This window comes from Tamandua tetradactyla, chromosome 16 (assembly GCF_023851605.1).
Source record: "Tamandua tetradactyla isolate mTamTet1 chromosome 16, mTamTet1.pri, whole genome shotgun sequence".
NCBI lineage: Eukaryota > Metazoa > Chordata > Mammalia > Pilosa > Myrmecophagidae > Tamandua > Tamandua tetradactyla.
In genome coordinates this window covers 46,610,310-46,682,398 of record NC_135342.1, presented here as the reverse complement: position 1 = coordinate 46,682,398, position 72,089 = coordinate 46,610,310, and positions in this window count along the sequence as shown.

Here is a 72,089-nt window from a genome sequence, read left to right as displayed (position 1 = left end):
TGTATCCCAATATCCGATTAGCTAGCTATGTGGATTTAGGCAAGCCATCTAATTTCTTGGAGCTTCATTTTCTTTTATTTGCAAAGTGGGAATAATAATCATCATACCCACCTTGATTATTTTTGTATAAGGTTAACATGTGTTAGCATCTGGAGCATAAGAAGTAGTGAATAGTTGGTAGCTTTTATTATTTTGATTCTTAACCAGGAAGGTGATGAGCACAACTGCTACGTTCCTGATTTGGAGTCTAGCTCTGCTCTTTACTAGTTATATGACCTCAGTCGAATTACTTGCAATCTCTGTTCTTCAGTGACTGTCCTAGTTTGCTAGCTGCCAGAATGCAATATACTAGACACAGGGCAGATTTTAAAAAGAGGAATTTAATAAATTGCAAGTTTACAGTTCTAAGGCTGAGAAAATGTCCCAATTAAAGCAAGTCTATGGAAATGTCCAATCTAAGGCATCCAGGGAAAGATACCTTGGTTCAAGAAGGCCGATGAAGTTCAGGGTTTCTCTCTCAAGTGAGAAGGCACATGGTGAACATGGCCAGGGTTTCTTTCTCAGCTGGAAGCGCACATGGCAAGCACAGTGCCATATACTAACTTTCTCTCTTGGTTTCCTGTTTCCTGAAGTTCCCCAGGAGGCATTTTCCTTCTTCATCTCCAAAGATCTCTTCTTCTCGCGTTTAAGTCATTCTGCAGCATTCTGTCATCCTTCTCTGCTCTCTCCAAATCTCTCTCATTCTCCAAAATGTTTCCTCTTTTGTAAGATTCCAGTAAACTAATCAAGTCCCACCCAAATGCATGGAGACACATCTTCACCTAATCCATTTTAGCAACCACTCATGATTGAGTCATATCTCCAGGGAGATGATCTAATTACAGTTTCAAATCTACAGTACTAAATAGAGATTAGAAGAAACAACTGCCTTTACAAAATGGGATTAGGACTAAACATGGCTTTTCTAAGGTACATATATCCTTTCAAACCGGCACAGTGACCATCTCTGTAAAACGGGAATGACAACGATGCCGACTTCATGTAGGATTAATGAGTTGACCCATGTTAAGTTATTAGACTGTGTCTGCCACATCATTAATCCCTGATAAATGTTTGCTGCTATTATATCAAGTTTATTATTATTTTTACTAGTTTATTTTATAATTGGTGGCAGAGGTTATCAAAATGTCCCAGAAATGACTGGGGATTGGGATGTCTTAGGGAGCCTCTTTGATGTAACAGATGGAGGAAATGACTCTGAGAGTGAGCACAAACAAAAAAGAAGGTAAAAGTGATGCCATTGATAATTTTAAGCAAGAAATGAGATTTTGGAAATTGCCATTTGAGATCTTAATATCGGAAAAATATTGGTGGAATTTGATGCCATTTCTTATGGCTAAAATCCATGCCAAATGATTTATATTTGGGTTTTAATGAAATGCTTTATCTTTTTATCAAGGTAAATATTGTATTTAAATGATTTGAGTATAAACACATGCATTTTTTTACACTTTTAAAAAAATGTTTAAAATTGTATAATGTAACATATATACACAGCAAAGAAAGAAAAAAGCAATAGTTTTCAAAACACTCGTTAACAAGTAGTTATAAGACAGATTCCAGAGTTTGTTATGGGCTACCATACCATCTTCTCCAATTTTTCCTTCTGTCTGCTCCAGAACATAGGAGGTTAGAAGGAATAAATATTTGTTTTTATCATCACAACTGATTTTTTTTCTTTTTTGATGAGCACATGTATTTTATTATTTAATATTAATTTGTATATAATTTATTTTAAATGTCCTTTTGTTTATACACTTAAAAATTTTATTTATTTCTTTATACTTATGTACAGATCTTAATATGCAATTTGCTGCTTTGATAAATACATGCACTTGTGTAACCACTACCCCAAATAAGAAAGAGAACACTTCCATTCCCTCCTAAGTTTCCTTCATACTTGTTTTCAGTCTAAACTCATCCTCTCTAAACAAATGCTGTTATGATTAGTTGTACTTGTTTATAACTGTGTCAAAACCTCTCCAGGGTAAACATTTTGGGGTGGTGTTCAATGACCGTGCCTGCTTCAGACTCACCTGTGGGACATAAAAGAAAAGCTTTTTATTGTGAGAAAATTGTAGATTTACATGTACTCATAAGAAATAATACAGAGATCCTGTGTGCCCTGAACCCAGTTCCTCCCAGTGGTGACATCTCCTATAACTAGGGAACACCACAACGATGACACTGATGGATACAGCTCACCAACCACATTCAGATTTCATGGCCTTACATGCAGTCACTTCTGAAGATGTGTATTTAGTTGTAGGCAATTTTATCACAGGTATAGATTAATTTGACTACCACCATAGTCAAGACACAGAACAATTCATCACAAGGGGTCTTCCTGCTACCTTTTTATAGACACGGTCATCTTTCTCCTGACTCCCTTCCCTGAATTCCAGCAATCAATAATTTGTTCTCCATTTCTGTAATTTTGTCATTTCAAACTTTTATAGAAATGAAATCACATGGTACCTTTTGAGATGGACTTCTTTCACTCAGCATAATTCCTTTGAAAGTCAATCAAGTTCTGGCATTTATCAATAAGGCATTCCTTTTTATTGTAATAACTTCTTAAATTATTATAGAAATTGTAGGTTTACAGAAAAATTATACATAAAATACATGTTCCCAATTACCACCGTTTGCACCCCTTGCATTGGTGGGATCATTTTTTACAATTGATGAAAGTACAATTGTATAATTGTACTTTTAACTATAGTCCATGGTTTAACATAGGGTTTGTTGTTTGTATAGTATAGGATTTGAAAAAATGTATTCTGTTACATATATACAACCTAACATTTTCCCTTTTAATTGCATACTTCGGTGCTGTTGATTGTGTTCACAAAGTTGTGCCACCATCAACACCTGTTTCTTTTTATTAATGAGTAGGAATCCATGGCATGGATCTACAATAGTTTGTTTGACCATTCATTTGTTGAAGGACATTTGAGTTGTTTCCAAGTTGGTGCTCTTATGAAAAAGCTGCTAGAAACATTTGTGTACAGATTTTCATTTATGCAAATTTCTCAGTGATAGATGGGTTATATGGTAGTTGTAGTTCTACTTTTTAAGGAAACTGCCAAATTGTTTTCCAGAGTGGCTATAACCATTTTATATTCCCACAGCAAAGTGTTAGTGCGTCCTCCCCAGCATGTGGTGCTGCCACTATTTTTTATTTTAGTCTTTCTGATATGTGTGTGTTAATATATCGTGGTTTTATGAGATAACCACGAGAAATGAAGTTCAACCTTTTCATATGCTTGTTTTCAATCTGTATATCTTCATCAATGAAATGTTTATTCATATCTTTTGTCCATTTCTGATTGAAATTTTTTATTGTTGAATTTCAAAAGTTCTTTGTATATTTTATTCAAGTACTTTGTTGGTTACATGGTTTGCAATTTTTTTCTCCCAGACCATGGATTGTCTTTTCACCCTTTTGCAGGGTCTGTTGCAGAGCAAAAGTTTTACATTTTGATAAGGTTCAATGTGTCCATTTTTCTTTTTATGGGTCATGTCTTTAGTGCCAAGCCTGAGAACTGTTGCTTGGCCCTAGCTTTCCTTTATGCCTTTTCCTAAAAGTTCTATGAATTTCATTTAAGTCTGTGATAATACACTTTGAATTAATTTTTGTATAAGGTGTGAGGTTTAGTCCAAGGTTCATTTTCTGTCCATGAATGTCCAAGTCCTCCAGCATCATTTGTTGGAAAGGCTACCTTTCCTCCACTGAATTGCTTTTACACCTCTGCCAAAATCAGTTAGACATATTGTGGGTCTGTTTCTGTTCCACTGATCTAAGTGAAGCTTTTTATTTTTACTTTTCATTTTTGGGGTGCATGGTCAAGGAATTGAACCCAGGGCTCTCGCATGAAAGGTGGACATTCTAACCACTAAACTCCCTGTGTACCCCCAATGGAGCTTTTTTATTTAACATTTTTTTATTGTGAAATATAACATATATACAAAAAAAGCAATAAATTTCACAGTAATTTTAGCAAGTAGTTATAGAACAGATTTCAAAATCTGGTATGGGTTACAGTTCCACAATTTCAGTTTTTTCCTTCCAGCTGTTCCAAGACACTAAAGAGAAATATCAATATAATGATTCAATAGTCAGGTTCATTTGCTAAATCCTAAATTCTCTGCTATAACTCCTCCTTCTCCTATAATCCTTCTCGCAATCTTAGGGATATTTGGGCTGTGGCCATTCTAACTTTTTTCATGTCAAAAAAGGGTGCTGACAATATGGGATTGGGGGGTGGTACTGGTTGATGTTCTTGGAGATACTGGCACCTCTGGATTTCAGGGCTTATCTGGCCTAGGAACCATCTGAAGGTTTCAGGTTTCTGAAAAGTAGACAGTGTGGGCAACTTTTTTAGGATCTCAGATAAAGCCCTGGGTGCTCTTTTTGGTTAACAGGAATGATCTTGGTTGGGGTTTGTCAAACTGTGGCAATTAGCAATATCTAGCTGAAGCTTTCATAAGTATAACCGTCAGAATAGCCTCTTGTCTCTGTTTGAACTGTCTTAGGCACTGATACGCTATTTTGTTACATTTCTTTTCCTTCATTTGGTCAGGAAGGCATTACCAATCCCATGCTGTCAGGGCCAGGCTCATTCCTGGGAGTCATGTTCCACACTGCCAGGGAAACTTATACCCCTGGATATCATGTCCCATGTTGGAGAGACAGTAATGATTTTACTTGCTGAGTTGGGCTTAGAGGGAGAGAGCCCACGTCTGAGCAACAAAAGAGGTTTTCTGGAAGTAACTGTTAGGCATAATTATAGGTAGGCTTAGCTACTCTGCTACAGAAACCAGTTTCGTAAAAACAAGCCTCAGGATCAGGGCTTGGCATACTAACTTGGGAGTTCTTAGTGTTTGAGAGAGTATCAGGGGTTTCCCAAGTGGGAAATTTTCATATCTCCATATTTTTCTCCCATTCTCAAGGGACTTTGCCAATACGTTTTAATTATCTGCCTAACTTCTAAGTGGAACTTTAAAAAAACATACATGTGCCTGATCCCACCCTAGACTTTCCAGGTGAATCACAGGTGATTCTGTTGCTCACTCCAACTTAAGAGTTAGTGTTCTTTACACTTTTATGATCTCTTTAGATCTTTACACTTTTATGAGTCAAATCCTGACATATCTGTGGTGTATCCATAGTGGATACAACCTTATGACCCCCAATGAGTCATACCCTTGTATAAGCCCCTCCTCTTCAGCATGGGTAGCTTTGCCCTGGGACTTGCTCCTAACCAGTAGAATATGGCAAAGGTGATGGGATGTTATTCCTATGATTATGTTACATCATGTGAAACTCCATCTTAGACTGGAGAGAGGGATTATTAACCTTAAAGAAGCAAGCAGCCATGTTTCCAACTGTCTATGGAGAGGACTATGTGGTAAGGAACTGTAGGCAACCTGTAAATGCTGAGAATGTCCTCCAGCCAATAGCTGGTAAGAAGTGGGGAATCTCAGTCCTAAAACTGCAAGAAAATGAATCCTACCAACAACTCAAATGATCCTAGAAGCGAGTCTTCTCTAGTAGAGGCTTCAGATCAGAACACACTATGGCCAACACCTTGATTATAGGCTGGTGAGATCTGATGTAGAGGACCCAATTAAATTGTGTCCAGACTCCTGACCCACAGAAACTGTGAGATATTAAACATGTGATGTTTTAAATTACTAAGTTTATGGTGACTTTCTACATAGCAATAGATAACTAATACCAATACCCAACAATTTCTGCCTGCTTTTGGGTACTCTTTACTGCCTTAAAAAATTTACTTCGTATTTTGTTAAAAGTTTATTTGCTATATATTCTGGTGTGTTACTCTACTCAACCATTACTGGACCTGGAAAGACAATTAATTGTGATCTTGATTTGAGGTTCATACTTCAAAAATTACTTTGTTACAAGTCAGATACTCAGCATATAATCAATGTACATTAAGCCCTTTTGATTCTATTTCCTAAATAAATCTTATGTTTGCCTACTTCTTTATATTATTGCTGCTATAACCCTCATCCAAGGTAGCTCAGTTTTCTTCAGTGGTCTCCTAAATGGTTGGTCTGTATCCATGTTTGAGGTGGAAATTCATTCTCACTTTCCAGGTTGCAGTACCATGACTTTTTTGTGGGAAACCATTCCAGTTTTATAAATACAGTCTTAGTGGGAGTATCAAACTAGCTACTCCACACCTCCTCCAACCTCACAATCTCATTTGGATACTCTTTCTCAAGAATTTTAATTTTAAACTTAATGTAATAAGGACTGAAAATGACTGGAGTATTCATTCCATTGTCAGTGCCAGAAGAGACAATCAATTACTTCTTGCTTTTAAACTAGGTTCTTTAGATTTTCTTTTGATTCTGGGCCCTAGCCCATAGCCTCCTAATATGTTCCTTTTTAAATGCTTAACCCAAGTCAGTTTCTGTTGCTTAAAACCACAGAATTTTTCCTAAAATTTACAAGGTTAATGTTTTAGTTTGTTAAGCTGCCAGAGTGCAATATATCAGAAACAGAACAGCTTTCTTTTCTTTTTTTTTTTTTTTAACATGGGCAGGCACTGGGAATCGAACCCGGGTCCTCTGGCATGGCAGGCGAGCATTCTTACCTGCTGAGCCACCGTGGCCCGCCCCAGAACAGCTTTTAAAAGGGGATTTTTAAATTAAAAATCCTGCTGTTTATTTATTTTTTAAACTTTTTTATTAATTAAAAAAATTAACAAACAAAACATTTAAATATCATTCCATTCTACATATACAATCAGTAATTCTTAATATCATCACATAGTTGCATATTCATAATTTCTTAGTACATTTGCATAGATTTAGAAAAAGAAATAAAAAGACAACAGAAAAAGAAATAAAATGATAATAGAGAAAAAAAACTATACGTACCATACCCCTTACCCCTTGCTTTCATTTACCACTATTTCAAACTGAATTTATTTTAACATTTGTTCCCCCTATTATTTATTTTTATTCCATATGTTCTACCCTTCTGTTGATATAGTAGCTAAAAGGAGCATCAGACATAAGGTTTTCACATTCACAGAGTCTCATTGTGAAAGCTATATCATTGTTCAATCATCATCAAGAAACATGGCTACTGGAACACAGCACTACATTTTTAGGCAATTCCCTCCAGCCTCCCCACTACATCTTGAACAACAAGGTGATATCTACTTAATGTGTAAGAATAACCTCCAGGATAACCTCTTGACTCTGTTTGGAATCTCTCAGCCATTGACACTTTGTCTCATTTTACTCTTCCCCATTTTGGTTGAGAAGGTTCTCTCAATCCCTTGATGTTAATTCTCAGCTCATTCTAGGGTTTTTCTCAGTCCTTTGATGCTGAGTCTCAGCTCATTCCAGGATCTTTGTCCCACATTGCCAGGAAGGTCCACACCCCTGGGAGTCATGTCCCATGCAGAGAGGGGGAGGGTGGTGAGACTGCTCATCATATTGGCTGGAGAGAGAGGCCACATCTGAGCAACAAAAGAGGCTCTCTTGGGGGTGACCCTTAGGCCTAAATTTTAAGTAGACTTGACCTATCCTAAAAGGGGATTTTTTTTAAGTTGCAAGTTTACAGTTCTAAGGTCATGAAAATGTCCAAATTAAAGCACCAACAAAAGGTTACGTTCACTCAAGAAAGGCTGATGCCATATGGAATACGTTTGTCAGCTAGGAAGAGGTGGCTGGCATCTGCTGGAGTCTTTGGCTTCCAGACAGCTCTCTCAGCCAGGAAGGCAAATTGTGATGTCTGTTAGCCTTCTCTCCTCGTTTCAAAAGGCTTCTCCAGGGATGTCATCCTTTTGAATCACCAAAGGTCTCTTGCTGTGTGGGCTCTGTCAGCACTGAAGCTTTGTCCAAGATGGTTCCCTCTTAAGGGGATCCAGTAAGCAACCCCACCTCGAATGGGTGGAGACACATCTCCATGGAGACCACCTAATCAAAAGGTACCTACCACCCACAATTGGGTGGGCCTCATCTCTATGGAAACAATGAAAAGGATCCTACCCAACTATATTGAAGGATTAGAGAACATGGCTTTTCTGGGGTTCCCAACAGTTTCAAACCAGCACAGTAAGTTAGAATAAAGACTAAGCTGCTGTATAAACATAGACTCCCAAATACAGCGACTTAAACAAGATTTAAGTTTATTTCTCTCTCATGTCACAGTCCAGAGTGGGTGAGTGGGTCAGTCCCATGAGGTCACTCTGAGACTCCAATCGCTTCCACCTTGTTGTTCTGCCAGTTCCTAGGATACTGTCCTCAATCCCTGGTTGGTTGGTTCTCGCCCAACCAAAGGCAGAAAAGCACTAAGCACATGCTTTTGCAGGGGTACATAACTCAGTCTGCTGCAGTGGCTAAGGTGTTTGTCTAGGTTAACAAGGGTAAAGATAGTTCTTTACACTTGTCTGGGCTTTACTGTTCACGAAGCACTTCACAGTCATTTCAATTTCTTCTGACTACAGCCCTTTCAGGTAGGCAAGACAGTAATCTTCATTCAAAAATGACTTTTACTGTTTTTATTTCTTGTTACAAAAGCAATACATATTTCACATAGGAATGTTACCAAACATAGATTAAAAAAAGAGAAAAACAATCTTACCACGCAGAGATAGAAACCGTTAATACCTTGATATATATTCTTCTAGACATCCCCCCATGTGTCATTAGTATTCTCATTTTACAGATGAAGACAATGACATTAGGGGATGGGTGCTTGTGTGTCTATTTCTTTCCTTATTCACGCAATTACTTCTTTCTAATCAACCTCTGTGCAAAAAGGATTGGCGGTATTAGGATGACACTGCCAGTGAGTGTTCTCTGACACATACTTTGAATTTGTGTGACTGTTTCCACTTCTCCAGCTAATGAAACCTCATGAATAAGAATTTGTCTACCGCTCTCGGAGAGGCCCGGCTTAAGATCTAAGACACTCGGGGCTGGCTGACTGGTGAGACTGGCGAGGAGGGGGAAGGCTGGGAACAGACAGGTTGTTGATGGGAAGCATAAGGAAGTCTGACAGAGCCCAGGACAGATGGACAGACATTCTGATACCACATTCTGTTGCCCAACCTAACAGATGACAATTAGCAACCATCAGCTGTAAAGCGACTGTAAAATGTTGCTTTGAATAAAATGTATCTTTTTTTGATACATTTAGCAAAACATTTAAAAATCCAACAATGAGTGTTTGTTGGCAGCCCAGAGACTCCTAGGCACCCGGGGAAGGGCTGATTATTTGTCACGGAAGAGGACGTCTGTTGGTACTCTCTCTCTAACTAGGGCTAGAAGAAGCCCTCTTCTGAGAGAAGGGAAATGGGCCCATTTCTAGGCCCAGTTCTGCCACTTTCTTTCTCCCTGACCTTAAACAAGTTCTCTTCATCTCCTTGGCCTTCAGTTTTCCCACCTGCAATTAGTCCCCTTGCTTCCCTTCTCATGCCTCTCCAACACCCACCCCTTGTCCATTCTCTACAATCTCTTGGAATGATCTTTTACAAATGTAAGTTAGTTTGTATCAATTCTCTTTTTAAAAAATCCTCCTATGTTTGCCCATAACAATTTAAAATCCTGACTCATGCTGTGGGGGTCTACATGCTTGGACACCAGCCACGGCTTGTACCATGCTCCTGCTCGATGGCTTGGGTGCAGCCACACCTCCAAGGAGCCCAGCTTCTTTCCTGACTCAGGGGCTTTGCAATTACTCTCCCCTCTGCTGGGAATGCCCTTTCTCCAGAGGATATGGCAGGCTCTTCATCGTCTGGATCACAGCTCAGATGTTACTTGTTTTCCCAACCACCCCATCTGAAAGGGCCACCCCATTCTCTAATTCTCTTTCGCCAACATAATTTTAAAAATTGTAGTAAAAGTATATATAGAAAACTTTGCCAATTTAATAATTTTTAAGTATACAATCCAGTGGCATTAATTACATTCACAATGTTGTGCTGCCATCACCACTATTTCAAAAATTCATCATCCTAAACAGAATCTTTATACATATTAAGCAATGATTCCCCATCCCTCTCCCCACCTCCCAGCCCCCGCTAATATCTAATCCTCTTTCTCTCTTATTCTGTATATTTCATATACATGGAATCATATAGCATTTGTCCTTATGTGCCTTGCAAATTTCACTTAGCACAATGTCTTTAAAGTTTCTTCCATTGTGCAGCAGGTGTCAGAACTTCATTTCTTTTCACAGTTGAGTAAAATTCCATTATATGGATATACCCCATTTTGTTTCTCCATTCATCTGCTGACGGGCTTGCTTCCCCTTTTTGGTTATTATGAATAATGCTGCTATGAACATTGGTGTACACGTGTCTGTTTTCAGTTCTTTTGGATATTTACTCAGGAGTGGAATTGCAAGGTCATAAAGCAATTCCATGTTTAACTTTTTGAGGAATTGCCAACCTATTTTTCAAGTAGATGCACCATTTTACATTTCTACCAATTTTACATTTTTATCCAACACACAGGGTTTACAACTTCTTTGCATCCTTTTCCATACTTGTTATTTTCTGTTTTCCTTTTTTTTTTTTTTTAATAATAGCCATCTAGTGGTTGTAAGTGCTGTCTCATTGTGGTTTTGCTTTGCTTTTCACTAACGGCTAAGGATGTTGGGCATCTCATATTTTCTTTGGAAAAATGTTCAAGTCCTTTGCCCGTTTTTTAATTGGGTTGTTTGTCTTTTTGTTGTTGAGTTATGGGATTTCTTTATATATCATGGCTATTAAGCCTTTATCAGAATATAATTTGCAACCATTTGAGGATCAGCTTTTCCATTTCTATCAGCCCTGTTTTGCTTGAAGTTTGATATGGGGTCAGGTGTTGTTGCAGCTCATGCGTGCTATCAGCTATCTGCTGACTCACACAGTTGGTGTGGACCAGTGTGGACCGCAGCTCTTCCTGCTCCTGACAGCTCCTCCTTCAGCTTCTCTGAACCGTGGACCAAGTTCCTTGGTGGCTCCATGCTGAAAAGATCAGTTCCCCTGAAGGTCACCTGCATCAACAGGGTTGGAATCTTGGAGAGGCTAAGAGACCAACATGGTTCCAACTGAGAGATAAGCCTGGGTTTTGGTTTATCCTCATGGTTCCAGAATGTTCTCCTGGTTCTAGTTTGGCCTTATTCTCCCTGACCTCATACTTATCTTTCTTTCTTGACGACAGGCCCTTCTGACTTCAGGACCAGCCTCAGACACAGACTTTCACACGTTGCTTAATCATTTTCCCCAATCATGTAAGACCTAAAACTTATAACAAAACTGTTCCATCACTCACAGGAGTTCTGCTTCTCTGATGAAAGCCCTGGTAGCTACACTCACTTTCATCCTGACTGAAAAGTCACACATTTGAAGATTGCTCGAAGACCTCCAATGAAACCATTTTAATGCACCTTTTGGTGTTTTGCTATTTATTGTTCCTTGGGATCATCAGAGGAAGGAAAACAGTTTTGTTTTTTTTTTTGTTTTTTTTTTTGTCTCTCTCTTTTTAAAATCTCCTGCAGCTATTTCCCTGGACATCAAAAGCCCTTAATATTGACTCAAGAGAATTTCATGGTGGGTGGGAGAGTCTTGAGAGGATTCATCAGCTGGCAGGATTTGTCTATGCAAATGCAGGCAAAGCATCTAAAAACTCAACACTATAAACTGTTCATCTCATTTGAGAGTGTGCCTCCTGCTCTCTTCCCCTCCCCCAAATCTCGTTGGTGCTATAGCCTCCTTCTTAGGCAGGTGACCTGTCATCTGATACACAAGGAGTTAATTTACCCAACTGTCTGCTGACTCTATAGGTTATTCCATATTTATTTCAATTATATAAGTATACTGGGCCAGTGTATTTATCTTAAATCACATTATCTACAGCTTCCCAAGTATGTGTCAACAAAAAGTACGGTTTCAATTTAGTAGACTTTGAAATGGCAGGCAGTTTATCCTCACTTCAATTATACCCTCTATAGTAAGTCATGGACAGCTTCAGGATTATTCAGGGCAAGGTAATGCTATCTGAAAGCATTGATTTTTCCCTCTTCTTCGAGAACAGTTCACTGAAGGATGCACTAGTACCTCTTTTAAGGAAACACAAAAATACATTTCTCAGGTGCATCTCCTGCAAAATCTCAATCTTAAGGGCTCTGGAGGAGGCTGCAGGAGCTCCCTCTAACCTTTAAAGAAAGTCGTGGGAAAGCCAGTTGCAGAGGAGTCACCAGAGCAGGGGTCACATTTCTTGGCTTGAAGCAAAGGGACATGGATGGAGAAAAGGAGGTATGGAATGTCAGAGAATCCCTACAATCTATTCCTTTTGTTGTCTATCATTAAGTTATTAGCAAACATTTCTTTGTGCAAGGGCTGGAGCTACAGTGGTAGGGCAATAAAGACCAGAGTTGGCTCTGTGGGCATGTGATAATCTGTGCAGTCACACAGGACCCCACCCTTAGAAGGGCCCCATTCCTGGTTTAATGCTTTGTTGTCGCCATTTTGAAATTCTCATAACTTTTTGAACAAAAGGCCCCAAATTTTCTTTTTGTCTGGGACCCTGCAAAAATACATAGCTGGTCCTGATAAATGCACAGTCATTTCTACTTTCATGATGCTTACGATTCAGTGGGTAAGACAGACATGAACTCATGACATAAACTGCCAATTCCAATCAAGATGGGGGTAACTAAGGGAGAGGTAGAGGTTTCTTAGAGGATATGTAACACGGGGAACCAGCGTAGTCTACAGTCATTAAGGATATCCACGAGAAGAGCTATTTAAGCAGACACCTGAAAGATATAATTATGCAAGCATGCAGAGTTTTCTGGGGAGAGGAATTCAGGATGGAATAGCATGTGCAAAGATCCTGAGGCAGCAGGAATGCAACCTGTTAGAATCATACAGAAGGCCAGTGTGGCTAGAATACAGAAAGAAAAGGAGTACAACAAGATTCTCTCTTTGGCAAGAGCACGAAGGTCTGGATGTACTGTGGTCAGATACCCAACATAAGCATTTGATTCAGTGCTGTCTAAACTAATCAATACCTAGGTCATGTCTATCTGTCCTTTCAAATCTTTGTTCTGTTGTCCCTTTGCTGCCACCTGACAGAACATACCCATCCTTTTCCTCCCTTCCTGGTCAGTCCCTCAAATCCTACCTGGATTTCCTTTCCTCCATTCCTTTGGAATTAAGTCCAAACTCCTTAATGTGGCACTCAAGATCTTTTAAGATCTGACCTCTGATTTTGGTTCCTCTGTGCTTTCAGTGGTGCTTTAAGCTCCAGTCATTCATTCCAAGGTATAGACAATTTCTCTCTTTTCTGCTTCCATCTCTTTGTACGTGCCAATTCTTTCCCCTAGAATGACCTTCTCTCTCATTTTCATCTGACTCATCCTTCAAGATTCTGCGACAGAATCAACACATTGCCACCTCCAAAATTTCCCTGACCCAATGTCCCGAGGTTGGGTGACATTTCTCTCCCCATGCCCCCAGCCCATTGAACTTGTACCCCACTGCCACTGCTTTTCTGACTCATGTCTTCCCTGTAGACAAGCACACTGTATAGGCCATATTAGATGTGTATTGACTGCATGTACACATGAATGAGGATTCCTCCTCTATTCAAAGTCCTTGAATAACTTCCGCTTTCATTCTCCTTCAGTCTAACCTGTATTTGCCTTTCAAGGGCCTAGAGAGCTTGTACATGGGCAACGTGATTTCCCACCAAGACCCATTCATGCTTAGATGGCCTTGATGGAAGACAGACCTGGCTCCACAATCTCTGATCTGCTGGGTTCTCAAGATATCTGAGTGTCAGTTTTCTCAGCAGTTAAATGGGGATAATAATAGCAGCTTATCAGGTTATTGTGAGGGTTAAATTAAAATTGCACAAGGAGATATCGGAATCCTAAAACATTGCTGGTGAGAATGTAAAATGGTGCAGTCACTGTGGAAAATAGTTTGCTAGATCCCCAAAAAGTTAAACATTGAATTTCTATATGACCTAGCAATTTCACTCCTGGGTATACACCCCAGAAACTAAAAAGAGATACTTAAATACTGGTCTAACAATGTCCGTAGCAGCATTATTCACCATAGCCAAAAGTGGAAGCAACCCGAATGCCCTTCAACAGATGAACGGAGGAATAAAATATGGAATATCCATAAAATGTAATATTATTCAGTTGTTAAATGGAATAAAGTTCTGATATGTGTCACAACATGATAAACCTCAAAAGCATGATGTTAAGTGAAAGACGCCAGACACAAAAGGCCACATATTGTATGATTCCATTTATATAGAATATCTAGAATAGGTAAGTCCATATGAGACAGAAAGTAGATTTGTGGTTGCCAGGGGCTGGGGGGAAGGGGAAATGGGAATGACTGCTTAATGGGTGAAGGGTCTCTGTTTGGGGTGATGAAAAGTGTTTTGGAACTAGGTGGAGGTAATGGTCGGACAACATTGTGAATGTACTAAGTGCTCCTTAAGTATATATTTGAAATGTTTTATTTTATGGTATGTGGCTTTCACCTCAATTTAAAAAATGCAATAAGCAATGCATAAGCATATTGCCTGCCACATAGAAAGTTTTCGACACACATTAGCCAATGCTGTCATAATAATGACAGCCTCTCTTAAGAATCCTGAATGAAGGTGGTAGCCATGAACTTAAACAAAGCCATGGCAGTATTCACATACAGAGTTTGAACAATGTCTGTAAATTCAATATAACAGTGCTTGTTGAGTAAGACATCTTATTCTTGTTTGTTTCTTTACCAGCCTCTTTGACACTTAAAAACAGCCTTTCCTTGGACCTTGGTCTTGCAGAAGTCGGTGAGTCTCCCTCTGCAGACTCAAACAGGTGGTGGTTTTATAGTTTGTTACTTTCTCAGCTCTCCTCTTTCAAAGCTGTCAAGAACTACCCTATGAAAATCTTTTTAAAGGTGAGCAGGGAACTCTACAGTGTTTGCACTGGGAAAAAAGAGGAAATCCATTGTACATTAGAAAGTTCACTTGGCTGAAAATTTGTAATTTGAAGTCTTGGGGAATAGTGAAACTGGAAGTATTGGGGGGAAAGTAAGAACTTCCAGAGATGAGTACTGAAATAGCCCCATAAATCACATTTTAAAAGACTTGATTTCCCTGGACAAATGGAAGAAAAGTATAAAATAAAAGAATACAAAACTCTAAAATGTCCCTCTTTGGGTATTGCTTGACAGTGGTATCCTGTTGACACCTCACTGTATGGCTTGGTTAAAAATTTTAAGCAGGGCGTCTTGGGAATGATTAGGATAGGAAATAACTTTGGGCAGTAAGATTTTTTTTTTTACCTGCGAGTGAAAGGGGCATGCTTGCCCTCCTCTATGTGTGTGTCCTTGCTTACTTTCTTATTTGTTGGGAGGAGTGGTTGAGATTTGGATCTCGTCTCTATCCCCAGTGCCCCTTTCTGAATGGGAATCCCATGCCCTTTGTCATAGAGATGGGCTAATACAGTGGTTAAAACTATGGTTCTGGAATCAGACAATTTGGAGTTTGAATCCTGCTTCCACCACTCACAAGGTTGTGGACTTTGGACAAGCTTTGCTACCTCCCTAAACCTCACTGCCTCATTTGTGGGAGGCAGGAGCTTAGATCTACTTTGGAGAGTTACTAGGAGAATTAAGTAAGGTAGTGATAGAGCTCAGTGGGGCATATGCTGAGAGCTTGCCTGAAGGAAGAAAGCACTTAGTGAGCTGTGGCTATAGCTATTCATAGTGAGAACTACTATGCAGAGCATTGTAGGGGGAGAAACCCTTGTGCTTTCCCATCCCCTTACAACGTAGGAATGTGGGGATAAGTGCTCCTTACTTATGAAAAGACTGAGACACTTATAATGTCAAAGTTGGAAGAGGGCTTAGTGAGAGCCCAAATGTTGACCACTGGCATCACCTGGGGAATTTTAGGATTCAGATTCATGGGTTCCACCTCAGGCCTATGGAATCAGAATCTCTAAGAGAGACTTGGAAATAGGCAATAAAAAAAATCAGACATGCTGCAACAGGGATGAGCTTGAAAACATTATGCTGAGTGAAATAAACAAAGCACATAAGGCCAAATACTGTATGGTTTCATTGATATGAAATATTGAGAAATATTTCACATAATATTCTGAAAAAGCAAATCTGTAGAGACAGAAAGTAGATTAGAGGTTAACGGGATGGGAAGCAGGGGGAAGGGGGAAGGTTGTTTTTTGGTGGGTATAGAGTGCTTGTAAACATTGAGAAGTTTTAAATGAAATTCATTTAAAACTCAGAAGGTTGTGAGGATGTGTCATGCTTGGGAACCATTTCTTTGAATTTCTTTCCTTTTTAAATTTTTTTGATGGTTTGTAAACACCTCAGTTCCCATTCATCGAAGACTTCTGTATAAATGGCCCTTTGCTTTATGTTAGTTTAAGAACTGTAGTGCTGGTGAAGGAAAAATTGACGTTTCACAAACCCACAGTTTTTTAGAAACGAGGACTTTGTGCTTGAAAAGTAATTATGGAAATTTCATAGAAAGGTGAAAGATTTTTGAGGTGTGTCAAACATAAAAATTACATCTTGCAAATTGTGCTTGGAAAGAATTATATTAATTGAAGCAGCTATTCCCAAGCCTAAATCCTATAGGCTCATAGAACCTCAGAATGTTCATTTCATCCTTGTCAACCACATTCTGCTCTGATATGGCCTAAATATGCCACCCAAGTAGGAGCTTTCACTTAACAGGTGCTCCCTGGGGACTGAGTATGTGAACCCTGAGAGATGAGCCTACTGCAGGGACTTTGAGAAACATGCAGAGCACAGGAAATTCATTTGCGGGGCCATAAAACCTTCAACACTTCCTTCTTTGTGTGAAAGCCTATCTTTCCAAAGAGGAAGATGTCTCTCCAGCGTGCTTGAAGGCAGTGCTGTAAGGTGGTCTAGTTCTTTCATTTATTCCACAAATATTTATGAAGTGTCTGCGAAGTGCCAAGCATGGCAGAACTAGGGACATATTGGTGAATCAGACTGACGTGATTCTTACAGTTTTAGAGCTTAGCATTGTAAGGAAAGACAGACTTTGCATGGGTAATTATAAGTGTGAATCATCATATCACCAAAAGAAGCAGGGGGTGCTATGGAAATATCACCCAGCATCGTGAGTAAGACATGAGGGAGGGAATGGACTTCTACCTGGGTCTTGGGGAAGGATGAGTTGCAGGCATTTGTCTCCTGATGGGATCACATTGGCGAATATGAAGAATGAGCATGGGCTATGCCTGTGATGCTCACACCACCAGGAGAAGAGTCTCACTTGTACGACAAAATCAACTATTTGTCTATTTTGACATTCATTAAATATAAACATTGTTGCTTGTTGTGTAATGACAAGTTCAGCAAACTTGCTGAATGAATTTGTTGTGACTTTTTCTACACCTAAAAAATAAATTTTAACCTGAGGAGGCTGTGATGAGAAGCTCAGTTAGGAGGCCATTGTAATAGGCAATCAGGTTATTTGAAACTAGAAAAGTAACAGTGACCATGGTAAGAACATGTGATGGCATAACACTTTGGAAATAGTAACTACTATTTTTAAAAAAAAATGCATTGCTTTTTAAAACATTTTTAAATGCATTTTTAAAAAATGCAGTTTTATTGAGATATATTCACATACCATATAAATCATATGAAATATACAATCACTGGCTCACAGTGTCATCACATGGTTGTACATACAACCCTTTGATCAATTTTGAACATTTTCATTGCTCCAGAAAAGAAATAAAAAGAGAAAAGGAAACCCAAATCCCCCCATAGTCCTTATCTCTGCAGCCATTATTGACCTACAATGTTGGTGTGCTACATTTGTTGCTGTTGATGAAAGAGTATTAAAATGTTACTGTTAACTATAGTTCATAGTTTGCAATAGGTACATTTTCCCCCCATATACCTCTCTATTATTAGCTCCTTATAATAGTGTCATACATTTGCTCTATTTCGTAAAAATTTTTTTAAATATTTATACAGTTAATCATGCATATTGTCCACCACAAGATTCACTGTGTTATACATTCCCATATTTTAACCTCCAGCTTTATCACTGGTGACATGCCTGACTCTAAACTTCCCCTTTCCACCCCATCACCATTCATTGTTAATTATTCTCACAATAACCTGCTACCATCACTTCTGTCCACTTCCAAATGTTTAAGTTCACCCTAGTTAAACATTCTGCACATATTAAGCAACCACTCTCCATTGTTTAGCTTCATTCCATATCCTGGCAACCTATATTCTATAGTTTATGTCAATGAGCTTACATATAATTAGTTCATATCAGTGAAATCATACCATATTTGTCCTTTTGTGTCTGACTTATTTCACTTAACATACTGTCCTCAAGGTTCATCCATGTTGTCACATGCTTCAAGATTTCCTTCTTACTGCTGAATAATATTCCATCATATGTATATACTACATTTTGTTCATCCATTCATCTGTTGATGGACACTTGGGTTGTTTCCATCATTTGGAAATTGAACCATGTGTTTTTAACTTCTCGTATTTCTTCCCAGCCCTTAGTACTTCCCCATTCAGTCAGACACTCCATCTTCACCCAGCAGAAATTCAGAGAACACAGCCTCTTCTTGGCTTTGGAGTTTCAAAAGTCTGGGCCTCAGAAGATGGGAAGGCTTTGGGTTGTGCAAATAGGAAAACTTCTGGCTCCTCATGCTAGAAAAGATTTCCCAGATGAGTCCGTTGTTGCCTGCTGGCTTTGAGACCCATTTTTCACCCTCTCAGGGTCTGCTTTGCATTTAGGGGTGATCCCTACAGAATTCAACCCCTAGGCTCTCACCCATCTGCCTTGTGGGTGGGCTTGCCGATGAGAGGTGCAGAGGATGTGATGAGGGTGAGAGGAGGGAGCGGAGCGCTCATGGTGCTTCCCCCTTTATCCTCTATGCGACTGGTGGCCTCTCTGACAACAGGTGCTTTGCCTCCATGGTTCCAGCTCCCAGCAGGCAGTTTCTACCTCTCTGCTCCCAGTTTCTGACTGAAGGTCTGTCCCATCCAGACTTGGGCCAGGAGAACTCCATCTCCTCCCTTTGTCTTTATTGCTCCACCATATGAGTTGCATTCTGCAGCTCTACATTGCCTCATTGCCCCTGTTGGCTCTTTCAGCTTTTCTACCTCCTTTCAGGTTCTCCATATTAAACACCTTCAATTTGGCCTAAGTTCTGTTTTCCTGACTGGATGCTGACACCCTGGGGTGGGTCTGCTCCCAGGGAAGAGAGAGATGGGCTCTGGGCTGAAAGAAGCTGACCTTGTGGTCCATGCAGACTCACAGGGGTTCCTCTAAAACATAGCCTAGCCTGCATTAGAGCACCTATTCAAATGAGCAGTCAAAGGTATGGGAATCAGCATCCTCAGACCATTAGCTGTCCCTACCTCTGGCAACTGGTGGAGGCTCCTCTTTGCCAGCAGCCTCAGGAACCTTGTCTGTGCCCCCCAAACTTTGTTCCATGTCGACAAGCCCCATGCAAGACTCCAGGACACTTCTAAGCCCTCAAGATCGAGAATGGGGTCCTAGCCTCCTAATCAGTGGTTAGGGAAGAACAATTGCATCTCATTTTTCTTTCTGTTCTTGAGCATTAAAGACGGAAATGGCTTTAAAGATCATCTATAGTCCAAATTCTTCGTTTTATAAACAAACATTGAGGATAGGGAAGGGATTTTGGCTGACCAGGAACTCCTAACTCATCTTGTTTCTACTGCTTTTTGATGAATTTTAGCATCTTTTATGGAGAGCCTCCACTCCTACCTTTCGTATTCTACATAATCCCATTATTCTAAATCCTAGATTATTTTATGGTGTTTGGGAGTAGCTTTCATTGACTGAACAGAAGTTTGCATAGGCCTGTGTCTTTAACTATTCATGCATATTTGGTGGTATAAAAATGTAAAAAATCTATTTTTGGTTTCTGTAATAGAGAACTCTTTCCGGAATGACACTTGAACTGTTAAATATCATCTCAAGTCTCATTTTGGGGTTATAACCTCCTAAGAGCCTGGCATACAACTAAAGTAGATTAAGGCTGAAATTTTCCAGAGGCTTTGTCTCAGATCAGTGAAGTACTTCTAATCACTTTCTATCATCATCACAACCAGAACGGCTTCTAAATCTCATGGTTCACTATCATTCTTTAGAAGAATTGTGTGCCATGGTTGAGAGGATAATTGCTGAACAGAATTCTTGTTATCAAAACAAATTTAGAAGGGAAAAAAGTCTGTATCCTTGACTTCAGAGTTCTGGGTTGTGTTTTTAAGAAGGATATCGATTCTTAATTATTTTACTGTTTCTCCTTCTAGTTTTCTAAAAGAAAGAATAAATTCCAAGGACTTAGAGTTGAAGGTTTCGACTATTTTGTGTTTAGGATCCTAAACAATATGTCTAAATATTGGAAAACATACACAGTTTGCAACACACTTCCATCCCCAAGAATTAATTCTTTACTTCAATAAGGAGACCTGTCCAGGACCAGGGAGATTATCTGTGAGATTATTTGGCAGGTAAACCCAAAGCCCAGATCATCTCTATTCCACTCCTTGTAAAATTCCAAGAGTCCTTAGTAATCTAAGGACTCAGGCATAAAAGTTTAGAATCTGTGTCTTTGCATGAATTTAATCATCTCCATCAGAATCCTTAAGGAATTACAATAACAGTGATTCATTCATAATTCACAATTTCCATTATCTTCTTTCTACATCTAGTGTGGGGGGTAAAATTTATGGCTTCATTTACATTGTGTTCTATGAATAATAGAAGAAATACAGTAAAGACCCATGGAAATGTTCTTGCTGCAGATGCACTTTGGAGCCCATCTGCATCACAATAGCCTCTTTCGCCTTTCGTACAGTGCAGGATCTGCCGAGCTTGCAGCTGCGGAGGGAGCATTTCAAAGGGGCCATTCTCATTATACAGAGTCCTCTCTTTCTTTGAACTTCAAAGCAGAATGAGGAGTCCTTAAATGATATGGGGTAGGTGAGTGATGAAATTGTAACTTCAGGTCTAAAATATCCTCAATTATGTGTATGGGGGAAACACAGCCATTCAGTGAAGCAAATATGTTTGCTCAGAATGCTATCTGGCTGGCAGGCAGGAACAAAATTAATCTTGAGATTTCTTTGAGCTGTTGGGGTCTTAAAGATAATCTAGCTAAAGTCCTCCTTTTGCAAATGGAGAAACCGAGGCATAGAGAAATAAAATGACTTAGTCAAGGTCACATGGTAACAGGAGCCCCAGGAGCACAATCAGACTCTTTGCTGCCATCAGGTCCAAGGCATCTTGCTACCTTTGTTTTCAACGCAAAGCACTTGGCTTTGTAACACAGTAATATAGCTAGCAGTAATCCTCCGACCAAGGGAGTTTTCAAACATGGAGCAAAGACGTTTTCAAGGATTCCCTCCCCCCTCCCCTAAATAATAATCTCTTGCAATTGAAAATCTTCAGTGAAGAACATTTTGAGATTTGAAGAAAGAAATTTGTCATACTTTTGCGATTAAGTAAATCTCATTTTTCTTCGCCTAGGAATGACAATAAAGCTGATGAAAACCTTTCGATGTTCAGATTTCTCCCCCAGTGTCTAGTAGCCGCTCAGTGCAATACTTTATTACTACTCAAGCCACAAAAGGATTAAAAAAACACAAACCAAAAAAGCAAAAAAAAAAAAAAAAAAAAAAAAAACAGAAAAACAAGCCCAATTCATATTCTTTAAAGAATGTTTCGCCCTTTGAATCAGTAGCTTTCCAGGGGTCATAAGGAGCATGATGTACCCAAGCCAAACCCCTTTCACTTAATAAAATGTTCAATGTATTTTTGTTGAAAAGACAAACAAATTTTAAAATGTGCTTTTACTTGTATTATGAGGTGGGTTATGAAGAGTAGTTTCTAAAATCTTTCATGTTAATCACTCCCTTTCCTCTGCCATATTTCCTACTTCTCATCCATTGTCTTTTCCTATTTTGTTTTGAAGAAAAACAAGTCAGGAAAAATCGTTATATATAAAGGCTTTGGGGAAGGCTCTCTTGTTTCTTATGGAAGATCCCATAGCATGCATTGTCTCTAATTTTATTAAAGCAACTCAGATACCATGTTAGAAGGAAGGCCTTTTGTAGCTGGGAAGGGCAGCTGATATTAGCAGCCAAAACACATACAAATTCAACTGCTCTGTGATTCACGGATGCGCAGTCTCTGTGATCCAACATGACTAATGCATTTAGTCATGCACAATAAAAATCAAACAAAAGAATCCACTATTGGCTTTTCACTGCCCGCTTCCCACCCCAAGCTTTAAGGAATTCCTTCAGTTATGCACATCGAAATTGAAATACTGTGTTCTTTCCCTTGCAGAATGAGCAGGAACACTCAAAGGGCTTTACTATAGACAGAAAAAAAAAAAAGCTATTACTTTGTTTATCTTCTTGTGCTAAACACTTTCTCCTCCCTATTTTGGAAGTGTAATTTGGTGACAAGCTGATCTTGTTTTATAAAAAGAATTCTTGTATGTACCAACATATAGGTGTTAAGCTAACAGCAGCCACAAATTGGGATTCCTATAGTTTGCAAAGTCACCAATATCCCATCTATTGCCCATTTCAAAAGTTCACTCACTAAATTAAATTCAGCTGGTTAAGATACTCCTTGGATTGTAGGGTAAAACCACACTGCCTGCCTAATTTCTTAGCGTCTGCTTTTTATACACAAGGCTCTTATTCATTGTTACAAGTTACAAGATCTGTTTAAGTGCAAGATGAAGACCAGAGTTTTGTTTCTGACTTGAAAGAATCTTGAGGCTTCTGAGAACCTGACTACCTACTGGATTGCTCTCTTTCCCATAAAACTTTTTTTTCCTAAGACAATTACTTAACTCAAAAATGTTAAGTCAAATTGCCCCTACTCATGCAGTGAGAGAGTAGTAGACCTAGGGTTGAGTTGAACTTTGAGGCCAAAGTTCATGCTTCTCCCATATCATCCCTATGTACAGATTCAAAAAGTATATAGGCAAGATCTCGGATGACAGCTTGCAATAGACTAATGAAGGAAGCCCGGATGTTTGGAGAGCAGGTGTAATGGCCAGGTCCAAGTACAGCTGTGTCCTAGGAGTTGACCCAGTGGGCTGCCCTTCTGTTTTCATGATTTTCAGAACACTCAATCTTGCCTTCTAGAGGCTCACCGAACCAACCTGCTGTTTGCTTAATCTTTTAGATTCCTCCTAACAGAACAACTTGTTCTTCTTTCCTCTGGTGAGGTAGGTGAAGGTTGAATGTAAGCAGTCTTTCTCTCACTTGTTCAAAGTGTAGAGATGCATTTGAATCCAGTGCTGTGAATTAAAAGGGTGACAGTGAGTTAATTAAACCACCGGAGCACTGGGCATGCCACACTGTGATTCTCCTGGCTTAATCCCAGTCCAAGTGGTCAGAACTGCTGGGGTTGGAATTTGCATTTTCCAGTAGCCTTAGGTTTCTTTGGCATTGCATAGGGATGGATGCTTATTGTAGAAATTTTGGAAACTATAGAAAATAACTGTATCAGTCAGGGTACACACAGGAAAGATGGCACATTCCCAAAGAGTAAGAGAGATGTGAGTGGGAGTGAAGGAACCCAATAAAAAATGATGAAGCACCCGATACCAGCAAAAGCAGTGATCTGTTACTGCCCCTAAGCTTTAAGGACTCGGGGAAGGAGAGGTCACCAGATCTTGCAGAATGAGTTACACATATAGGAGAGGGCCATTTGGAAGAGCTGAGGCCATAGGTTGAGGGATATAGTCCCTCCCAACCTGTACTGGCAAAGCAGGAGTCCTGGGAAGAAATAACTCAATCTCACTCTTCTCTCATACTCTCACCACCTGCTGGTGTCTCCTTTTAGTTGAATCCAACTAGAGGCCAGAGGACAAGAGAATGTATTAATACAGTTGCTAAAGGAAGTGGAGGTGGGTGGAGAGTAGATCTGGAGGGGACAAGAAGAGAACATCCAGTCTAGGTATAAAAATAAAATCTCCCGTGATCCCTTGTCCCCAAAATAATCATGGCTAATGTGCTCTAATGTATTTATTTCTGACCCTTTTTCTAATCATGTATAGATACAAATATATATATTTAAAAAGTAAAGCATAAGGGACTTCCAGGAAAATGGCTGAGTAGAGTAGCTCAAGATTAGCTCTGCTCCACAGAAAAGTTAGAGAAGAGACAGGAGGGCAACCGAGGTGGCAATTTAGGAGTGCAGCTGACCCGGGAGAGCCTTCTGCACCACATAGGGCAGCCCTCGTTGCAGAGACTGAGCAACTGAGAGGCAGAGGGCTGGAACCTGGGGCAGGGGCATGGAGCCCATGGGAGTGCACGGATAGGAGCTGGGGACTAGGAAGTAAGCCTGGCTGTGTTCCTTGGGTGTGCTACCCTCACCAGTGCTCCCATTCCCATGTTCCAGGCACCCCCACCCCACCAGCCCCCAGTGCACATACCTGCCCCACACCTCCACCCCAAGTGTAGCCCAAACCACCTCTCCTACATCCCTCCCGAGCACTGCCTCCTCCTCCCTGTTCCCTACAGGCTGTTGCCAGCACATAAAGGCTGTGGGCACGGACCTCCATACCCAGGCTACTCCTGTCCCCCAGCCCAGCCTCACCCCATCCCCCCAAGCTCTGTGCATCAGTTTACGGCACTTCTAGGCCCATGCATACACACGGACCCCCAATCATGTCATTTAACTCTGGGAACTGCACTTTACAACAGTCCTAGGATCACTCATGTGCATGGCCCTTAGCTACACTTCCCAGCTCTGAGAAAGTGCCGAACTGCACAGTCGAGTCACATCTGCCCCCAATCCATGGAGGCATAATGCTGGCCTGCTGTCACAGCTCTATGCATGTCCACAAAGGGTCCCATGCCTTAGGTAAGTGCACACCAAGATTACGCCCCCCAGACCAGTGCACCCATACAGCTACTTCTTCCTTGGCCGCTGGGTGCCCAAGTTCACAAACAGCAGTGTAACATCCTCAACCTGTGTCTATACCTGCCTTGAAAAATATCACTGCACTGAGTGTCCCACTCTGTACCCTGATCCTTGCTGTACAACCATCCTGTAAACACAAGGCCTTAGATTACTGAAAGAATTCAACTCCCAAAGTAAATCAGTCAAGAAATTTACATGCCACAAAGACAGCAGAAGGTCACTGAGCATATCACAATGCAGACAGAAATAGCCGTGCCTAATGACCAAACGAAAACACCAGAGGAGACAAAGACATTGGAACAACTAATCAAAGATATTCATACAACTGTACTTAATAAAATAAGTGGGAATGCAAATGACATAAAGGAAATCAAGAAGACAATAAAAAGAGCATAAAGAGGAATTTGAAAGAACAAATAGAAAAATAGATATGACAGAGATTAAAGATTCTACTGACCAAATAAAAAACATAGTAGAGGCACACAACACCAGATTTGAAGAGACAGAAGAAAGAACAAGTGATATAGAGGACAGGATAACTGAATTGGATCTCAGGGAAATGATAGGCAAAACAAAGCACACAAATATAAGAATCACTGGTGTCCCAGAAGGAGAAGAGAGGAGTAAAGGGCTAGGAAGAGTAGTTGAGGATATAATGGGGAAAACTTCCCAATCCTCATAAATGGCATAAATATACAAGCCAAAGAAGCCCAGTGAACTCCAAACAGAATAAATCCAAGTAGGCCTTCCCCAAGGCACCTACTAATCAGTGCGCCAATTGTTAAAGAGAAACAGAAAATCCTGAAAGCGGCAAGAGAAAAACAATCTACCGCATACAAGGGAAACCAAATAAGACTGAGTTCAGACTACTCAACTAGCTTCCTGGAGGTGAGAAGGCAGTGGTACGATATATTCAAGATCCTGAAAGAGAAAGACATCTAGTCAAGAATTCTGTACCTAGTCAAACTGTCCTTCAAAACTGAGGGAGATTAAAGTTTTCACAGTCAAAGAAGTCCTGAAAGAATTTGTTAACAAGAGGCTGGCCCTACAAGAAATACTAAAAGGAGTTCTGCTGGCTGAAATAAAAGACAGGAGAGAGAGGTCTGGAGGAGGTCACAGAACTGAAGAGTACCACTAAGGGTAATTTAAAGAATACAAAGAGAAAGAGGGAAAAGAATAGATAGATCTGACAAAATAAAGATGATAAGATGGTGGATTCAAGAAAAACCTTTTTAGTAATAATTTTGAATGTTAACAAACTAAATTTACCAATTAAAAGATACAGATTGGCAAAATGGATTAAGAAATCCTCTACAAATAGATTGAAAGTGAAAGGATGGAAAAAGATTTCCCATGCAAATTGTAACCAAAAGAAAGCAGGAGTAGCTATACTAATATCAGACAAAATAGACTTTAAATGTAAAGACATCATAAGAGACAAAAAAAGATACTATATACTAATTAAAGGGTGAATTCACCAAGAAGATATAACAATCATAAATGTTTATGCTCCCAATCAAGGAGCTCCAAAGTACATGAGACAGATCCTGAAGGGAGCAATAGATGTTTCAACAATAATAGTAACAGATTTCAATACATCACTCTTCTCTGCAGATAGAACAACCAGACAGAAGATCAACAAGGAAATAGGGAAGTTAAATAAATGAATTAGACCTAACAGACATATATAGATCATTGCACCCCAAAGCACAAGGATATACATTCTTCTTTAGTGCTCATAGAACATACTCCAGGATAGATCATATGCTGGGGCACAAAACAGGTCTTTATAAATTTTAAAACATTGAAATTATACAAGACACTTTCTCTGATCACAATGGGATGAAGCTGGATCTCAATAACCACCAAAGAATGAGAACATTCACAAATATATGGAGATTAATACACTCTTAACCAGTGGATCAAAGAGGAAATTGCTAGAGAAATCAGCAGCTATCTGGAGATGAATGAAAACCAGAATACAATTTATCAGAACTCATGGGATGCGGCAAAGGCTGTGCTGAGAGGGAAATTTGTTGCCCTAAATGCCTATATTAAAAAACAAGAAAGAACAAAAATCAAGAACTTAACAGCAAACCTGGAGGAACTTGAGAAAGAATAGCAAACTAACCCCAAAGCAAATAGAAGAAGAGACATAACAAAGATTAAAGCAGAGACAAATGAATGGGAGAACAAAAGAACAATAGAAAGGATCAATAAAACCAGAAGTTGATTCTTTGAGAAAATCAATGAAATTGAAGTGCCACCATCAAGACCGACAGAGAAAAAAAGAGAGAGGATGCAAATAAACAAAATCAGAGATGACAAGGGGTGGGTTACCACAGACCCTGAAGAAATAAAAGAAATCATAAGAGGATACTATGAACAACTATACACCAACAAACTAGAGAACTTAGATTAAATGTGCAAATTCCTGGAGACACACAAACAAGCTACACTGACTCAGGAAGAAATAGAAGATCTCAACACACCAATCACAAGTAAAGAGATTCAATCAGTCATCACAAATCTTCCTACAAAGAAAAGCCCAGGGCCAGATGACCTCACAGGGGAATTTTATCAAACATTCCAAAAAGAGCTAACACTAATCCTGCTCCGATATTTCCAAAAAATTGAGGAAAAAGGAACTCTCCCTAATTCATTTTATGAAGCTAAGAAGGAATAAAGTAAACCTTACTGTCGGGTTCTTGGTGGGCTGCTGAGACTAGTTCTCTGCCTTGTGGCCTTGGCAGCCAGCCAGTCACGCCAGCTCCTTGCAGACCTCTGGCTTTCTTTCCTATCTCTTTTTCCTTTAGAAGCTGCATCCTTGGCCGTAATGACCTGAAGTTGCAATGTTCTGTAATCAGAAAATATAAAAAGAAAATGTTGGTTTGTTTTTGTTCCCCCAAAAAAGGAAAGCATAAGTATGGGCAGTTTTGTTTCCAGCTTTTTACATTTTAATTCACTATTTCTACAAATAGTTGAATGTGTATTATTTGCCAAACACTGTTAGATCTTGAAGGTCTGGAAATAACAGGAAGTCTCTTTTCCCTAAGAGCTTACATTCTAGTGGGAACAAGCAGACTTGAAGATTTGAAACAAGGAAAACAAGACAACTTCAAATAGTAATGGCATCTATACAGAAAATAAAATAGGATGATGTGAAGAGCAAACACTAGATGGAGTCAATAGGGAAGGCTTCTAAGGGTGTAACTTTTGAGTTGAGGCCAAGTCGGCAGGATTCATGGGTAGACTGCTCCAGGCAGAGGAACAGAGGAACCTAATAGAACACTGCTAATAATAGTTTTAGCCTTTCCCTAGGCTGTTAAATGTTCCTTGAGTTTTAATGGTTGCTGCGGATTTTTCAGCAGCTTTAACAATGGCATAAATAGCTACTGTTTCGTGAGTAGAACAGCAATTGAGTCCCTAGCTCAATTTATCAAATTAATGAATGCACGAATGGTCAACTCAACAATTATTAAGTACCTTGTTCTAGTTTGCTAGCTGCCGGAATACAATATGCCAAGAATAGAATGGCTTTTTAAAAGGGGAATTTAATGAGTTGCTAGTTTACAGTTCTAAGGCCATGAAAATGTCCCAATTAAAACAAGTCTATAGAAATGTCCAATCAAAGGCATCCAGGGAAAGATACCTTGGTTCAAGAAGGCCGATGAAGTTCAGGGTTTCTCTCTCATCTGGAAGGGCACATGGCAAACATGGCATCATCTGCTAGCTTCTTCTCCTGGCTCCCTGTTTCATGAAGCTCCCCAGGAGGCATTTTTCCTTCTTCATCTCCAAAAGTTGCTGGCTGGTGGACTCTGCTTCTCGTGATTATGTTGTTCTGCTCTGCTCTCTCTGCATCTCTCATTCTCCAAAATATTTCCTCTTTTACAGGACTCCAATAAACCAGTCAAGACCCACCCAAATGGGTGGAGACATGTCGTCCCTTAATCCAGTTTAACAACCATTCTCGACTAAATCACATCATCCAGGGAGATGATCTGATTACAGTTTCAAACATATAGTATTGAATAGAGATTATTCTATCTTTATGAAATGATATTTTGATTAAAACATGGCTTTTCTAGGGGCATACTTCCTTTCAAACCAGCACATACCTACTATATAAAGTAGTCAGAGTGATTGGTTTATAGACAGAATATGAAGGTTTTCCTGCCCTCTAGGAGTTTACTTCTTTAATTCATTTTATTCATACATCATTTGTTCCCCAGACAAGATCCTCAAAAGCTCATGATTTTAGGATATAAAGTTCCCCCCACCACTCCTGTCTTAGTTTGCCAGGGCTGCTATAACACATATCGTTGTTCTGGTTGAAAGGATTATGCACCCCAGCAAAGTCATTTTTAATCCTGATCCAATCTTGCGGGAGCAGCTGTTTCTTTTAATCCCTATTCAGGGGAATTAAAGGTCAGAAATTTGATTAGATTATCTCCACGGAGAGGTAACATGCCTAGTGGTGGGCATGACTTTTTGATTAGAGAAATGTGACTCCACCCACTCTAGGGGGCTTTCATTAGTTTACTGGAATACTTTAAAAGAAGAAACGTTTTGAAGAGAAGTGACAGAATTGTCAGAAACGACAGAAATGACAGAAGCCTCAGAGCCAACAGAAACTTCACAGCAAAGCTGACACAGGTGTGGACACACGGAGAACAGATATACGGATGTTTGGAGATGGTCCACCATGAGATGGTAAGCCAGACAGAACCTGGAGAGGCAGATGCCAGCCACATGACTACCCAGCTGACAGAGGTGTTCCTAATCTATGGACCTTCCTTGAATTAAGGTAACCTTTTGTTGGTGCCTTAATTTGTACACTTTCACTTCTTTAGTACTGCAAATTTGTAACATATTAAATTTTCCTTTATAAAAGCTGTTTCAGTTCTGGTATGTTGCATTCAGGCAGCTAGCAAGCTAACATAACCATAGACTGGTTGGCATAAAGAAAGGTCCTTCAAGGAAGGTCCATAGATTAGGAACACCTCAGTTTTGGAGGGTAGAAGTCCAAAATCAAGGGGTCAAGCAGGATCATAATTCCTGTAAAGTCTATAGTGTTCTCTAGTCTGTAGCTGGCACTCCACAATCCAAACTCTGTCCCTGTCACATGGTCATCTCTCTCCCCATTACCTCCTGTCTCCTACTCACTGTGTCCTAATTTCCTCTGCTTATAGGGACTCTAGTCATATCTGATTAGGGCCCACCTTGATTCAGTTTGGCTTTATCTTAATATCTTCAAAGATCTTATTTACAAGTGAGCGCATATCCATATGACTAGGGGTTAGGTCATGGGGCACATAATTTAATTCATAACATCTCCCTTGCCTTTTCTAATTTATAACAACTCCTTTCCTGGACTAGAGGGTCAGTCCATGAAGAGACACTGGTGGAGGCCACAAGTCTCCCTAGGAAAAACCCATTCAAATATCATCTTTGGAAATACTGACATCTCTGGAGCTTCATCTGAATCTTATTTCCTTTTCTGATGCCTGTGATGTCTGAAAAACTTTAAGATCATGTAATGTCAGAGTTGGAAGTGTTTTAAAAGAATCACCTGTCACCTTCTGGATAGGAAAATCAAGGTCCAGAAAACAGAGGTAACTTTCCCAAAGAAATGCACCTAATCTTTGACTCAATCTGATGATTTATTTGTCTTCTGCCTTCCATGCTGGTGTGATCTAGAAGTTGCTTAACTCGATTAGGATTTGTTGAGCGCTTTGCAGTTTTCAGTGTGCTGTGATTTATATGAACTCATTTCATTTTTCAGACAGATTAAATATTTTTGTCTTGACTTTGGCCTAAATTATAATGACAATGATAGAAGGAATTGCTGATCATTTTATGTGCCAATCACTATGCTAAAAACTTTATAAGATTATCCCATTTAATCCTCATAACAACCTTTTTTATTATCATTGAGATACTACCCTTATCCCCATTGTAGAGGTGAGGTGAATGAGGACAATGAAATCTACTTTCCCAAGCAATCACACAGTGGGTGGCACCAGGGTTGGAACCCAGTTTGTCTATCGTCAGTGCCCACCCTTTAAACTGTGTCTTGATGATTGCTTTGGCTTTCCTGCTTCCTTTGTGCGTCTTTGCCGGCTGTAGATCCAGTGCTCCAAATGATGCCAACTCTTCTCAAGGAAACGAGCACTCCTAGCTAGTATATTTTTATTGGGAAGACATCTGCACCTTCATGCCAGCCAAAAATAACATATGGAAACATTTCCCACATTTTCACCAGGGGGCACTCACTCCTTTCCCATGGATGGTTAGAAATGTTTTTTGGGAAGTATTTGCTGGCCAAAATAGAATCCTTTTTGTAGCCACAGTGAATTTTGGGATCAGCTCTTTCCTGAAGTAATTTCTGGTCAAAATATGTTTCTGTTTAAAATAATGTGACTGGACTATGAGTATGTCTTCTTCGTACGTGTTTAGGATCCAACTTGCGTGTTCCATTTGGACAACACATTGAGTCTAAAAATTGCCTTACTTTTCTTCCACTGAAATGAACAAAACCAAATAATCTACACACTTAATTTGTAGGTGTACATTTTCAGAGCTGAAAGCCCAGCAGATAAAAACAGGCAAGCAAATCCTCCCTTTGGGAATTGCCTTTGTAAACCAGCCCCATGATTCATCCTGATGGATAAGTGGAGGCTTCCTGGGGAAAAATGTTTTCTCAAGTATAAATTCTCCCCAATAGAAAGGCATTTGTTTGGTATCATATCAATGCTATTAGCTATTAGGTATGAAAGGAAAACTCTTAGTCATAAGAACCATGCAGATGGCGAGAAATAAGCCAATGTAAGGGAATAGATGCGAGGCTTCAGACATATATTTCTCAGAATGTCCTTAAAAGTGTCGAATGTGTTTGGGACTTGATAAAAATAATTATGTATCTCTGATTCCTTTTAAATGAGTATTTCATTATAACTCAGGGAAATAAAAAGATATATTAAAATGTGCACAATGGACAATGGGAGTTACTGGTTTCTATTACCCTGTTGAGGTCTTGTTATGGAGGTTATTTGGTCAATCACTCACTCACTCATTCATTCAATCAATCAACCAATCAATCCCAGAGGTAGATTAAAATTTGTTTGTTCCCATAAAAAAGCTTGTCTTTAAGTATGGAGACTGTATAGTATAATGACTATTATACTATAGCAAAAGCTTTGACATAAAATCAATGTAGACTAGAATTCCGGTTCTACCAAATTCTTATTTCTGAGATCTGGGCAAGTTATTTAACTTCCTTGAGGCTTTGTTTCCTCATATTTAATATGGGGAAAATTTTGGTATGCACTTGATAGAGTTGGTGTCAAGATTATGGAAACAATACAAGTAAATTGGCACATAACATTCAATAATGGCTATTATTTGAATAATAGAATAATTACTTCAAAAACATTTAGAGATGATACATAATAAAGAAATAATCACATGGGTTGAATCAATTCATTGCTGGGCTTTTTTTCCCCCCTAATTAACTCTAGTAGCCAGCTATGGTAGTGCTAATTAGTTATTTAAAAAACACCAGCTGTTTGAGTGAATTTACTATCATAAAACACAGGATTCTAGAGTTGGGAAGACTAACAGATTGATCTCATCCAAACTTCTTTTAAGATGAAGAAAATTCTTTTAAAGATCTTTAAAGTAAAGCTGGTCTGTCTAGCCACAAATTGAATGTATGGATAAATAATTGCAGTATCTCATTGATCCAAAAATTGTAATTTATATATGACCTCTTTTCTTCCAAATCATTGCTTCAACAAGAGGAAAAGTGATTTCATTTTATTTTCTGTATTCCAGGTGACTATTCAGTTTACTTTCACTGTTTTCTATAGAATTTTGAAATATGCTACAGAATTTCTTATTTCAGGTAAAAAGAATTTTTCATATTGTGTGGGACAAAGCTCTCTTGTAGAAAATAAGTTAAGAAGATCAAAGTTACCAGGGCCATAAATTGTGTCAGGTCACTCTGCTTAACTAGGGGTTACTCATTTGAACACATGCTTGTCTTATGGCATGTACTGAGAAGAACAAGCCTTTTTTGGAATTTGCCTAACTGGGAATGATGCTTTCACTTGCCTTGGCATGAGGTGGGCCACAGGAGAAATGGCCCAGATGGTATTATTTTAAATATATATGATTTGGGGTCTAGATTATTTTTTTTTTATATCAGTAAAAGAAAAAGAAATCGATAGACTGGTCTAAGACTGCTTTTATTTTCTGTCATTATGACCTACTATGTTGAAGGTTTCATATAGTCTAGTCCGGTCTGACCTTCCAGTTTGGCTATTTTGCCATATATGCATCTAGGGAATCCACTCATAGAAAAATATGTTGACTATTGCCATTTAGCATCTGTTGTGCTAAATGCCAAATAATATACAGAGCTGACATCTTGGCATAATCTCACAGCTCCATCCAGGATAATTTTCTCAGTTGAAGAAGATAATCTTTCTCTTTCCTAAGGATCCATAATATTTTGATTTATTCTGCTTTTACAGTAGCTTTAGTTTTATACCTACATTATTACAATGTATTATTAAATATTGTCCTGTAAAGTTGTAGTAGTAGAACATGAATATATTAGTATCCTAAAACCTTCAACAATATGAGTGTAACTGGGGAAAACAGAGCCTGTCTCCCAATTCCATGACCTTCCTCATATAGCATCCCAGTAGACAAGCAATATACTTAACTCCGTACTTCAGTCTCCATTTATACAACATCCCTAAGGTGATCCAGAAAAATGAAACTGGCAAAGCAAACCCAAACAAGAGTACAAGAAACTAAACAATGAGAATAATAAACAACAACCAGATCAACCTAGAAAAAAATGTTCTTGAGGACGTGGTGGATGAAAGCACCTCCAGAAGATGTCATTGGCAATGGTGAACATGGGCACGTCTGTACATCGTATTACTCTAATTTTGTTCCCTTTCTCACATTCCTGTATGTTTATAGAAAGTCTTCTGTAATTCTCCAAATCCAGATTTGGTGTCTTTTCTATATGTCCCCATGTGTTTCTTATGAAACATTCTAGCATATTTCCTGCTGTATTACTCTTGCCTGTTTACTTTTTTGTAGATCCTTCAAGTCTGTGAACAGCATGGAGGGACTACTGGTGTATCACTAGTTCAATACCTAGGACATACCACATGCTCAATAAAGCATTATTTTTTGACTTTCAGGTAGGAAAACCAAACTTTTACACACCCTTTTGCTGACTGAGTTAACATACAGAGGCAAATGTCTTAACCTTTTCAAAGTTAAAAACTCAAAATTTCATTAATTTATTTCCTAAAAACTGTTGACTCAAATTCCTTTAGTTACTTGTAACATTTCATCCAGAGATTTGGAGACTGTTATTGAAAAATAAAGAGTGCAACCTGAGTTCATTGTATTGTACTAATTTCAATTTCCTGGTTTGGTGGTTATGTAAGATGTCATCATTGGGGAAGGTGGGTGATGGGTACATGGGAACACTGTACTGTATTTGCAATCTCTTGTGAGTCTGAAACTATTTCAAAATAGAAAAGGTATTTTTTAAAAAGTGTTTTCTTAACTTAAACCCTTCTAGGCAATCCTCAAATTCTGTGGTCTATAAACGTTTTTGTTTGGGGTTATTAAAGTTTTGCTTTCTAAGGCAAAATTCAACAATATGAAGCAAAACATAGGAGTGGGAGGAGACTTAAATCAGTGGCTCTCAGACTGTGGCTTCACTGCACTTTTGAATATTAGAATTTTTGGCAGCCCTCTTGGAGTGCTCAGGAGACTAAAAACAACACTTACACAAATTACGAATAATTAGAAGGCAATCATCACCACGACGTAACAATGTCTCCCAGTGTTTATAAAGCAGTTAGTGGGTCACCCTTTCACACTGTCCTGCTGTTTGAGTAGAACTGTTTATTGCCTTGACTGCTCTTATATACTCACAAACCAAAGTTCTTGCTAGCTTGACCTCACCCTTTACTCTTGTTCACAGCAGGTTGTGCTGTCCTTTATGTTGTCCAGCTGCTCCACTGAACTGTCCATCAGACAGATGTTGCTATAACTGTATCTATTTTCAATTGCTTCTGTTCCCTAAAAAAAATCACATTGGGCAGATTGGGCTGTCTCCTTTGCCAGGTTCATGGCTCATTAGTATGCCACAGCTCCATGGTTATCTAGATATCATAGATGGGAAATCTACTTATGTTTTTGGCCGATGCAAAAAATTTGTACAATTAACGTCCTATGTCTTTTTAGAGCACCTTAGACTCTGATGAACTTCCTCCTCTTCTCTTAATCCAACCAACACCACTTTATTCCAACATGTGATTTATAATGAGATTGTGTCATTTGGTAATTCTCCATTGAATGCAGTTTTCTTATTCTAGTGCCTTGTATGTTCCATGAACACAAGAGAAATCTGCTATTTCTTTTGTGTCACCCCCCCCCTGGTTCTTGAGACAGCTCAATTTAATTCTACCTGTAGATTCTAAAAATACTGTTGTTAACTTATTTCAATTAGATTATTTAGGCAAAGGTAAGAAAACTATTTCACTGTACTTATGTTGATCTTGTCTTTGAAAATTCTTATCAATATAAGCACATATACTTTAAGAACAAATTCTATATTTATAATGTTCACTTATTCATTCAATAGTTGTTTACGGAGTCTATACTATGTTCCTGCTATTAAGTTAGGCTCTAGAGATTCGAGGGAAGCAAGACAGATGTGGTCCTTGATGCAGGGAATTTACGCAGGATGTTCTTCCTCAATGGTACCCGAATACCAAATACAGCTCAGTCTAGAAGATGTGGGCTGCTCACACACAAGTGGCTACAGTATATCTAGGCTCCCAGGAGGGCAACCCACGCGTGCATGTCTCTTGGAAGGGGCACCATTTTGCTCGGACAATAGAACATACTGAATCCAGACTTGTTCAAACACATTCTCTAGCTGACTTACCCTTGTTTCTCTCTCTCTTTATTTTGGTTGTAGCGTCATCATTTTTATCTGTTCACAAAAGTAATGCATTCCATTGCAAAAATTAAGCAATTTGGAGAAGCATCAAGAATAAAATAAATATTATCTGTTATATCACTGCCCAGAGTTGAGCTCTTACAATCACTTTTTAGCACATCCTTCCAGATTGTTTTCTATGAATATATAATAAAATGGTATCTAATCACGCATGATATTCTATAAGCTGCTTTTTAAAAATGGATTGATTTTGGACCCCTTTCAAGTCAACAAATATGTGGGTTTCCATACACATTGGAGTCAGAAAGCAGAGTGCCCAGACTTTAAAATCGGACTGCTCAGCTCCAAAATACACACTGAAGCTTGACAAGCACTCTCTATGATTTCCTGCAAGAGTTGGAAAGCTATTGATCCACATCATAATTTTTAATGGCCACATAAAGTTCACAGTATGGATATACACTGATTTATTTCAGCACTCTGCTATTGATGGGTTTTTAGGTCTTTTCTATTTCTTTTCTTTTTTTTTTTTTGCAACAATTGCTGCAGTATATGGTCTTATACATATCTATCCTTTTTTGGATAGAATATGTCTTTGGGATGGAGTTTTAGAAATAAAATCACTGTGCCCAGAGTATGCATTCCTTAAATTTTGATAAATATTTCTAATCACCCTCTGAAAGGTTGCATCAGTTTACTCTCCTGCCAACAGTGTGGAGGAGGGTACCTCTTTCCAGTCTATTTTTCTCTTGACTCAGGTTTCAGTACTATTTATTTTAGGCCATTGATGAAATCCACATCACTGATGAATAGCTCCATAAGCACCCAACTGATTACCTTTCACAAACAGATTTAGCCACCCCATTGATAGTTCAGAACTCATTTTCTTATCAGTGACGTCTTCCACCACAAAGCTAATATTATGCTATCTTTCTATCTCTGGTGTCCTCCGAAATAGAAAAAATTCTGCTGCTTTTCTTGATTTGCAGGCTGAGTTTTCTATTTTCTGTGAAAAAGGTTATTATTTATAGTCAAGAAATTCTGAAGTCAAAAAATATGTCTCCTATTGTTGAGTTCCTGGATGGCTTCCTCCTATCAGAGCTGTATCTCTGAGTAACATATCACAGGAGTGACAGCTCAGTGGTGATTTAGGAGCCTGCCAGATCATTAGAGCATTACCAATGTAAGGATGTATTAGCGTAACACCTCATCAGCGTGTTATCGCTCTGTGATGAATTGCTCCAAATCAGAGCAATGGCTTAAAGAAACCATGAATTCTTCTAGAGTTAGAAATGAAATATATATTTTTGGAATAAGGAATAAACAAATAGGAATATTTTTCTTTCACAGCAGAGAGAGGTTTAGATCATATATATATTTTGAGTTTTTGATCAGCTCTTGTTCATTTTCTAGTTTGAGTTAGAGATGAGGTCTTCAGGAGGTCTGGATTGGAGGTTTTCTAGATATGAAATTAATAACTTCTGCTGGGGGAAGTTGGGCATTAAGAAAAACAGGTTTTTTGTTTTTTCCAACCAGAGTCTTGGTATATGTTTCCGTCTTTGTTGGGGGACATTTGTAGATGGTGAATTTGCTTTTTTCGTTTGCGTATTTGCTTTTAAATGGAAGTTCCCTGAAAGCAGCGACCAGCTTTTTAAATAACTTGGCCTATCACCAGACTGCTTGAACAGTGTGTGTTGAATTGTTTGTCATGGAGAACCTGTTCCTTAAAAGCTGTACGTCCCCACGTTTGGAGTAATTCCTTTGTATTACTCTGTAACAACACTGCCTGTAGAATGGTTCCTTAAAGTGGAATTGTATAGCGGTGAGAGGTGAAGAATGCCTCATTAACTCTCCATCACTAGTAAGGGCAAGCAGGACTTACAAGGGGGAAGGGCCAGAGTGTGGATGACTATTGTCTTAGCTTTCCAGGGATGCTGTAACCAAGGACTTCAGACTAGTTGGATTTAGCAACAGAAATTGATTGTCTCACAGTTCTGGAGACTAGATGTGTAAAATCAAGTGTCAGCAGGACCATGCTTCGTCTGAACTTTGTACAGTTCTGACTGGTGCCCAACAGTCCATGTTGTTCCTTGGTTGTGGCATTGACTCATCCTCTGCCCTGTCAGATGGCCATCTCTCTCTCTCTGTCATTGTCTCTTTCTTACTCTGTCCAAATTTTCTCCACTTATAGGGACAATATAATGTGTTAGGGCCCAACCTAACCCAGTTTGGCCTCATCTTAACTAATGACGTCTTCAAAGACATATTTACAAATAAATTCACATTCACTTGACCAGCGGTTAGGATGTGAACATGTCTTTTGTGGGGAACACAATTCAACCCATATCAACCACCATCTTAGATTTTTGCTAAAACTTGGAATACAATGATTGTGTTTGAATTCTTGTTCAGTCCCTTCCTTGTTTGGGCAAATTGCTTTACCTCTCAGAACCAGTTTCTTCATCTGCAAAATGGGGATGCAGCTAACACTTGTTTTATAGGCTTCTTGAGATGATTAAATGAACTATTGCATGGAAAAGGCTTAGGGTAGTGCCTGGCACGTAGTAAATAAGCTATAAATATTAATGATAGTGGTTGTTGTGACTGTTGTTATTGTTGTTAATATTATCCTCATTATTATTATTACTACATTTTTCTGACCAGAGAAAAAGCTTTGATATATGTATGAAAACGTATATATATATATATTTTCCCTTTTACTAGAGAAGTTGTAGGTTTACAGGACAATCATGCATAAAATACAGGATTCCCATATACTGTCCCATCACCAACACTTTACATTTAAAGTGTTTTTATTTAAAGTCATTTGGAATGAAACATTTAAAGTCCATGGTTTAACTTAGGGTTTTCTGCAGTATAGTTCCATGATTTAAAAAAAAATTTTATTCTGTTACAATCTAACATTTTCCCTTTAAATCATATTTCAGATATATATTTCAGTGCTGTTAATTTGCATTCACAATGTTGTGCTAGCATCACCACCATCCATTTTCAAAACACTTCCATCATTTCAACAGGGATGCTGTAGATTTTTTTTTTTTTTTTTGCATGGGCAGGCACCGGAATCAAACTTGGATCTCCGGCATGGCAGGTGAGAACTCTGCCTGCTGAGTCACTGTGCCCTGCCCAACCCTGTACATTTTAAGCTTTAACTTCCCATTCTCTACCCAACCCCCACTCCCAGTTCCCTGGTTACCTATATTCTAGATTCTGACTCGGTGAGCTAGCATATTTTAATTACATCTTATAAGTGCGATCATACAGTATTTGTCCTTTTGTATCTGGCTTATTTCACTCAACATGTTTGATGCATGTTGTTGAGTGCATCAAAACTTCATTCCTTTTTATGTCTGAATTATATTCCATTGTGTGGTGTTCTAGTTTGTAAGCTGCTGGAAAGCCATATGCTGAAAACGGAGCTGCTTTTAAAAAAGGAATTTATTAAGTTGCAAGTTTACAGTTCTAAGGCTTTGAAAGTGTCCAAATTAAGGCAAGCCTATAAAAATGTCCAAATTAAGGCATCTAGGGAAAGATACCTTGGTTCAAGTAGGCCAATGACATTTGGAATTTCTCTCTCAGCTGCAAAGGCACATAGTGATGTCTGCTAGCTTTCTCTCCCTACTTCTTGTTTCATGAAGCTCCCCGGGGGCATTTTCCTTCTTCATCTTCAAAGGTCTCTGGCTGTGTGGTCTCTGTTGGTTCTGGCTGCTCTCAAGCTTTTTCCAAAATGGTCCCATATTAAAGGGCTCCAGTACCAACCCCACCTTGAATGGGTGGAAAACATCTCCATGGAAACCAACTAATAAAAAGCTACGACCCACAATTGGGTGGTTCATATCTTCATGGGAACAATAAAAAAAGATTCTACCCAGCAATATTGAATGAGGATTAAAGGACATGGTTTTTCTGGGGTACATAATAATTTCAAACCTGCATGTATATATATACCACATTTTATTTATCCATTCATTAGTTGATGGACACTTGGGTTGCTTCCATCTTTTGGCAATTGTGAATAATGCTGCTATGAACATCAGTGTGCAAATATTTGTTTGAGATCCTCTTTCAATTCTTCTGGGAATGTAGTAGTGGGATTTCTGGGTAATATGATAGTCCTATACTTAGCTTTCTGAGGAACTGCCAACTGTCTTACAGTGGCTGACCCATTTTACATTACCACCAGCAATGAATGAGTATTCCTATCTGTCTATATCTTCTTCAACACTTATTTTCCATTTTTTAAAAAATAGTAGCCATTCTAATGGGTGTGAAACGGCCTCTCATGGTTTTGATTCACATTTCCCTGATGGCTAATGATATTGAGCATCTTTTAATATGCTTTCTGGCCATTTGCATATCTTCTCTGGGGAGGTATCTGTTCAAGTCTTTTGCCCATTTTAAATTGGGCTGTTTGTATTCTTTGTTGTTAGGTTGAAGGAATTCTTAATATACACTGGATATTAATCCTATTTGGATATGTGGTTTTCAAATGTTTTCTCTTATAGGATGGGTTGTCTGCTTACTTTCACGATAAAGTCCTTTGGGAAAAAAAGTTGTTTAATTTGATTAGATCCCATTCATCTATTTTTTCTTTTGTTGCTTATGCCTTGGGTGTAAAGTCTAAGAAACAATTCCCTAACACAGGTTCTGAAGAGCCTTCCCTATATTTCCTTCTAGGTTTGATAGTCTCAATTCTTATATTTAGGACTTTGATCCATTTTGAGTTAATTTTTGCATATGGTGGGAGGTAGGAGAGGTTCCCCTTTTTTTTTGCAAATGGAGATCCAGTTTTTACCAGCATCATTTGTTGAAGAGAATATTCTTTCCCAATTGAGTAATATTTGCTGCATTGTTAAAAATCAGATGGACATAAATGTAAGCGTTGATTTTGAGTTCTCAGTTTCATTCTATTGTCTATATCTCTGTCTTTGTGCCAGTACCATGCTGTTTTGATTACTGTGGCTTTGTTGTAAGATTTAAGATCGGGAAATGTGAGTCCTCCAACTTCATTCTTCTTTTTCCAAAAGGCTTTACCTATTCAAGGCTCCGTACTCTTCCAAATAAATTTTATGATTGGCTTTTCCATTTCTTCAAAGAAGGTTGTTGGAAGTTTGAGCAGGATTGCATTGAATCTATAGATTGCTTTGGGTAGTATTGACATATTAATGATATTTAGTCTTGAATCCAGGAACATTGTATATCCATACATTTATTGTCTCCTTTAATTTTTTTAGCAATGTTTTGTAGTTTTCTGTGTACAAGTCCTTTATATCCTTGGCTTTATTTATTCCAAGGTATTTGATTCTTCTAGTTGCTGTTATGAATGGAATTTTTTTCTTGATTTCTTGTTCCAATTATTTATTGCCTGTGTAAAGAAACACTACTGATATTTGAATGTTGATCTTGTATCCTGCCACTTTGTTGAATTCTTTTATTAGCTCTAGAGCTTTGTGTTGGATTTTTCAGGATTTTCTGTGTATAGGATCATATAATTGCAAATAGGGAATGTTTTACATCTTCCTTTATAATTTGGACACCTTTTCTTTCTTTTTCTTGCCTAACTGCTCTGGCTAGAATGTCTAGTACAATGTTGAATAACAGTGACAATGGATATCTTTGTCTTGTTCCCAATGTTAGAGGGAAAGCTTTCAGTGCTTCACCATTAAGTAAAATGTTACTGTGGGTTTTTCATATATGCTTTTTATCATGTTGTGAAAGATTCCTTCTATTCCCAGTGTTCTAAGTGTTTTTATCAAGACAGGGTGTTGTATTTTGTCAAATACTTTTTCTGCATCTATGGAGAAGATAACATGGGTTTTTTCCTTCATTCTGTTAATGTGGTTACATTAATTGGTTTTCTATGTTGAACCAATCTTGCATACTGAGGATATATCCCACTTGATCACGGTACATAATTATTTTAATATGCTGTTGGATTCTGTTTGTTAGTGTTTTGTTGAAGATTTTTGATCTATGCTTATAAGAGTGATTGGTCTGTACTTTTCTTTCCATGTGGTATCTTTATCTGGCTTTGATTTGATGGTGATGTTGGATTTGTAGAATGAGTTAGGGAGTATTTCTTCTTTTTCAGTTTTTTTTTTGATGAGTTTTGGCAGAACTGGACTTAAGTCTTCTTGGAATGTTTGGTAGAATTCTCCTGTGAAATCAACTGCTCCTGGGCTTTCCTTTGCTGGGAGGTTTTTGATTACTGATTCAATCTCTTCTCTAGTACTTGACTTTTTTTGGGGGGGGGGGATCTTTTATTTCTTCTTGAGTCAATGTAGGTAGTTTGTATGTTTCTAAGAATTTTTCCATTTCATCCAGGCTATCTAATTTATTGGCATTCAGTTGCTCTTAGTATTCACTTAACGTCCTTTATATTTCAATGAAGTCAGTAGTAATCTCTCCCTTTTCATTTCTGATTTTTGTTATTTGCATCCTCTCTTTTTTGTCAATCTAGCTAAAGGTTTGCCAATTTTGTTGTTCTTTTCAAAGAACCAACTTTTGGTTTTCCTGATTTGTTCTATTTTTTTTTTCTATATCATTTACCTCTGCTCTTTGTATATCCTCCTTACAGCTTGCTCTAGGTTTTGTTTGCTCTTCTATGTCTAGTTCTTCCAGTTTTGAGGTTAGGTCTCTGATACAAAGTCTTTCTTCTTCTTCTTTTTTTTTTTTTTTTTAACATGGGCAGGCACCGGGAATCAAACCCGGGTGCTCGGGCATGGCAGGCAAGCACTCTTACCTGTTGAGCCACCATGGCCCACCCTCTTTCTTCTTTTTTAATGTAGGCTTTGAAAGCTATGAATTTGCCTCTCAGCCCTGCCTTTGCTGCATCTCATAAGTTTTGGTACATTGTATGTTCATTTGTCTCCAGATATTTCCTAATTTAGCTTCTGATTTCTTCTTTAACCCATTGGTTAAGAGTATGCTTTTAAATTTCCACATATTTATGAAATTACCATTTTTCCCTGTTGCTGATTTCTAATTTTACTCCATTGTGTTTAAAGAATGTATATTGTATGATTTCAATTTTTTTTGAATTTATTGAGAATTGTTTTGTGGCCAAGATATGGTATATTCTGAAGTATGGTTCAAATGCACTGAAGAAAAATGTATATTGTTTTTGTTGGTGGATTATTAGTTGGTGTATTATTCAAATCCTGGACTTCCTTATTAATCTTCTGTCTGGACGTTATATCCATTATTGAGAGTGGTGTGTTAAAGTCACCTACTATTAATGTAGAACCACCAGTTTCTCCCTTCAAATCTGTCAGTGTTTGCTTCATACATTTTGGAGTTCTGTTGTTAGGTGCATATATATTTTTAATTGTTTATCTTCCTCTTGAATTGCCCTTTTATCAGTTTATAATGGCCATCTTTGTCCCTCCTAACTGTTTTTTCATCGTATGAATTCTTTCCATCCTTTTACCCTCACCTCATCCTACTTGTAACTTAAAAAAAAATATTTTATCAACAAATCTTCACTCACATACAGTTCATACATGGTGTATAATCAATGGCTTACAATATCATCACACAGTTGTGTATTTAACACCATGATCATTTTTTTAGAACATTTGCATCACTCCAGAAAAAGAAATAAAAAAAAGAAAGAACTCATACATCCCATATCCTTTACCCTTCCCTCTCATTGACCACTAGTATTTCAATGTACCCAATTTATTTTACACATTGTCCCTCTTATTATTTATATATATATATATATATTACTTATCTGGCCATACCCTGGATAAAAGGGGCATCAGATGCAAGGTTTTCACAATCACAAAGTCATGTTGTAAAAGCTATATCATTATACAATCATCACCAAGAAACAAGGCTACTGGAACACAGCTCAACAGTTTCAGGTACTTCCCTACAGCTACTCCAATACACCATACAGTAAAAGGGAATATCTACATAATGCAGAAGAATACCCTCCAGGATAGCCTTTCGACTCTGTTTGAAATCTCTCAGCCACTGAAACTTATTTTTGTCTCATTTCTCTCTTCCCTCTTTTGGTCATGAAGGCTTTCACATGATTCTGGGTCCTGGCTCATCTTGGGAGTTCTGTTGCATGTTGCCAGAGAGATTTATATCCCTGGGAGTCATGTCCCATGTCATGGGGAGGACAGTGAGTTCACCTGCTGTTGCAGTTTGCTAGCTGCTGGAATGCAATATACCAGAAATGGAATGGCTTTTAAAAAGGGGAATTTAATAAGTTGCTAGTTTACAGTTCTAAGGCTAAGAAAATGTCCCAATTAAAACAAGTAAATAGAAATGTCCAATCAAAGGCATCCGGGAAAGATACCTTGGTTCAAGAAGGCCAATGAAGTTCAGGGTTTCTCTCTCAAGTGGAAGGGCACATGGTGAGTACGGTCAGAGTTTCTCTCTCATCTGGAAAGGCACATGGTGAACATTGTCAGGGTTTCTCTCTCAGCTGGAAGAGCACATGGTGAACACAGCATCATCTGCTAGCTTCCTCTCCTGGCTTCCTGTTTCTGAAGCTCCCCCAGAGGCATTTTCTTTCTTCATCTCCAAAGGTCGCTGGCTGGTGAACTCTGCTTCTCAGGGCTATGTCGTTCTGCTCTGTTCTCTCTGAATCGCTTTCACTCTCCAAAATGTTTCCTCTTTTATAGGACTCCAGAAACTTATCAAAACCCACCCAAATGGGTGGAGACACATCTCCTCTAACCCAGCTTGACAACCACTCTTGATAGGGAGACATCTCCAGGGAGATGATCTAATTACAGATTCAAACATACAGTATTGAATAGGGATTATTCTGCCATGTTATGAAATGGGATTTTGATTAAACTATGGCTTTTCTAGGGTCCATACATCCTTTCAAACCAGCACACCTGCTTAGAGAGAGAGAGAGGCCACATCTGAGCAACAAAAGAGATTCTCTTGGGGTCACTCTTAGGTCTAATTATAAGTAAACTTAGCCTATACTTTGCAGGAATAAGTTTCATAGGTGCAAACCCAAGATCAGGGACTCAGCCTATTGATTTGGTTGCCCCCATTGCTTGCGAGAATATCAGAAATTCACCAAATGGGGACTACTTGTATCTTTTAAGTTAAGATGAGTCTCTTTTGCAGACAGGATATAGTAGGATCCTGTCTTTTCTTTTATCCATTATGCAAATCTCTGCATTTTGACTAGATAGTTTAATCCACTTCATTTAAGGTCATTACTGATAATATAGGAGTTCTGCCCTTTTTCTATTTATCCTTTGTAAGTCTTATACCTTTTTTGCCCCTCACTTCTGTTAATGCCTACTTGTATATTTATTTGTTTACTTGTGTTGTACCATATCGAGTGCCTTCTCAATTCTTTCTGGATATGTTTTTCATCTGGTTTCCTTGTGGTTACCATAGGATGAAAATTAATATCTGTAATATAGAACAATTATATTTGGTTTCATGCCAAATTAACTTCAATAGCACGCACATGTACTTTTCCTATACCTTTCTGTCCCCCAACATCTCTTTACACTTGTTACCACTTATATCTTTGTACGTCATGTATTAAAAAAACCTAGATTTATTATGACTTTTGTGCATTTGCATTTTAGCACCATAATTTACCAGTCTCTCTCTCCTGCTCTTCCCTAGAAGCTGTGCAGTGTTCTTCTGGCCTTTTCTAGTTTGCTAACTGCTGGAAATGTGATATATCAGAAATGGAATGGTTTTCTTTTTATTATTAATTACAAAAAATTAACAAACTAAACATTTAGAAATCATGGAATGGCTTTCTTAAAAGGGGAATTTAATAAGTTGGCATGAAAATGTCCCAATTAAAGCAACTCTATAAAAATGTCCAAATTAAGGCACCAACAAGAGGTAACCTTTACTCAAAAAAGGCTGATGAAGTTTAGGGCTTCTCTCTTAAGTGGAAAGGCATGTGGTGAACATGGCAACATCTTCTAGCTTTCTCTCTAGGCTTCTTGTTTCATGAACCTCCCCCAGGGATGTATTCCTTCTTTTCTTGGTTCCTTTGCCTCCACAAGATTGCATTAACATTAAAGCATAAATCCTTTCAAATCAGCACATGGCCTGTGGGGTTTCAAAATAGATGTTTCAGACAGTTCTTACTAGTTTAATAGTTGTTTTAGTAGGAGGACTGAGTCCTGGAGCTCACTACTCCACCACTTTCCCTGGAAGTTCCCTATAAGCATATTAGAAGCTTTGCTATTTTGACAGCTCTGGGGGTTTACTGAACATACCAATATTTTTTCAGGCCCTAGCATTTACTGTCCACATTTGCAAGCTTCATGTTTTATCTTCTCTAGATTAAGATGCACTTTCACACTCTTTGAAAGACAGACTTTCAAATATGACATTCCAAGAAACTGTAAGCACCTATCGAGAAACTTCCATATAACTAAATCCCAGACCAGATGAGAACAGGCCAGACAATGGAATAGGCCATTGGCATAATAGGCATTATACTCAATTTAAAACTGATTTAGTTTAATGGAAAAAGCACGTGGTAGCTGAGTTATGAGCCAAGTACCATGGTAAGCATATGAAATTTGGTCTCTTCAACAATTGTTATTTTCTCTACTCAGCAATGAGAAAAATGTGGCTCAGAGAGGTCAGGGAACTTGCCAAAGATACAGAGCAAGAAATGTTTAGAACCAGGATTTCAGTTCAGATTTGCTGATTCTAGACACTAAGGTCTTAACCACTACACATTTCTTGAACACACACACACCTCACATTCACAGGTAATTCTCCATATTTTGAGTTGTGTGACCTACCTAGAGGCTTTACTTGAAATAGAGACAGTAGAAAGCAAACCAGCAAATCAACAGCAACATATCAGTGGGAAACAGAGCTCTGAGAAGCCATGAGTTCCTTGAGACCTGGCAATCAGCTCAGGCTGGGTTTGCTTAATCCAATGGAACCTTCCAGGGGAGGTACTCAGGGTTATGCTAAATTTTTCCACACCCTCTGCAGTCTGGCTTTCACTGTGATCATCCTATGCATGGTTCATATACATCCACAGATAAGGAAAGATGGAATGTAAAAACCATCCTCCAACTTCCGTCTCCTCCCCCCACCTTTCCTCCAAAGCAAATTGCACAAAACAGCTCTGTTCTGATCAGGCATTAAAATGTAATATTTTCTTCAAGATGATGGGAAGATGGAGCAGTAGGAATGAATTCTTCTACCAGACCAACTATTAAACAGGTGAGAACCGTCTGAATCAACCATTCCAAAATGCTGGAGGCCAGAAGAACACTGTAGAGCACCCAGGGAAGAGCAGAAGGAAGGGGCTGGTAAATTGTGGTAACTACCAGTAAATGACTCTCTCCACATGGCAGTAACCATCACCTATCCCTCAATCTTGTGGCAAGCAGTAGAGTCTGGCCTCTGGCATGGCTTGCTGGATTGGGGTGGGGTGAGGGGAGAATGAGGCTGATAGCTGATCACTACTTTTGATTAGTTAAATTGGATCACTGGGGGCCTGACTGAGGGAGCCCATTGCCCCAACTCACTCCAGAAAATGGTGGAGGAGACTTAAGATCAGTGTGCTGCCTCAGAGCTGCAGAGGACAATTGCATTGGCTGGAGAGGGGATGGTAATTTTGGGGGATGATAGAAGAAGCTCCTGGTGCCCTTCCTGGTTCCTCTCTTATCCCCTCCTCTGGGAAATTTGGAGCCAGCTGGCACTCCCTTTTTGGGCCCCTGGCCTTGTTCCAGCAAGAAAAGTCTGACTTGGGAAATTCCTCCCCTCTCCCAGAATTTGCCCTTGACTTGATGAAAGCAGTATAATAAACATCTGAGGCAGAGAGTCTGGGGAGAAGGCTTACCTGCTTTAAGACTGGCAGCTGAATTGCTGGATGCTGGAGAAGGTCTGTTTCCCCATAAGTAGAAGGGACATTCAAACTCCTGTAAACAGAGGAACTTCCTAAGGGCACTAGCAAGCACAAGTCCAGGACAAGGCAAAGGGTCGGAAAAGACAGGCAGGACCCTGCACTTTGCATTCCCATTGGTGTCCCCTTAGTGATATCCTGATAGGAAGGCTGAACTCTGATGAAGAGCACCAGTCAACACAAAGCCAACTGGCAGACAGTGAATGGTGTTTTTTGCTTTGGTTTGCTTGAATTTGGTAGCTCCTGACTCCCAAGAAAATCTCCGTCAAATCACCAGCTGCTTACAAAATCAAGAAGCAGACATCTTGGGGAATAAATCAAAGAGTTAACATTTAAAAATATTAAAACATACAGAGTGCAACAAAGGATTATGAGACAAAGATACAGGAAATGATAGCACATCCAAAGGAAGAAGATAAAAATCCAGAAAACATCAATGAAAAAGACCAGATTGTGGATATACCTGACAAAGATTTTTAAATAATCATAAGGATGCTCACGGAGCTGAAGGAAAATACAGAAAAATAATTAAATGAGATCAGGGAGACAATGAATGAATAGTTTAAGAATTTCAATATCAAGATGGAAATTTTAAAAAGGAACCAAACAGAACTACTGGAGTTGAAAACCACCATAACTGAAATGAAAAATTTCAAGAGTAGATTGAAGTTGGGAGAAGAAAGAATCAGCAAACTCAGAGACAGGATAATTGAAATTATCTTGAGTCAGTCTGAGAAGCAAAAAGAAAAAGAATTATAAAAAGCAAAATGGCATAACTGATATGCACATTATGAGGGACTCAGAAGGAGAAGAAAGAAAGAAAGAGAAAGAAGGAATATTCAAGGAAATAATGGCAAAAACATCCCAAACATAGTAAAATTTATAAATATGCACATCCAAGAACCCAAAAGAACACGAATTGGATAAGCTTGAAGAAACATATGCCCTGTCAGATACTTTTCAAACAAAGGACAAGGAGAAGGTTCTGAAAACTCCAAGAGAAATACAACATGTTATGTACAAGGGAGTCCCAATATTAGACTGAGTTCAGATTTCTCATCAGAAATTGGAAGAAAAGAAGGCAGTGAGATGAAATACTAAAGCACTGAAAGAAAACAACTCCAGCCAAGAATTTTATATCTGGTTTCAAAAATGAGGGAGAGATGAAGACATTCCCACCTGAACAAAAGCTGAGGGATTCATCACCATGACACCTGCCCCATAAGCAATGCTAAAGGAAGTTCTTCAGATTGAAAGGAAAAGACTCTAGACAGTGATCCAAAGTGGCATAAAAGAATAAAGACTGCTGGTAAAGGTAACCATTTGGATAATTACAAATGCCAGTACTATTGTATTTTTTGTATGTAAGTCCATTTCTTACTTCCTACAGTTGCTAAAATGCAGATGCATAAAAAGTTATGATAAATCTAAGGTTCTGGGCATACATTGTGCAAAGATAAAATTTGTAAGAAGTACGAAAAAGTTTGGGGACTAAGGGGTATATGAACAGTGTTTGTATATACTTTTTAAAAGAATTTATTTATTAATTAAAAAATTGTGTATGCTTTTGAAGACAGGTTGGTATCAAATCATATATGATTGTTAGATATTTAGGATGTTAAATTTTAACACTACAGTAACCACAAGGAAAATATATGGAAAATACATCCACATAGAAATAAGAAGGGACATGATATACTACAATACAAAAAATCAGATAAATATGAAAGTAGACATTAACAGAAGAAATGAGAGACAAAAAAGTGTAAGACTTAGTCTAAATAGCAAAAGTGCAGAAGGAAGTCTTGAATTATCAGTAGTGACTTTAAATATAAATGGATTAAATCTCTAGTCAAAAGGTAGAGAATGATAGAATGGATAAAAAAGCATGACTCAACTGTATTCTGTTTGCAAAATAATCACCTTAAATTCAAAGACATAAGAAGATTGAAAGTGAAATGATGGAAGAAAAATTTTCACATAAGTAGTAACCAAAAAAGGGCTGGGGCTGTTATACTAATATCTCTTGTAAAAAATCAACTGGCCATAGATGTGTGTTGATTTCTGAACTCTCCATTTAATTCCGTTGGTCTATTGTCTGTCCTTGGGCCACTAACATGCCATTTTGATTACAGTGGCTGTGTGATATGTTTTAAGATTGGGAAGTGTGAGTCCTCTAACTTTGTTCTCCTCTCTTAAGATGGCTTTGGCTATTTGGGGCCACTTGTCCTTCCATATAAATTTTATATTTGACTTTTCCATTTTGGCAAGGAGGTTGTTGGAATTTTGATTGGGACTGTGTTGAATCTGTAAATTGCCTTGGTAGAATTGACACCTTAACAATATTTATTCTTCCAATCCATGAGTATGGAACGTCCTTCCATTTATTTAGGTTTTCTTTGATTTCTTTTGCAATGTTATTTAGTTCTCTGTGTGTGAGTCCTTTATATCCTTGTTAGACTTATTTTTAGACATTGATTCTTTTATTTGCTATTTTAAATGGAATTTTTTTCTTGACTTATTGTTTTGATTGTTCATTATTAGAACAATCATATAGGATCATATAGTATATAGAAACTCTACTGATTTTTAAGTAATGATCTTGTACCCTCCTACTTTGCTGATTTCATTTGTTAGCTCTAGGAACTTTGTGGTGGATCTTTTAGAAATGTCTCTATGTAGGATCATGTCATCTACAAACAGGGTAAATTTACTTCTTTCTTTACAATTTGGATACCTTTTATTTCTTTCTCTTGCCTAATTGCTCTGGCTAGAACTTCCAGTACAATGTTTAATAATAGTGGTGGCAAGGGTATCCTTGCCTTATTCCTTAGAGGGAAAGCTTTCAGTCTTTCACCATTAGCTGTGGGTTTTTCATAAATGAGGAAATTTCTTTCCATTCCTAGTATCTTAGTGTTTTTATGAAGAAATAGTGCTGAATTTTGTCAAAAGTCTTTTCTGTATCAATTGACATGACTATGTGGTTTTATCCCTTCATTCTGTTAAAATATATTACATTAATTGATTTTCTCATGTTGAACCACCCATGCCTACCAGGGATAAATCCCAGATGATTAAGGTATGCAATTCTTTTGATGTGCTGTTGGGTTAAGTTTACAAGAATTTGAGGATTGTTGAAGATTTTTGCCTGTATATTCATTAGCGATATTGACCTGTAATTTTGTTTTCCTTGTGGTACCTTTAACTGGCTTTGACATGAGGGTGATGTTGGCCTTGCAGAATGAATTAGGAGTGTTCCCTCCTCTTCAATTTTGTGGAAGAGTTTAAGCAGTGTTAATTCTTCTTGGATTGTTTGGTAAAACTCCCCTGTGAAAGCATCTGGTCCTGGGCTTCCCTTTTTGGAAGGTTTTTGATGACTGATTCAATCTCTTTACTACTTGTTGGTTTGCTGAGATCTATATCTTCCTGAGTCAGTGTAGATAGTTAGTGTTTCTAGGAATTTGTCCATTTCATCAAGATTTTCTAACTTGTTGGTGTACAGCTCTTCCTAGCATCCTCTTAAAGTCTTTTTGATTTTGGTTTGGTCAATAATAATGTTCCCATTTTCATTTCTGATTTTTATTATTTGTGTCCACTTTCTTTTTGTCTTCATCAGTCTAGCTGAAGATTTGTCAATTTCATTGATCTTTTCAAAAACCAACTTTTGGCTTTGCTGATTCTTTCTATTGTTTTTTTTTTAATATCTCAATTATGTTTTTAAATTTGCCAATCTATTTTGAAAACAGTATTTTCTGATGTATAGTCACATGAATTTGAAATTAGTCCTCTCAAAATATGCAGAAATTACCTATATTCTCCTATAAGTGAAACACTGATCGCCTTCCCTACAGAATTTGGACTTGTATATCCCCACAGTTACTTTAGATACTTTTATAAAATCTCATACTATTTTCAGATATCTCCTGCTGGTTCTGTTTCCCTGCAGAACCCTGACTAATTTAGTAGTTAAGGCTTTAAATGTAGAGAGTCTCTGTAAGGCCTGGCCTGGTAGGCTCTGGCTGGAAGGACCCCACCCAAACTAAAACCCATGAACATCCAGGCATACAGCTGTTCAAACTCAGCCAATCAGGACCTGCCCTGACAAACAAAGGACCCCCACTGCACACGGCCCCTAGCTATGCCCCCGGCCCTAAAGCACGGGAATCTCTTAACCTACCACAGGAGGCCCCGTAGGCATCATCAGCACCCCTCACTAGCTAGCCTGTATCTAACCCCGCTGCTCCTAGGGGGCGCGACCACATCCTGAGCACCTGGACCTGGGAACCTCGCCCTGGGACAATAAAATTTTAAACTTGGACTCAGTTTCTCTGATTTCTCAGTCGGCTACCATCTAAAACCTGACAGTCTCTATTTGGGTGGATTGATAAGTTTTGATAATGGACATTGGTGATGGTAGCACAACATTTAAACATAATTAACATCACTGAGTTATATCATTGAATGTGGATATTTTAGGTTGTAAATATGTTAGCAGAATAAATATTTTAATAAAAATCCATGGAACTGCAGAACACAGTGAACCTTAAGTTAACAGACAATGTTGATACTACAATTATAGCAAATGTATCAGGACAATGCAAATTCTTAATAGTAAAATCAAGACTATTAAGTCTTAATACATTCCCATGTGTTTGATGTGTGATTTTTGTAAACCCACAACTTCTCTAATAAAAAGAAAAAAATGCCTTCATAACACATAATTCTGATTAACTTAACCCTGCAGCTTGCTACCAAAAGCTGCATCAGCATGTCAAACTTTGGGATGTGGAGAAACAATCATTTTCTGTGGCTATCGATTATTGTCACTGTTTTTAAAAGCACATTCAAATGGCATAACATATCAATGCTAGAGACAATATTGTAGATTATTCCGGTGAACTTTTAATTTAAGTGGGTAGATGGAAAGTGAATTTGTTGAAATGAGTTTTTCTTGGTCTGTAGGAATCCTGTTTTCTTTGGAATGGCTGTGGGAGGGCAAGGAGGCCACTATTTCCCTTGATTCTTTTTTCTTCCTTTTGTAGTTGTTTGGGAGAACAATTTTCTCTGACATGTAGCTGGTGTTTTATGGCTTTAAGAAATATATTGGTTTATTCATCTTTTGCAACTATAATAATATTGCCATTGGAGTCCAATTCTGTAATAAATCAGGGCATTCCTTTCTACTCTATACAAATAATTAAAATAAAAATCGACTGTGCCAGTGAATTTGTTCTACAAGCAGAAAAAAGAATTGTGTGCTGTAAGTCTAGATATTTCAGTTGACACAGGATTGTATATCTTAAAAATAAGAAACCAAAAGGTGGGAAAATAAGACCTTATTTCATTATGTGCAATTTATGACATTTATCTTGAAGATAAAGTTGCCTTCCTCTGCTGTCTATTAACAAGGAGCCAGAATTCGAAGACTGTAGAGTGTTCATGACATCACATACTCTCTTCCTCCCTCCCCACTCTCTTTCTCCTCTTTTCTTCCTTTCTTTCACAATTAAAAAACAATTTAAGGTTCATTACCCTAGCTCTCAAGAAAAGGGTCTGTTATTTACATATGCATGCATACATTTTTTTTATTACTGTCCTTTTCTCAGAAAAGGATTAAGGCAGCTTGCAAAAATGCATAATTCAAAATAAAATAAAAGTGAATCAGAAAAAATGGTGGAAAGGGGGAAACAGGTTCAGAAGAATAAAATGAAGCTGTGAGATTGATTCACAAAGTGAATACTGTGAAATCTAGCTCATTCCTAGAGGAGAGTCATGCCTAGTGTCATAATCCCCAGTGACCCTTAGATTAGAAACACACCAATTGCTCAGAAGAAGCTAAACCATACTTGGTATTGACACCTGAGAGAGTTCTCCCTTCTGGATCTTCACCAGGAGGACATTAACTCAGAGACAAGTCTTCAGTAACATTTGTAAGAAAACACAATCAATTATTTGGATTCTTCTTTAAGTACATGCTACCTGTAGGCCAATGACAGAGCACCCAATAACAAAAGCACTTTTACAAGGGCCAAGAGTGCAGTTTAAATGGGCAGTTTAAATGGGCTCTCTCTTGTCCCTGCCAAGAAGAGTTCTTAGCACATCAAAGCAGTGGTTTGGAAACTTCGCAGTGTATAAGATTCACCCAAGTTTGTTAAGAGTCAAGATTTTCAGAACTCCCTCTCTCCCTCTACCCTGCCCCACCATATGTAAGGATAGGCCAGGCTATGGTATAGAAAAAAACATCTATTGTTTTTCTGATTACCTTTAGTTCTTTGTGCATGCTTTCCTTTGGCTCTCTGAGCATATTTAGGTCTATTTTTTAAGAAAAGTTTTTGTCTGGAATGTCCCAGGTCTGATCTTCCTCACTAAGAATTTCTAATGCTTTAATCTTCTTTGTCTGGGCCATCGTTTCATTTTTCTTTGTATGTCTGGTAATCTTGTGTTGAAACCTGCACATTGTGATATTTTAATGTGTCATTACTAGACTCTGGACTCTGAAGCATCTGTTCCTTAAGCTGTTATCCAGCTAGTGTTATGATAGAAAAGAACAGAACAGAGAAGCAAAGCAAAGAAAAGAAAGGAAAGGAAAAGAAAAGAAAAGGAAAGGAAAAAGAAAAGACCTTTCCCAGTCTTTGTAGACTGGCACGTGACTTGAGCTTCTTCAGGGCAAATCCATACAATGAATTTAGAGAATGGCTCCAGACCGAAGCACAGGTGCCTCCCTGAAACTTTCTTGTCTTGAGCTTGGACAAGTGGTCCTAGGAGTTTCCTGGAGTACTCTTATAGGAATTTCCCCTTGTCCCTATGAAAGTTTCCTAACAGTCCTGACTAGTACTATGTCCTACAGTCAGCAATCCCTTGTCCCAGGCAGCGCAAGCTGACTGCTCTCCCACAGTGTTCTAGGAGACCTCTGTGACTGCTTTTTGCAGGCAGGTCAAGTTCTGGGACAGTGAATCCCTTGGACCAGACATATCTGCCTCCGGTCTGTGCATGAGGGCCACTCTGCTCCTTCAGGAACTGGGACCAGGGATCTGTACTGGGAGTGTGGCCAGTTCACAGTCAAGTCAGTGAGGAGTAGGAACAGGGCCAGCCAGGGCGCTACGAGACCCTACTGTATTTAAGAAGCTTTTTTTCTTGATTCAGAACTCACCTAGTTATTGCAGTCCTTTAACTATTTTCTGGAGTTCTGAGAAAGATGCTTCTGCCAGTTCTTATTGGTTGTTCACTGCCATTTTGATGGAGCTGGACCTCTAATGGTCATGCATTCTTGAGAGTAAAGCTAAGGAGCCTAATAAGGACACAGGCCTGATTTTAAGAATCTCTACCTCTGAAGAAACGTGGACCATGAGAACACCAATGGGCTTTTATTCTCAAAATTTTCCTCATAAAATAGTTTGGCTTTGTATAGCACTTACCATAGGGTCCGAGAGACTAGACCAGAGTTTCTTACTATGGGTGACGAACAGATTCACCTGTGAATACTTGGAGAAAAAATGCAATGTTTGGAAAAATCTGGGCTGCTCCTAGGCTTATATATATATTTTTTGTAAAGCTCCACAGGTGATTCTGAAGCATCTTCCTGATTAAAAAACACAGCCATTGAGCTTGGAAAAAAATTGGAGCTGTTATAGACAAGTGTCCTCTTCTACTATAAGATGTCTCAATAAAGTCCCCATTAGATGCTTAATTTTTATTTTGTTGTCATTCAAATTTTTAAAATTAAAGTGACGATAAACATAGTTAAAGAAATTTAGGTGTACTGAAAAGGCTTAAAATGACAACGGAAGTTTTTTTTTTCTATAGGCAAATCTTTTTTAGCTCTTTGATCCATTTCTTCTGGTATTTACCTCCGTGTTTCTAAAATGTGAATAATGCTATCTCCTAATTTGCCACTCTTAGAGATTACCTGGTGCATGATGGCCAATGATATTAATGAAGCTACATATATAATTAGAAATTTTCTAGTAGCTACATTAAAAAAGTAACAACAAACAGGTGAAATCTGTAGTAATATGTAATTGTAATATGTAGATTTTAATACTACATATTATTTAATTCAATGTATCTGAAATATTATCATTTTAACATGTAATCAATATAAAAATTATTAATGTGATGTTTTTACTTCTATTGCTTGCACTAAGGCTTCAGAATCAGCTGGGTATTTTACCCTTACAGCACATCTGAATGTGGACCATACAAAACACATTTCAAGTGTTTAATAGCCCCATGTGGCTTGTAGCTACCATATCAGATAGTACAAACCTAGAGGTTTTCTATTATGGGAGATGAATTTCTAACCCTTACACAGACTACGAATATGATAGCTTGTTATTCGTAGCAGTTTTCTCCACAGTGTGACAAAACAGCTAATAGTAAGGAATTAGGAAATAATTATAGTTGAAGTGGATTGCTTCTCATGTATTTTAGAGGATGGGGAGACTTAGGCGTGGAATTTTTCAGGAAGGATTTGGACATGTATTTGATTCTTTCTTTAACTATTCTCTGGTTTTGGGAAGTGGAAATTAACATTTAAAAGACAAGCATGGAATTGATGTTACTTTATGGTCTGATTAAATGAGCTGATGGTCACAGAATGACAAAGGGAAACAAATGGCAAGGACCAGGGTTTACTAGTTGGGTTAGCCCTTGAACATTCTAGGGACTGGTGCTTTTAAAGCTTAGGATCCTCCCTAGTACTTTTTTAGTTTAGGATTTTAAGTCAACATTTAATAAGAGAGGGCATGTCCCAAACCAGTCTGAAAGCTACCTGTATCTTAGAAATCCAGGGAACTTAATCTTTGGGCTGATCTCAGCCTCTCAATATGCATTTTCCCTTCTTCTAAGAGTCTCCCAATTTTCCTTTGGCGATCCATCCTCTTTTCCACTCTCAGCCCATGAGCTGTGGCAGTGTAACGCATAACTCGGGCCTCTTTCACACGGAGAACTGTAGTTCTCTGGCACACAGTGATTGGGTCAGGTCAGGGGTGGGTATATTTAAGCCATGTGAATTAAGCACATAATCTTGGGTTTTTGCTTAAGAAGTGAGAAGAGGCACTCATTTCCCTGGGCTCGGGTCTGGAGGGAAGTGTTCCTGAGCAGCCGGACCACCATATGAAGCTTGGAATAAAGGCTTCTCAGTGGAAGGAGGAGGTGAGATATGGAGAGAAATGGAATGTTTCAACTCCAAAACTCAGCTGTGCTTGAAACCAGAGATCTACTCCTGACATGAGTAAATCTCCCAAGTTTCTCTCTTTTGACAGTGCCAGCTTCTGTACATAAGTAAGTTTTCAGTAATTTTTTTTTTTTTTTTTGTCCATGAGCAGGCATCGGGAATCGAACCCAGGTCCTCTGGCATCACAAGCAAGCATTCCTGCCTGCTGAGCCACCGTGGCCCGCCCTTCAGTAATTTTTGATGCATTTTATCTTTCTCTGTGACAGCATTTCCCAGTACAGATTTCTCAGGAAAATAGACCTGTAAAAATGCTTTTAAGAAAAAGTGATTCTGTGATCAAATGAATATGATAAATTCTCTGGACGAGAGTCCTCCACTTGGTGATTCTTGATTCATGTTAGCATGTTAAAAGCTCTCAGAATTTCTGAAGTTAAGAATTGGATTAGGACTTCCGGAGAAGATGGCGGCTTAGTAAGACGCGCGGGTCTTAGTTCCTCCTCCAGAAAAGCAACTAAAGAAACAGAAACAATACGAAACAGCTCCCGGAGTCACGACAGAGACCAAAAAGACAGCGTACCCCATTCTGGAACAGCTGAACGGGCAGGGAGAATCTGCTGCGGTGAGATACCCGAGGGGCGCGCGTTTTCCCAGCTGGGGCGGCTGGCGACTGGGGTCCCCTCCACGCACGTGGCTCCCCGGTCTGACTGGGAACATTGGATAGCGGGGCCCTCCCGTCACGCTTGGCGTTTCGGGCCAGCTGGGCAATTAGGACCGGCACTCTCCCAAGCCGCAGCGGCCAGCGACCCCCGCCTCCATGCGCGGTTTCCCGGGCCGACTGCCGTGCAGACAGACGAGCGCCACCTACTGGGCAGGAAAAGAAAAACAGAGCCCAGAGATTTCACAGAAAAAGCTTTCAACCAGCTGGGTCCCACACCCAGGGAAATCTGATCAAATGCCCAGACACCAGCAGAAAATAATGGATGACGCTCGAAAAATTGAAGATATGGCCCAGTCAAAGGAACAAACCAATAGTTCAGATGAGATACAGGAGCTGAAACAACTAATGCTGAATATACGAACAGAAATGGAAAAACTCTTCAAAAACCAAATCAATAAATTGAGGGAGGACATGAAGAAGACATGGGCTGAACAAAAAGAAGAAATAGAAAATCTGAAAAAACAAATCACAGAACTTATGGGAGTGAAGGACAAAGAAGAAAAAATGGAAAAAACAATGGATACCTACAATGGTAGATCTAAAGAGACAGAAGCTACAATTAGTGAACTGGAGGATGGAACATCTGAATTCCAAAAAGAAACAGAAACTATAGGGAAAAGAATGGAAAAACTTGAGCAGGGGATCAGGGAACTGAATGACAATATGAAGCACACAAATATACGTGTTGTGGGTGTCCCAGAAGGAGAAGAGAAGGGAAAAGGAGGAGAAAAACTAATGGAAGAAATTATCACTGAAAATTTCCCAACTCTTATGAAAGACCGAAATTTGCAGATCCAAGAAGTGCAGCTCACCCCAAAGAGAATAGACCCAAATAGGTGTTCTCCAAGACACTTACTAGTTAGAATGTCAGAGGTCAAAGAGAAAGAGAGGATCTTGAAAGCAGCAAGAGAAAAACAATCTGTCACATACAAGGGAAACCCAATAAGACTATGTGTAGATTTCTCAGCAGAAACCATGGAAGCTAGAAGACAGTGGGATGATATATTTAAATTACTAAAAGAGAAAAACTGCCAACCAAGACTCCTATATCCAGCAAAATTGTCCTTCAAAAATGAAGGAGAAATTAAAACATTTATAGACAAAAAGTCACTGAGAGAATTTGTGACCAAGAGACCAGCTCTGCAAGAAATACTAAAGGGAGCACTAGAGTCAGATACGAAAAGACAGAAGAGAGAGGTATGGAGTAAAGTGTAGAAAGAAGGAAAATCAGATATGATATATATAATACAAAAGCCAAAATGGTAGAGGAAAATATTATCCAAACAGTAATAACACTAAAAGTTAATGGACTGAATTTCCCAATCAAAAGACATAGAATGGCAGAATGGATTACGACCCAGCAATACCACTGCTAGGCATCTACTCAAGGGACTTAAGGGCAAAGACACAGACGGACATTTGCACACCAGTGTTTATAGCAGCATTATCTACAATTGCAAAGAGATGGAAACAGCCAAAATGTTCATCAACAGACGAGTGGCTAAACAAACTGTGGCGTATACCTACGATGGAATATTATGCAGCTTTAAGACAGACTAAACTTATGAAGCATGTAATAACATGGATGGACCTAGAGAACATTATGCTGAGTTAGTCTAGCCCAAAACTAAAGGACAAATACTGTAAGGTCCCACTGATGTGAACCGACATTCGAGAATCAGCTTGGAATATACCACTGGTAACAGAGACCAGCAGGAGTTAGAAACAGGGTAAGATAATGGGTAATTGGAGCTGAAGGGATACAGACTGTGCAACAGGACTAGATACAAAAACTCAAAAATGGACAGCACAATAATACCTAAGTGTAATGTAACTAGGTTGGAACACTGAATGAAGCTGCACCTGAAATATGGTTTTTTGTTTGTTTGTTTGTGTGTTTGTATCTTTTGTTTTTGTTTTTTTCTTTTTCCTTTTTATATATATATATTATTAGTATTATTATTTTAATTCTCTTCTCTATATTAACATTCTATATCTTTTTCTGCTGTTTTGCTAGTTCTTTTCCTAAATCGATGCAAATGTACTAAGAAATGATGATCATACATCTATGTGATGATACTAAGAATTACTGAGTGCATTTGTAGAATGGAATGATTTCTAAATGTTGTGTTAATTTCTTTTCTTTTTTTTGATTAATAAAAAAAATTAAAAAAATAATAATAATAATAAACACACAATAATGGAACAAAAAAAAAAAAAAAAAAAGAATAGCTCTGTTTTCCCAGATTCTCTTGGCCATGATGCACTTTTTTTGGGGGTGGGGGGAGGATTAGCATGTGTTTACTATATACTATAAACACCTCTGCCAGCTTCTGCTCTAGGAAGGTAGTGATTCTCCCATTTTTCCAGGGGGATCAGGCTGGGGCCACATCCTATGCAGCAGTCCTGCAGATGTGCATGTACTACTATTTTTGCAGTTAAAGGATCCCCCAAGAGGAAACACATGTCTGTATTGTGACAGGGAAAATGGAAGTATTTTAGACATACCGTTTAGATTGCTAGGGAAACCAAATGAGAAGCTTGATATTATACCAGGCAAATTAGCTTGGATATTTATTCATTCATTCCATCATTTATTCATCAACTGAACAAATGTTTATGACATCTCCACTTTGTTACAGCCCTTGACCTCAAGGAGATAGTAACCTGGAGATGTTCACAAGTGTACCCCACTTGTTCTTCAGGTCCTTTCCTGACCCATTTGGCCATAGATGCTAATCTGTCTCTGGCTGACGCTAACCTCCGGGACCCCTGGCTGAATTTGAGTTACTCATCATGACAAGTAGATAGCATGATAGTCAGGTCTTACATTGACATAGCATTTGAAATTTTGATTTCTTTCAAAGATATCTTATCTAACCCTGATGAAAAATGTAGGAGATCGATCAAGTAAGTATTGTTAGCCCTGTTTTGCATAGGGGGAAAGAGAGAGTCAGAAAACCTAAATGGCTTCCCCAAAGCCATAAAATTTTGGACATTTGAAATCAGACTTGGGACCCAGTCCTTGTATTCTCAATTTGTCCTTTTTCTACTCCTCAGGGCCACTTATTCTTGCTCAATGTGCTCCAATATCTAGGATGTGAAAGATGGGATGGACACTTCATCAGTAGAAGGCAATACAACATAGCCACTAACCCCGGGTGGCTGTTGAGTACTTGAATGTGGCTAAGAAACAGAATTTGAAATTTTATTTAATTTTAAATCATTTAAGCTTACATTGAAAGTTTAATGTTCAATTGGAAAACTTCTAAGTGTGTTTGAAACAACTGCATGAATCCAACCGTAAATTTTATATCTAAATATAGGTCATATTTCTAAGTGAAAATTTAGTGTCCAAATTGAGATATGAGGAAGTGTAAAGTAAATACACATTTGGACTTCAAAGAGGAAATATGGAAAAGATGTAAAATATCTTATTAATAATGTTTTATATTGATTATATGTTGAAATGATGATATTTTGAACATAATTGGATTAAAGAAAATATATTACTAAGATTAACTTCACATGCTTTCCCCCCTTTTTAGATGTAGCTACTTGAAATAGAAAATTACATATATGGCTTGCATTATATCTCTATTGGACAGCACTGATGTAGACTCTGCCGAAGGGTACTGAATGCCTAGCTGCAAAATCCTAAACTCAAGTACAATGGAGTAGCATACAAACTGAATTCAGAGCATCGTCTCAGGGCTCACTTAAGCTTGGTTGTGGATTCTGATTCTAACACCTATTAACTGGTCAAGTTCTATTGACCTCTTTAAGCCTTAGTTTCATAACTTGTAGCTTGTGGATAATTATTAATATCAGTAGAATTCTTGTGAGGATTTAATGAGCTAATACACACAGAATAGTGTTAGGCAATGTTTGAATATTCGTTACTTTGTTAGTAACACTAATAACCGTAATAAGCTCTAGGTATAAAATGGAAACAGAATTCCAGTTTAGAACCCATAAGCTTAGTAAATGATGATTAGTTTTCTGAACTTGCTTTCCTGGAGGTGTCATCCTCTGTTGCAATTCATTGCATTGAACTGCATTAATCATACCCTGCTTTGTTCTTTCTGACAGTAATGAACAGTAACTGATACAAACCAGCCTGCTAGGTCACTGATGAGGTGGCTACAAATGCTCTTTTCCAAGGCAGTTCTTAATTACCTTTTGTGTGTGAAATACCATATGCTGTAATCCCTCTAGCTGGAAATCTGCTCTGGGTTACAATGCCATGTTAGCTTTTAAACAATGTCACTGGTTGATTTCTCTTCTGTAAATCTCAGAGAGAAGATTTATATATTTTTAATTGAGTAACCTACCAAATCTCTCTTTTTCATCTCATTTTTCTTTTATTGCTTCATTCAGTGACTCCAGTTGTGCTTTGGGAGATTGGGGCTAGTTGCGCACTCAATTACTCGAAGGCATCAAAACTACAGTGATGCTTATACACTTGGTTTAAAGCTATAGATACAGCTCTGTTATATATGGATGCTGTTTGGAGGCAATTTTAACGAGTATCACGCATAATACAGTTTCATAACTTTGAAAGCCTGGGAAATGCTCCTTTATTTGAAGGTCAGGTTTTCAGTGACCTAAACCATCAGGATACAGCTGAAAAAATAGGTATAACCTAAAAAGTCCTTTTAGCTGCCAAGAACATGGCAATAGAGATATGGACAATATAGAAAGGATTGAGTGTGACTGTGTTTCAATAAAACTTTATTAATAAAAACAAGAAGGGGGCTGGATTTGGCCAATAGGCTGTAATTTGCATGTCCTTGATCTAAAACAGCAGATCAGACATAGTGGCAGGTTAGAAGTAGTAGGACAGAGGGAGGGCAGCAAGAAGAGATAGCTGTCAGGCAGAAGAAAAGGTAAAATGATATTTTCAAGGGAGACAGGGCCATAGAGAGAGTGCACCCATTCCATGACTTTTAGTGTACGGTAACTGAGATATGAAAACTGAGATTCATAATGATAACCCCAAGTCCTCCAGGAACTATTAAATATATTCTGTATATTCTAATTACAAAGGCAAGGAATTAGGTAACATATCTGTGAGAGTTACACCAAATAGATGAGAATAGAAATGATTTTTGGCATTTAAGAGGATAAGCATCAATTATTTGAAAAACTTGCCAAATTCTCCATTTTCTGCAGGTGCTGGCTCTTGAAGTGCTACTGTGTTTTACCTTTTGCTTTTTAAGCTTGCAGCTGGCTAATGAGACTAACTTTCTATAGGGATCTTTGCACAGATTTTCTGTGAGGTTTTAGGAGAATTTCAAAATCTATGTTATCCCCTTTTTAATAGAAACAATCTATGCAGAATGATAAAATATATTTTGTATATTCACATTTCATACTGACTGCTGACAGTGTTCTCTTAGGAATAAAGTTATGTTGGACCACAGCTGCTAAACTTGGGGGGAAACTGGTTGTTTTAAAAAGCTTGGGAGCCTGGTGATACATCAGTTCAGCAGTCGTGCTTCTGCTGGGTTGATGCCTTTGAGGATTTTTCCAGCACATTTTTCAGGACTCCTTTCAAGAAAGGAAATTCCTTGACTCCTCACTCTAGCCCTCTCTCCCCTTTGCTCTAAATCATTCTGTATTTATCATTATTGATAAGGAACATCAATAACGGCTAGGGATTTATTCTATTTCTCCCTTAGATATAGTTTGTGTTCCAGTCATAAAATAAGAATTTGTACAGACAGCTTAGAAATTTTCTCAGGTTATTTATAAAACTTCTCAGGTTTTGGTCATCAAGGAAGAACTAAAGGAAAAGGAGATTTTAATGGATATCCTGATCTTACCCCTTGTAGAGTGCTTCCTGTACATGAGTTTATTATAACTTTGCTATAGCACTGCAAAGTATTGCATGAGGTTAATACCGAAGGCCTCAGAGCTAGGCTTCCCAAATGCAAATCCTGGGTTCACAGCTAATTGTTGTGTGACCTTGGGCCATTCACTTAATCTCTCTAGGCCTATTTCTTTATTTGTAATGTGGAACCTTTATGTCTCAATTTTTTTCAGAGTTGTTGGGGGGATTAGTGAGAAAACACACATGAAGCTGCTATTCTTATTCTATTATTGTTATTATTGATAAGAAACCCAAGAAACACAAAGATTACTCGTCTATGATAATATGCTCTTTTTGTGTAAAAACGATCATCGTGTGCCAACTACTAGTCATCATATCTTCTTCAACAATTCTGGCATAATTAATATTAGATTTCAATTTTTGGGTTAAGATAACCAGTAATCACATAGTTACACCTTGGTCTAGATGTTTTGCTTCTAATTCTTCTTTGACCCGATTCCATGGGCTCTTCAAGATAGTTTTACAGCTAGTTTATTGTATACCTAGTACCATGTTATATTTATGAAAGCGCAGTTCTGTTCATTCATTCATTCATTTGTTCATTCATCTATCCAGGAAGCCCTATTAAGTACCAACTAGTGCATGACACTATTCCAGGCACAGAGGATCTGAGAATGACTAACACGGTTTCTCCAGGAATTCCCAGCCTCCTGGGTGAGGCAGACAGGTAAGCAGGCCATCACAGCAGATTGAGAATTCATTGATTCACTCTTGGTTTTTCCCCCCACCATTTAAGGCACAGATGTATAATAGTGACTATGAATAAAGCACTGACATTGTGGTAGCAATGGGATGCCAAGAAGTGTAAGACCTGGTCCCTCTGGGAAGCTCAGGGCTTCATGGAATTGATGAGGCTGGAATCTGCTCTTACAGAACAAGTAGAAGAGTATGTGGGCAGACAAGGAACAAAACGGTGTTGTAACCAGCCAGAGGAAAATCAAATCACATTGGAAGTGGCCAAGAACTTGGTTTCAGGTGCAGATTTTAAGTGGTATGGCAGGTGATATTCCAGCCATACCACTTAAAACAGAGGCCAAGCCTCTGTCCATCTCTGAATTTCAATTTCTTCAACTGCTCAGTGGGAAAAGGAACCTTCATTAACAACCCTGAAGTTTTTGAGAGGTCCCGCTGTGATAAGTATGTGACATTTCTTTGGAAATTAGGAGTAAATTACAATATAAAATATTAGAGCTGGCCTAAGTCATTTGTCTAAACACCAGTGAATGTGTCTCATTGGATTACCCTGAAAACTTGAGGCAAGGATGTGGGAGCAAGGGCTCCCAGGAAGCTGGTGGAAGGAATGGGGAGAGTATGGCAGGGAATGAGGAAAAGCCAACATAAGAGTGTGCAGTTGGGGTTACTGCTTGTGGGCAATAGGGGTTCAATTCTACCAGGATCTCCTTAGAAGTAAATAGAATGCCAGTTAGTAATGTCCACCCAAAGTATGGGGGAGTGGGATCTTTACCCACTGATGCCCATCCCTCTATTTAAGGGCTTATGTTTGGATTATGATGGGCAAAAGACACAATTATCTAGGGAAAATTCATAGCATCTGGCTACCTCATTTGATTTCCAGCTTCTAATTCTATTATGCCTTAAAGTTGTAGGGAAATACTCTTTTTCCTAATTTTTTCTCCTTTTAGCTTTATTAGTAGAATGCATGGGGTAGGAGCTGTGCACATTTCTGCTGTGAATTTGCTAAAAGTAAAAGGCACCCCTCCTCCCTGAGTTTTATTTTTAATTAATTAAAGAAAAAAAAGAAATTAACATGACATTTAGAAATCATTCCATTCTACATATGCAATCAGTAATTCTTAACATCATCACATAGATGCATGATCATCATTTCTTAGTACATTTGCATCGATTTAGGAAAAGAACTAGCAAAACAACAGAAAAGATATAGAATGTTAATATAGAGAAAAAAATAAAAATAATAATAATAGTAAAAAAAAAGAAAAGGAAAAAGGGAAAAAAAGACAAACAAACAAACAGACAGACAAAAAAAAACCTATAGCTCAGATGCAGCTTCATTCAGTGTTTTAACATGATTACTTTACCATTAGGTATTATTGTGCTGTCCATTTTTGAGTTTTTGTATCTAGTCCTGTTGCACAGTCTGTATCCCTTCAGCTCCATTTACCCATTATCTTACCCTGTTTCTAACTCCTGCTGGACTCTGTTACCAATGACATATTCCAAGTTTATTCTCGAATGTCGGTTCACATCAGTGGGACCATACAGTATTTGTCCTTTAGTTTTTGGCTAGACTCACTCAGCATAATGTTCTCTAGGTCCATCCATGTTATTACATGCTTCATAAGTTTATTCTGTCTTAAAGCTGCATAATATTCCATTGTATGTATATACCACAGTTTGTTTAGCCACTCGTCTGTTGATGGACATTTTGGCTGTTTCCATCTCTTTGCGATTGTAAATAATGCTGCTATAAACATTGGTGTGCAAATGTCCGTTTGTGTCTTTGCCCTTAAGTCCTTTGAGTAGATACCTAGCAATGGTATTGCTGGGTCGTATGGCAATTCTATATTCAGCTTTTTGAGGAACCGCCAAACTGCCTTCCACAGTGGTTGCACCCTTTGACATTCCCACCAACAGTGGATAAGTGTGCCTCTTTCTCCGCATCCTCTCCAGCACTTGTCATTTTCTGTTTTGTTGATAATGGCCATTCTGGTGGGTGTGAGATGATATCTCACTCCCTGAGTTTTGATGTTGTCTCTTTTGAGATAATCTTCCTTATTCCACCAGAGCGCTGGTCTGGTCAAGAAGTACGTTTGTATTCAGAACTGAATGTTCTGTGACCAAACTATGATTAGATAACCAAACAATTTTTGAATTCAAGTAATTCCCTTATTAAGTAGAAAACAATATGATGACTTGCTGTGGACTGGGCCTGGAAGTCTAAATTCTGCAAGTCCTTTGAAGGCTTGATAAATGCACCTTTATCATAGTAAAACATGCAAAATAATTCAGAATTATATATATATTCTTCCTACTGGGTCTTGATCATCCAGTAAGCTCAGCTTATCAAAAGGATGCAAAAAGGAATTATTTTTATAGTCTCACCCCACAAAGAAATTCTGAAGTGTGACATCTGATGAAAACACTATCGTAAGACCCTCTTGTAACTTAGTAAATTCTTTGTCAATGAAATTTGATTTTTCAATTCTTTGATTAAGTTTGTGTTTGCATGTTTTAGGATTTAAATTGGAATGCTTCCATTCACAATTGTGTTCTAGATACCTTTTCATAAACCAAGGTACCATCATCCTCAAGTTTAGTATCTTTGGAGATAAATATAGGAAGGTAGGAAGTTTAGGCCAAATGTGTGACCTAATTATTTGAGTTCTGAAGTGGCAGCTGCTCATGACTTCAGCTGTTTCAAATGAAACAATTAGCCGGAAGTCCTCGTTCCTAACTCTTCAGTATCCCTGGGTAGGCAGTTATCTCCACTAATTAACTGAGTGATCTTCAGCAAGCCCCTTACCAGCGGGAAAATGAAGGTCAGAATGGAAACTGTGGACAGCCGTGCTTTTCCCAGCGCTGTAAAGCACCTCACACGGTGCTTCACATGTAGTGAGCTCTTATTCAGGAACTATTTTTGAGCATCTACTGTGAGCCTGACACTATTCCAGAGGCTGCAGTTACAGTGGTGCCCAAAGGTGGACAAAAGTTTATATTCTGGCAGAGGAGGATGGACAAGACCAAGTAAAGAAATCAGGATTTCAGGTGGTAATGAGGTCTCACAAGAAGCAGCATGGTGTGATAGGACTAGGTAGACCAAGGAACTCTTTAGAAAGGGGACGTTTTAGCAGATGTCTAGTGTCTGCTAAGGAAAAAGCTCTGGGCAGAGCATCCTGGGCAGAGGGAATACCAATCCAAGTCCCTAAGTTGGGCCAGAGCTTGGTGTCTTTGAAGGCAAATAAGAAGTCCTAGAGTGCAGTGAGCAAGGCTGCTTGTGGTATGAAGTGAGCTGCAGGGGGAGGCAGGGGCTGGACTGTGAAGGGCCTGGATGACACTGATTTAGTCTGTTCAAAATAAGACGGGGAACCATCGTAAAAATTTAAGCAATGGAGTGCCTTGATCTGATTTGTGTTTCTATATGATCACTCGGGTTGCTTTGTGGAGAATAGAATCTGGACAGGAGTCTAGATCTGCAGCCGGGAGGCCGGATGGGAAAAGTGGTTGCAGTAGTTCAGACAAAAGTTAATGGATGATGGGACTAGAGAGGGAAAGTAGAAGGACATGGGGTATAATTTAGAAGCATGCCAAGTACAAGAGTTGGTGATAAATTGGGTGTGGAAATGGATGGAGTTAGTGTAGAACTTGTACCTCAGAATTATTCCACCTAAATGGTGAGTAAGGTAGATTTAAAATTTTTTTTAACTAGAGAAATTTTGGGTTTATGGAAAAGTTTTGCAGACAAAGCCGGGTTCCCGTATATCCCTCCCCACGGTTTTCCTTATTATCAACACTTTGTGCTAGTGTGGTAGATTTGCTACAACTGATGAAACAATATTATTGTGATTATATAATTAACTATAGTCCATAGACCATTAGGGCCCGCTGTTACTGTTACAAAGCCCTGTTTCTAAAAAAATTTTAATCTGGTGACTTATATACAACCTAAATTTTCCCCCTTTTAACCACATTCTGATATATAATTCAGTGGTGTGAATATATATTCACAAAGTTGTGCTATTATTACCACCACCCATTACTGAAACTTTTATCCCCCCCGTGTTGAAACTCTGCATGAGTTAAACACGAGCTCCCCATTCCCTACCCCTGCCCTGGCCTGTGGAAACCTGTATTCTAGTTTCTGACTTCATGAATTTGCTTATTATAATTAGTTTATAACAGTGGATCGTACAATATTTGTCCTTTTGTGTCTGGCTTATATCACTCACATCATGTCCACAAGGTTTCTACATGTTGTCACATGGATCAGGACTTCATTCTTTTTTACAGCTGAATAATATTCCACCACATGTATACAGCACATTTTGTTTATCCATTCAGTGGTTGACAGACACTTGAGTTCTTTCCATTTTTTGGCAATCATGAATAATGCTGTTTGTGAGCATCAGTGGGCAAATATCTGTTCGAATCCCCACTTTGGATTCTTCTAGGTATATACTAAGTGGTGGTGTTGCCAGGTCAAATGGAAACTCTATATTTAACTTCTGGAGAACTTACCAAACTGTCTTCCACAGCGACTGCACCATTTTACTTTCTCTCCAGCAAGGAATTAGTGTTCCTATTTCTCCACATTCTCTTCAACACTTGTATTTTTCTGTTTGTTTTTAATAGTTGTCATTCTAGTGGGTATGAAATTGTGATTTTGATTTGCATTTCCCTAATAGTGATGTTGCACACATTTTCATGTGCTTTTTTAGCCATTTGTACATTCTCTTTGGGAAAATGTGTATTCAAGTATTTTGCCCACTTTTAAATAGGGCTGTCTTTTTATTGTTGAGTTTTGGGATTTCTTTATATATTCTGTATATTAAACCCTTTAGGTATGTGAATTTCCAAATATTTTCTCCCATTAAGTAGGTTGCCTTTTCACTTTCAAAGACAATTGATGCACTAAAATTTTTAGTTTTGAGGTGGTCCCATTTATATAAATATATGTTTTTCATTGCTTATTCTTTGAGTATAAAATCTAAGAAATCACTTCCTAACACAAGATCCTGAAGTAGTTTCTCTACATTTTCTTCTAGGAGTTTTATAGTCCTGGCTCTTAACCTGGTCTTTGATTTTGAGTTAATTTTTGTATATGGTGTGAAATAGGGTCCTCTTTCATTCTTTTGGATATGGGTATCTAGTTCTCCCAGCACCATTTGTTGAAGAGACCATTCTTTCCCGACTGAGTGGACTTGACAGCCTTGGCAAAAATCAACTGGCCATAGGTGTGAGGGTCTATTTCTAAACTTTCAATTTGATTCCATTGGTCAATATATCTATCGTTGTTCCAATATCATGCTATTTTGACCATTGTAACTTTGTAATATGCTTTACAGTAAATAAGTATGAGTTCTCCAACTTAATTCTTTTTCAAGATGATTTCAAGATGATTTTGGCTACCTGGGGCCATTGACCCTTCAAAATAAATTTGATACTTGACTTTTCTGCAAAGTTGACTGTTGGAAGTTTGATTGAGATTGTGTTGAATCTGTAAAACGTTTTGGGTAGAATTGATATCTTAATAATATTTAGTCTTCTGATCAATGAACACGGAACGTCCTTCCATTTATTTAAGCCTTCTTTGATTTCTTTTAGCAATGTTGTGTAGTTTCTGTGCATGAATCTTTTACATCTTTGGTTAAACTTATTCCTAGATATTCTTTTAGCTTCTATTGTAAATGAAAATTTTTCCTTGATTTCCTCCTCGGCTTGCTCATTATTAGTGTATGGAAACACAATTGATTTTTTGGGTGTTGATATTGTGTCCTGCCACTTTGCTGAATTTGTTTATTAACTCTAGTAGTTTTGTTAATTTTCTCTGGACTTTCTACATATAGGATCCTGTTATCTGCAAATAAAATTTTACTTCTTCCTTTCCTATTTGGGTGCCTTTTCTTTCTTTTTATTGCCTAATTGCTCAGTCTAGAACTTCCTGTACAGTGCTGAATAGCAGTGCTGACAGTGGGCATCCTTGTCTTGTTCCTGATTTTAGAGCAAAAGCTTTTAGTCTTTCACTATTAAGTAGAATGATAGCTGTAGGTTTTTCATATATGCTCTTTGTCATATTGGGGAAGTTTCCTTCTATTCTTAGTTATCTAAGTGTTTTATCAATAAAAGATGCTGAATTGTCTCAAATACCTTTTCTGCATCAGTTGAGTTGATCATGTGTTTTTTTTTTCCTTTTGTTTTGCTGTTTTGGTGTGTTACATTAATTTATTTTCTTATGTTGAACCACCCTTGCATACTGGAAAAAAACCTACTTGATCATGGTGTATAATTCTTTTGATGTGTTACTGGATTTGATTTGCAAGTATTTTGTTGAGGCTTTTTACATCAGCATTTATAAGATAAATGGGTCTACAAATTTATTTTCTTCTAGGATCTTTATCTGGTTAAGTAATAGGGTGATGTTGATCTCATAGAATGAATTTAGTAGTTTTCTCTCCTCTTCAATAGTTTAGTAGAGTTTGAACAGGATTGGTGTTAATTCTTGGAATGACTGGTAGAATTCACCTGTGACACTGTCTGGTCCTGGGCTTTTCTTTGTTGTAAAGTTTTTCATGATTGATTCAATCTTTCATGATTGGTCTGTTGAGCTCTTCTATTTCTTCTAGAGTCAGTGTAGATTGTTCGTGTGTTTCTACAAATTTGTCCAGTTGATCTAAGTTGTCTAATTTGTTGGCATCCAGTTGTTAATAGTATCCTCTTCTGATTCTTTTCATTTCTATCATGTCAGTTGTAATGCCTCCCTCTCATTTCTTATTTTATTTGCATCTTCTCTCTTTTTTCTTAGTCACTCTAGCTCAAGATTTATCCATTTTATTGATCTTTTCAGAGAATCAACTTTTCGTTTTGTTAATTCTATTTTTTTTTGAATTCTCAATGTCATTTATTTCTGTCCTAATCATTGTCATTTCTTTCCTTCTGCTTGCTTTGCGGTTAGTTTGCTGTTCTTTTCCTAGTTCCTTCAGATGTGCAGGTAAGTGATTTTAGCTCTTTCTTCTTCTTTTTTTAACATAAGCATTTAGGGGTATGACTTTTCCTCTCAGCACTGCCTTTGTTGTATCCCATAAGCTTTGGTATGTTGTGCTCTCATTTTCATTTCTCTCAAGATAATTTGCTGATTTTCCTTGCAATCTATTCTTTGACCCACTTGCTGTTTAAGAGGGTATTATTTAACTTTCATATAATTTTGGATTTTTCAGTTTTCCATCAGTTATTGATTTCTAGCTTATTCCATTATGGTCAGAAAAGATGTTTTGCATGGTTTCAATTTTTCTAAATTTATTGATATGTGATTTGTGACCCAACATATGATCCCATCCTGGAGAAGATCCACGGACATTTGAGAAGAATGTATATCCTGCTCTTTGGGGGAAGGGGGGGCTTCAATGTCCTGTATATGTCTGTTAGGTCTAGTTCATTTATCATATTATTCAAATTCTATGTTTCCTTGTTGATCTTCTGTCTAGATGTTCCATCTATGGAAAGTGGTGTTGAAGTAGATAATAACCTACTATTATCATGTTGGCTTCATTTCTTCTTTCAGTTTTGCCAGTGATTGCCTTATGTATTTTGGGGTATCATGGTTAGATGCAT